The 72,089-nt window shown below is 35.2% G+C and overlaps 1 protein-coding gene across 1 annotated transcript; it reads left to right on the forward strand.

The window, feature by feature from the left end:
* The first annotated feature begins 10,853 nt into the window (after nt 1-10,853).
* Nucleotides 10,854-14,662, forward strand: LOC133812999 (uncharacterized). Its single transcript, XM_062246850.1, has 4 exons — nt 10,854-11,165; nt 11,225-11,370; nt 11,422-13,339; nt 13,430-14,662. The coding sequence occupies exons 1-4, from the start codon at nt 10,854-10,856 to the stop codon at nt 14,660-14,662; spliced, it is 3,609 nt and encodes a 1,202-aa protein (XP_062102834.1).
* Nucleotides 14,663-72,089: the final 57,427 nt, after the last annotated feature.

Raw genomic sequence — 72,089 nt, forward strand, 5'->3', positions numbered from 1 at the left:
TACCAGTTTCTACTGGCTTTTTCTTCTTGGAATGAAGCTGTGAAATTGACAATTGCCCCCTGCTCATTGCTATTGTGACAGCTTAATCTCTCTTCCCAGATTCCATCAAAACTGAGTCACTGACACTTTGGCATGATTCACAGACCCAATCTTCAGGAACCTCGTGCTTTACTTTTCTTCCCATGCATTAACTGAAAACAGAGAGATATAAGAATCATTTATGATTGATTATTATCAATACTTGTATCATCACACACACTCAAAAAGACATGGAAAAAATATATATGAAAGTTAGAAGCAATAAACACGTGCAGAAGAATATCTTCATGTTGAAAACAAGAGCATCATAGAGTTGCAGCACACCATAGCTTACAAACATGAAATTTAGGATCATTGTTCTGAGCTAATGTATTAGCAAGCATACGACTTTGCTCCATATCAGCTAAGTTTGCAACATTTACCCCTCTCACATGATCCATTGACATCAATTGAGACTGCTCCTGTGAACAAAATTACAAAATCAAACTCAATGTATGGATGACTATTTTATAATTCTTCAAAAGGTTGAAAGAGCAGCCAAACAATCAATCAAAGAGATACAACCCTTAAGTGGATGAAGTTGATGCAAAAAAGAAGATAGAATTTATAACAAAAAAATATATTTAACTACATTGTAAATCAAAACTTAAGTGATCCAATTTGGATACACGGTCCAAGAGTAATTTTTTACTGTAAAGGCTTACGTGCCAATTATCTTTATGGTTAGTCTTTTAAAATCCTATAAATGAATTAACATTATAAGTGTATATCCCATCCTGTGATATTTTTTATAAGATAAACATAAGCAAATATTGCAGCTTTTATATCTAGAAAAGTTAAAACATAAAAATAACAATGAATCTATACTATTCTGATTGACACACCACAAAATTGAGCTCTACAACTAGTGCTAATGGTACTACTGCAGACCTCAAATAATAATGCAAGCTTAAGATATTAAGAACGTTGGCACTGCAAATCTATTATTAGTGCAAAAGATATATATTAAGTTCAGCAGAACAAATATTTCAGCAGATGTCATAATCATGAGGCTCAAACATAATAAAACTAAGCAATCTAGTAATCTACAAATACGCAAGATTAAAAGAAGAGAAAAGTATCTTGAAAATTAAAGTTACATTTTCTTTCAAGTCACCAAAGTTGTTTATTTTATTTACTAACTCAGCTTTAGGAATAAAACCTCTCAAACCTTGCAAAGTAAGATTTAAGATTGGTACAAATTGACTAAAAAACAAAACAAATGAAATAAAAGTCACAACTTTATTTAGAGGACATACATTCTCAATTATTTGGAGCCCCATTCACATATGTTTTATCCTATCTTCATCAAGAATCAGAATTTGACAGTGTAGAATTTATCAATGGCCAAATATGTGTCATTTTCACACCTCACATTAACCCAATTCAGCTTGAACAAACAATAATGTAGAAGAAAACTACAAGGCTACACTAATAGTATCATTGAAACATATTTGGAAACAGATGGTGTGCAGTGTCAATATCTCAGAGAAATAGAAGAATATACTTGAACCAAATAAGAATCAAACCATAAATAATGTTTAATAAATAGCATGATACTGAACAAGACCCAAAACAAAGAAATGAAAAACAATAATTCATGGAAAATGAGATATGATAGATTTAGAAATGCATACCAACCATTGTTTTTTTCCTAAAAATTGCCTCATTTCTACTTTATAAATGCATACCAACTACTGTTTTTTTCCTAAAAATTGCCTCATTTATACTTTATAAATGCATACCAACCATTGTTTTTTTCCAAAAAATTCATGGAAAATATTCTTCTCCCTAGCACCGCTGATTGCTTAGGCATCCAATGAAAAAGTCCTAAATTTTATCAGAAAGAACCCTCAATTTCGAAAGTACTTCAAGCTTCAGTTCATTTCAATATGTCTATGATCTAAATTTCTAATTCCTCAGCCAGTTTTAAGAAAATACAACAGATTAATGGAAAAATCAAACAAAAAAACATAACAAAAATAAAATTAATTTATATTATGCATCCTTAAACATCCATGGATTCAAAACCAGATCGACCATAGTTTCAAACATACCTGAAAACTTGAAATCACATTTGAAAGAGCACAGAAACATTAGCCTGCGAACCCGCGCTACCGTGTGCTGTCCAGCCAGCCCCGTCCTTGCGCGATCGATCCCACCTCCTGAGACCCTCGCGTCGTCGAGCCCAGCCACCCTGGAGAACCCCTCTCGCCGTCGAGCCCACCCCTTGAGCCCCCAGCCACTGTCGAGCCCTTGAACCCCTAGCCGTCATCGAGCCCAGCTAGAGCGAGAGATGGGAGGACGAAGGAGTGAGAGAGCCGAAACCCTGCCTCTGCATTGAGCCCGCTGCCGTGATTCGATCACCAGCCAACCACCTCGCCGTGATCCATGCATGCCGTCAAAGAGGAGGGCTAGTTGGGTTTGAGGAAAAGAACGAGAGGGAGTGAGATTGAGGTTGAGGGTTGATAGGGTTTAGTTATTATTATTATTGTTTGTTAAAAAAATATATAGTTATTATTATAAAAATATATAAATACAAAGTATAATGATATTAAGAAAAAATAATACAATAAAATATTCATGATATATTATTAGTTTTTATTTTCTATTTATATTTAAAAACTAACAACTTATAATTTTTTTTAAAAAAATATTAAAACATTTAACAATATATAAATAATTTAATTTCAACTATTACTTTAAGCCTAGTTGTTTTTAGGACTCGCTATTAAGGACTCCCAAAGCAAGTCCTTAAAATTATTAAGTAAAAAACTCATTTTTTAGCCCTGATTCTTTTAGGACTCGCATATTTTTTTAGGACACTCATTGGGAGTCCTAAATTGTGTTTTTTCAGGACTCTCAATAAGTGCCCTAAAAACTCTATAAATATTTTTAAGGACTTGCATTTCTGTGTGTATCCTAAAAAAGTGTCATGTAAAGGGTATTTTGTAGTAGTGCAAATTTCATAATTTATAATTAAAAAGATATTCAAACACAAGAAAATCATATTTGGACTGTTATGCTTAAATCATTCTAAATAGTATTCTCTCTAACCACTGTCTCAAGCAACCTTAGTTATTGTAATTTATAAAATGCAAGTATACATATATCTCTTACATACATGTTTACAAATAGCTTAGATATTTTGATTTAGTAACTCATTTGAAAATGCCTATACCATCGAAATAATATTTCATGCTAACATCATCACTGTGTTAAAGAAGTGCATGTCACCAAAAAACATTGTTCATCAAAATCATCAAGTAAATGCAATTGATCTAAAAGTCATATGGCCCGTGCTATGAATTCAAGCGTGCTATATGGCACGCTCTTTCTATTTCCAACTAAAACTAGTTCCACATCCTCTTATATGGTAATTAAGAATTAATGCTTATATTTAAAGGCTTGATTAGATCTCAGTATTACCACTTAAGCTCATTTTGACAATATAGCTAAGACTGTGTTTATGTAGAATACCAAAATGGATAAGTAATTTGCGAGCTATGAGTGCTAAGAGAAGTTTGGCTCAAAAGGAGACTGAATATATACACATTGCATATTTTTGTGTCAACATATTTCTTTTAATTTTAACAAGATTGAAATAGAAAGTTAGCAAAAACAAAAGGACAACCCCTATTGAGTCTTCTGAATGCTCTAAAGCCTACCTCAACTCTGTCATTCGCTTCTTTCGTAGCTCCTCAAACCAAGCCCTGAAGTGAAATTGCAACAAAATGAACATAAAACAACAGAGGCATTTTGCCAAGAATTTAACCATAAGATAAAACTCCACTCTAATCATATCCCAGAAAGACAAAACACATAAAACTAAACCAAAAACGTTTTAAAGTCAAAGCAGGGGAAAGGGGTGCTTTAGGTCTTCTTGAAATGAGACTGATAGACTGAGGCCTCGGATTGAAAAAATCCCATCAATTTGCAAAATCAAAAATTAATTTTGAAAACCACAGATTTTATGGATTCTATGAGATTTAAGCTGATAAATCTAACGTCTACAACTAAATACTTACCTGGCTTGCCAAGACCGAAGAGAAGAACGAACCGAGAAGCCCAACGATTGGAAACGGATTAACAGAGAGATAGAGAAAGACGAGAGAGAGAGAGAGAGAGAGAGGAGGATTTGAGGGATGGAGGAGATTTGAGAGAGAGAGAGGAGTTCGGAGACCGTACCAAGCCGAAGAAATGGGTCTCTGTTCTTTGTTGAAGAAATGTTGAAGGAAATCTGAAAAAAAAAAAAAAGAAAGAAGATAAGTGGCAGGATGACTAAATAAATTACCGCCCTATTTTCATTAAGTTGCCCCATATAATACTTTTTCATAATACTTTTTTATTAGTATTATATTCATGTGTTATGGAAATGGGTATTTGGTGTTGTGCTACTGTACACACTGCAATGTACACGGACATACTATAGACAAGTGCTACAAACTAAATAGTTACCCACCTGGTTATCACAAACCAAAACCCCCATCAACAGCTTCTGCCAACCAAATTCAGACCAGTGACAATCCTCCAGCCTCTCATGATGAGAGCACTGCCTTTTTACCTCAGTTGACTGCAACTCAGTATCAACAATTACTGAGTCTTCTTGCCACTCAAATCCCTGGTATATCCTCTTCTAACAACTCTTCAATCTCATGTATCCAAGATGGTTGTGCATGACATACACAATCCATCTTGAGGGGAGGCTATTAGGAATAGATTTCTTTAATTGTATTTTATTGTTGTTTCCCTGTATATCTTTATTTTTTATTTTATTTTGTCCTAGTTGGTTTTTCTATTATTTTTGTTAGTCGGTCAAGATTAGTTAGCTGCTTTTCTTTTCTTAGTCTTGGGCTATATAACCAAATGAATTATCTTCTGTTTGAAGTTCAATTTTTCAAATAATACAATTCATTCTTTTTTTTCATTAGTTCCTGCGTAATAATAATCAATACATATTTATAGATTTAACAAGGGGACCTAGCTACAAAACCCTAATTGGATTGGACCTGCTCAATGAAAGGTTCTCCCCACATGTTCTGAGGCAATCCAGAACTAATCAACATTGCATTCATCATTTCTTTCAATGTACGATTTTCCGTTCAGCAACACCATTTTGTTGAGGTGAATAAGGTGTAGTGGTTTCATGGATGATTCTATGTTCATCACAAAATTCAAGAAATGACGATTCATACTCACCACCTCGATCACTTCTCAACACCTTAATATTTTTGTTAAGTTGATTCTCAACTTCGGTCTTATAGAGAACAAATTTCTCTATAGCCTCGTCTTTGCTTTTTAGCAAATACATATAGCAATATTTCATGCTATCATCGACAAAAGTAATAAAATACTTATTGCCTCCTCTTTTTTTGAACAAATTTTAAATCACATATATCGCTATGTATTAAATTTAGGGGTTCATTATTTCTTTCAACCGTTTTGAAGGATGGCCTTGTAGTTTAACACATCAAATCCTTTTTAAGACAAATAGCTATACACCACATCATTATGGTGAAATAAATTGTGAAAATAAATTATTTATAATCAAAACCAAAAATATCAGATTTATTTTTGTATTTAAAAATATTTTTTAAAATAAGATAATTTTGTAAGTTAAGATTTAAATAATTAGATATTTTCTATAAAAATTTAAATTCAAATTTAAAAATATACTAATAACTTAATTTAAAATATTTTAATATATTAAAATATTAGAATTAAAATATTATATATTTAATAAATATTTTTTTAAATTCTTGAAAATATAATTATAAACCTCTAAGTCTGATGGCTAGCGAAAATAAGAGGAAAACATGTGTTTTTGTATCGTTAGAGCATCTACAATGCTAGTAGCCACAGAAGTGGCTTGATCATATTTGTTAGATAAAATGCCAACATGACATTACCAAGTAAGATTTCTATTTGTTGCGGCTAGACAAGTTGCTACTGTAAGGCAATGCATATTCTAATTTTGAAATATTGATAATATTTTAATATGATTTATGTACTTTTGTGTTATGATACTATGATCATAGTATGAATAGTTTTTTGAAATTGTCAATATAATGGAAGTGTATGACTCAATTCAAAGGATCTTTCTATATTTCACGATTATATATAATTTTTTGATAATTTCAATTCATGACTCGTTCATTCTAATCGACATTCTATAATTCCATAACTAAATCTATTTTCTTTTTTTTTTTCTTAAAATTTGAATTTTTTTTTCTCTAATAATTAAGAATTTTGTTTGGGGACAGGCCAAATCGTTTTATTAATAATTCGAGGAACTATTTTTGGAAAAGAAATCTGCTGTCTCTAATTTCCTATCCCCTCCATGTCCCACCAATTAGTTTAAGACACCTCATTTATTTATTTAATATATATTTAAATTCTTTACAACTTTCTGTCTTTCCAATTATATTAACATTATAAATATATGATGTGTCTTAAAATAATTAGTGGGACATAGAGGGGATAGGAAATTGAGTACAGCATATTTTTTTTTCCTATTTTTGATCTAAGTTGAAGTAAGTACAATAATCAATGCCAAAAGGTTGCTTAGTTGGTCGTAAGACATTGGTAGCCTATTAATGACAGGAAGATTTCAGGAAAGCTACAAACGTTCAGGTGATTTTTTTTCTCTTGTTGACCTTACAAGAGTAAATGCAACCGTGTCGTGCTATTGTGTGTCTTGCAGCGTAAACTCTTGCTCTGAGATTACGTTGAAATATTTTTTATAACATTATATATCACATACAAACGAAGCAAATGTTAATTTAGCACAGATGATATTTTTTTCCATTTGTTGACCACATTATAAGAGTAAATGCAACCGTGTCGTGCTTTTGTGTGTCTTGCAGCGTAAACTCTTGCTCTGAGATTACGTTGAAATATTTTTTATAACATTAAATATCACATACAAACGAAGCAAATGTTAATTTTCCATGTGATATATAATGTTATAAAAAATTACCCTCTTTGCTTCGGCCATTCCAACGAAGCAAATGTCTCACAAGATCATCTCTGTTATATCTTTCGTTTTCCTTCTCCTCCTGCTTTGGATAGTTCCGGCGGAATTCCACTATCTCCGGGGAAGAAGTGTTCTTCTCAAAGCGATCTTAGTGGCTCCGTCTCTCGTTGCCATTGTTGGCGGGAATAACTTCTTTTTCTTATTTACTGAAAAGACTCATCGCCGGTATCCAAGGCACCCTTTACCAGGTCCCATCAAAAACTTGCCCAAAAATGTCTTCGACATTATTTTCATCTTTGCTGGGACAATAATAAGCAACTTTCTTTCTCCTATCTACATGTTGATAACCAACTTACTTCTAATATTCGTGGCAACTTTAACGGTGTTACTGACTCAAACCACCGAGTTTGGCTTACTAGACTTATTCGTCAACATCATACAAATATTTGTCCAATACTACTTAGATAGAAATGATTTGGTCCCGATGATACTCTCCAGTGCAATCTGTGGCGGTCTCGTTTGCCTTCGAAACAATCCCAGGGAAGCTACCTCCACCGATATTGAAAATCCCGCCGCCCCTGTTGGGAACTTTAATGAACTGATCAATCCCGTGACCTCTGCTGGAGAATCATTAGCCGCCGAATCCCAGGACATTGCAACAGCTCGTGAGCTCGGCCTGATTACTGATTCGGAAAATTCGGCCGAAGACGCTGAATTACGGAACGCTGAGATTCTTCATGAGCTCAGCCCCGTCATCATCCCTTTGACTCCCGTGGGAAATTCAGGTGCCGCCTCCGAATCCCGGAATCCGACGTCGATTATTGAGGACGTTCGATTAACCACTGTCGTGACAGACAGCGTGGGAGCTGACTCGCAGGATGTTGATGCTGTTGGTGAAGACATGCCCACATGAATGAAGTTTGTACGTTGCTTAGTAGAACAGAGCATCCTTGTTATGTTTCACATTCGATTTTTCGTGAGTTTTTAAGTTGTTGTTTAGTGTTGTATTTTTCCAAATATGGCTTTAGAATGTTTGTTAATAATTTTCATCTCTTAGTAGAAGTGAGACATGGATAGGATGATCTATGACTACTTGTACTGGTAGAGCATAGCAGAAGCAGTAGCATGGCTTAGTTCAATAATATTTGACCTTTTCAAGTTTCAACCAATGAGAAAGAGAAAATTCCACTTTCTCAATTTTTCATTTCATATTCATCGAACAATATCAGAATATCAAGTTCGAAATTCCTGGTACAGTATTTTGTTTTCGTATTTTTTGTTAAATTGACGAAATGCGCCGGAACCGGAGCCGTGTTGGAGATACCTTTCACCAATCTCCGCCTCAACTGAGATAACGCTTCCGGGTTTTGGCTTGAAAAGAATATAGCCTTCGACCCGACCCGACCGCAGAGACGGACTTTCTTACATAAAGAGCCACCTAGTCAAACTGCCCACCTCCAAGATTTAAATATATCTGGATAGCTTAATAGAAGCATGGATACTTTGGGTGGTGATAATAAAGACATTAATGACTCAAATATCCTCTTTAAAATTAAGATATTAAATTTTTGATGCCATTATTTTAGTTCATTTGTTATAATTTCTCAATATAGAAATATGATAAGGTGAGGTGAGGAGATCCAATTAACAACACAAAAAAAAAAAAATTCCAGTCTCTCGTAATTCACCAATATATATTAAATTAAAAATTAAAAATAACACAGATAATCATATACAATCAAGTACTCCAAACAAGACAGATTATTATTTTTTTTTTTAACCTAAGTTTTGTCTAATCATACATGCCACTTCGGGACTTAATTTTAAAAGCACATAAATACAAGTCACGCAGATTTGATGGTTAAAAAAAAAACTGATGAGTCCAAACTACCAGTTCAGTCCAAAATTATTTGCTTACATTAATCTATAGAATTTAAGAAAGAAAAAACTGAAAAGGACAAGTATCTATGTTTTTTCTATAAAGAGACAAGAGCAAAATTATGAATGCAAAAATAATTTTAATAAATGCTTTAGACAAACACTTCCTTATCCATGCTTGGTACTTGGTAGTAGTTTCAGTTTTTTTTCCACTTGAGTAATTAGTGAAAATAATATTTTTTTTTAAGTTATTTTGTATTTTGGTTTAATTTTGATAATTTTTTACAAAATGACTTCAATCTAAAATTTCGACTAGCTATCTAGAATGTCGAAAGTCATTTTACAAAAAATTATCAAAACTAGGTCAAAGTGAAATTACAAGGACTCTTATCATTATTATTTTGTCATGTATTGTCTTTTTCTATAATTTTTACGAATTGACAAAGTTGTAGCCTAATTTGTGTTGTGATTTTAATTTTTTAATTTGCGGCAATACTCAATGTTTTACAATTATTATAGTTAAATACCTAATTTTTTATTTTTACAATAAAAATATATAATGTTCAATATATGTTAAAGATACATATCTAGTCTTTTTTTTGCAGCAAAAATACCCAAAGTTGCTAAAACATTATTGTTGACCGCGTTTTTGGCCAACGACGTGAGAACGTAAAAAAGGATAGACCTTCAAGAGAAATAAAACGACACAGACTGTTTTTGAACAGAAAGTAAATAACACAGCAATTTTTATAGTGGTTCAGCCACAATATGTTGGTAATAGCCTAATCCACTTAGAGTTGTGATTTATAGATCTGTACTCAAGATCAGATGGACTGAGCCAACTGAGTTTCTTCAGTACAGATTGCAAAAATACAAGAATTCTTTATGATACCAGCACTTTCTCTCTCTAGAAACCTCAGACCCAAAATTTCCCAAAAGTCTCAAAAGAAGCAGAAGAAGCCCTTTCTGATCCCATAAGCCATATATTTATAGGCTTAGGATCATACATCTGATATCCCCTAGAATCGGGATATTTCATTATATTTATTATATTTAAATTACAAAAAATATTCAAAATGTAACAAAACCCCCAATTTGTGGGAAGAATGAGAGATTCCCGCGTGTGCCAAGACCGGTTCTTGTTGAAGCCATTTATGGGAATCTTGACTTAGTCCTCCTCTATCTGGTCGACCCCATATCTCCTACTGACCATTCATGCAAGTGCTGGTCGGACACATGCATGCTGGACATATGCAAGTGCTGGTAGGACAAGCACTTGCTGGTAGGACATGCAGTTGTTGGTAGGACATGCACTTGCTGGTCGGATATGTGCATGGTGGTAGGACATGCACTCCTCTCGTCTAACATGGCACTCTCCTCTAGCATGCCATTTCTCTCTTTGGACAACCATGCACTTGCTGGACATATGCATAAGGACCAGACCTTTTGGACTCTCCTCGGACCAAATTCTTGGGGTCTCCTCGGGTGCACTTGTGCAATTGCTTGGACATGACACCTCTCAAGCAGTCAAAAATCTTCATCAGTCTACCAGGTCACTTTATCACAACTCTGAGGAGTCAGTGTATTTATTGACTATTAATGTGTCTTTTACTGCCAGTTGTCACCTCTATTGCCACGTCATCGATCTCCAATTTTTGGGGATAACAATTGTTTTTATCAGTATCTCATCTGTTGGAGTTGTTAAGTGTTGACTCGTCAGAAATGTATCACTCCGTAATTTGGATATGTTTGTCCACAAAATATGTATTTTTTATATTTGAATTAATTTAAAATGTTATTTTTATAATAAAATTACGAAATGGACAGATTGCAAAGTGACAAATGTCTACTTAGTCAACATGTTTAACAACTCTAACAGAGGAAGTACTTACAGAAGTAATGTTTTAGCAACTTTATGGATATGGAGATTTATCTTAGTGGTCACCCTAAATTCTGTTTAACGGGGTTCTATGGGGAGCCAAACCGTAGCCTGAGAGAAAATTCTTGGAGGAAGCTTAGGCAGCTTGCGAGTGCTTCTTCGTTACCTTGGTGTTTGGTGGGAGATCTAAATAATGTTATGTCTAATAAAGATAAGAGGGGTGGGAGACCGTATCCTTCTTGGTTAATTAACGGTTTTCAGGAGGCGATTTCAGATTGTAATTTGATTGATATGGACCTAGTTGGTCATCAGTTTACTTGGGAGCGAGGTCGTGGGACAAATAATTGGGTGGAGGTTCGCTTAGACAGAGCTTTAGTTTCACAAGTTGGTTGTCATTGTTTGCAAATGCGAAGCTATATAATCTTGGTCCTTCTGCTTCAGATCATGCCCCGTTATGGTTGAATCTGGATCTAAGAAAGCGAACAACTTTTACATACCGTTTTCGTTTTGAAAACGCTTGGACTAGAGATCCTCTTTGTAGGCAGATAGTGCAGGACAGGTAGGGGGTCCCTCATTCAGATACTCTGTTTCAGAAGATTCATTGCTGTAGTACTTCTTTGGCGGAATGGGGTCGTAACATTATTGGAAGATTCAAACATCGAATAGCTCGGTTGAAAACTATCTTGCAGTGGACACAAGGGAGGCGTGATAGGTACTCACTTCAGAAATATAAGGAGACTCAGGCTTTATTGTTCGAGGTTCTTTCTCAACATGAGGTCTTTTGGCGTCAAAGATCTAAACAGTTATGGCTTCAGGTTGGTGACCTCAACACTACATTCTTTCATGCTTCGGCAAATAAAAGGAGAAGGAGGAATCAGATAGTTGCACTTAAGGATGATGAGGGTGTGTTACGAGATTGGGATAACGGATTGGGCACGGTTATGGTAGATTATTTCAAGCATCTTTTTTCAGCATCTAGCACAGACTGGCATAGTGTGACGGAGTGTATATCGGCATCAATTTCAGAGGATGTGAATATGGATCTAGTGAGGCCCATTGAATCTGAAGAAGTAAGGCAGGCCTTGTTTCAGATGCACCCAGATAAATCGCCGGGGCCGGATGGTTTCTCGCCAGGTTTCTACCAAAAGTTTTGGGATATTGTGGGTGAGGACATTATTAGCATGGTTCAAGAATTTTTCACTACTAGTACCTTTTTGAATCATCTTTTAGAAACCAATATTGTTTTGATTCCTAAGAAGTCAGACCCGGAGTCGATGGGAGATTTAAGACCGATTGCTCTTTGTAATGTGGTCTATAAAGTGGTTTCGAAGGTGATGACGAATAGAATGAAGTCAGTGCTTAAGATGGTGATTTCAGAAACTCAGAGTGCCTTTGTGCCAGGGAGATTGATCACCGACAATATTATGGTGGCTTTTGAGGTAATGCACTATCTTAAGAGAAAAGGGTCGGGGAAGGATGGGTTTATGGCTTTAAAGCTCGATATGAGTAAAGCTTACGACACGATTGAATGGGGGTTCCTTGAAGCTATGATGAAAAAGATGGGCTTTGGGGATCATTGGGTGTCGTTGGTCATGAAATGTGTTAGCTCGGTCTCATATAAGATTGCTATTGAGGGTCAGGAGTTGGGGCCTATTGTCCCAACTAGAGGGTTGAGACAAGGAGACCCGCTTTCACCGTATCTTTTTATTTTTTGTGCAGAAGGCTTTTTTGCGTTGATTTCTAAATTTGTTGGCGAAGGTAGGCTCACAGGGTGTAAGGTGGCAAGAGCAGCTCCTGTGATATCGCATATGTTGTTCGCTGATGACAGCTATTTGTTCTGTAAAGCATCAATGGAGGAGGCAGTTCATGTGAAAGAATTACTCCACTCTTATCAGGTGGCCTCAGGACAACAAATTAACTTAGCCAAATCATCGGTGTTTTTTAGCACGAATACCAGGATTGAGACGCGCCAAGACATTTGTACAGAGCTCCATATTCCTGAGGCAGGCCCATATAGCATGTATTTGGGGCTGCCAAATACTCTGGGAAGGAATAAATCTGTGTTGTTGGGCTATATTAAGGACAAAATGAGGAAAAGAATTGAGCAGTGGGAGGGGCGCTTATTATCCAAGGCTGGGAAGGAGGTTTTGATTAAAACTGTTGCTCAAGCGTTGCCCTCTTATGCCATGAATGTTTTCTTGCTCCCTCTAGGCTTATGTAAAGAGATGGAGATGCTTATGAGTCGGTACTGGTGGCGTTCTTCCTCAAGCAATGGTAGAGGAATTCACTGGCGGAAATGGGATTCATTAACAGTGCACAAGGTTAAGGGAGGTATGGGTTTTAGAGATCTTCATGATTTTAATAGATCTCTCTTATGTAAACAGGGATGGCGTTTACTCACTAATCCAAATTCGTTAGTGAGTCGCACTTTCAAAGCTCGTTATTACCGAAATGGGAATTACTTAAGTGCTGAACTTGGGTCTAATCCAAGTTATATTTGGAGGAGTATATGGGAAGTGAAGGATTTAGTAAAAAGTGGAGCACGTTGTCGAGTTGGGAACGGGGAGACTATCATTATTAATTCGGACCCATGGGTCCTAGATAGGGATAACCCCTAGGTTACTTCGGTACACCCTGCTTTGATTGGAGCAAAAGTCTCTTCTTTGCTGCTTGTGGATAGCCGCGAATGGGATGTGGATTTGCTTAAGGACCTGTTCAATGACCGAGATTTGAGATGCATTCTTAGCATTCCTTTAAGCAATAATCGTCCTATGGATAGCTGGTTTTGGTCCTTGGAGCCTTTTGGGTTTTTCACTGTAAAAAGTTGCTACAAGTTCTTACAGGTGCTCAAAAATGGTGAAGCTACAGATCTGGAAATGACGTTTTGGAAGGGCTTGTGGAAGGTTAGGGTTCCCCCTAAGGTGAAGGATCTTGTTTGGAGGGCTTCTACGGGTTGTTTACCCACCAATTCGCAACTTCATTCAAGATACGTGGGTGTCGATCCTTTGTGCCCTTTATGCCAATCTGACAGGGAGACTATCACGCATGCCTTGGTGGGTTGTAGTCGGGTCTGGCAGTGCTGGGTAAGTCTGGGATTTCGGCTGGTGCGTCCTGCCTCTGAAACTTTTACATCTTGGTTGAAGATTAGTGTAGCTGGGTTAAATGATGATCAGAGAGCTCAAGCATTTATGCTCTGTTGGGCGGTTTGGAGAAGGAGGAATGATTATGTGTGGCGAAATCGAAGAGGCACAAATCATGGTGTGTTTCTCACGGCTGATTCGTCCTTGCTAGCCTGGGTTCAAGCCCAAGATCGTGAAATTGCACCTCTGCCCAACTTTTTATCTCCTGCTGACGGCCGATTGTCGTGGGTCAAACCACCTCTTGGTGCGCTAAAGATTAACGTAGATGCAGCAATCTTCTCTGCGGCGGCCACTTATAGTTTTGCAGGCATTGTTCGTGATCATGAGGGAGCTTTTGTGGAGGCCTTCTCTGTGTGCCGCGCTGGGGTTGTTTCTCCGGAATTGGGTGAGGCGTTGGGTGTACGGGAGGCTTTGAGTTGGATAAAGAAAAGGTCTTGGCAGCAAGTGGAGATCGAAACTGACAGCTTGCTGGTTGTTCAAGCGTTAAGGAGTTCTACTTCGATGGCCTCTTACTTTGGGGTCGTTACAGATGAATGCAAAGCCCTTTGGAAGGAATTGGTTTCTGTTTCAATTTATTTTGTTAAGCGTTCTACAAATGAAGCTGCCCATGCTTTGGCAAAAGCTTCTTCTACATTGGCGGCTGAGCGTATGTTATCGAAGGAGAATATCTCCTCTATTGTGTTGGATGTATTATTGAAAGATTGTTGCTAATGAAGTCCACACTTTTATTCAAAAAAAAAAAATAATAAATAAAAAAATAAAAGTGACCCCTAAAACATAGGGATAGGCCGTTAAGCACAGATATTAATAAATACAAAACACGTTTTGTCTGAATCTGTCTGTGTTATTTTATATCCCAAGTTTTTTTTGTCTAATCTTGTTCAAGTAAGTCGCTTGACCATAAATGCCACTTCTGCACTTAATTTTAGACGCAGTGATAAATACAAGTCACTTAGATTTGATAGTGAAAAAACTGAGAGTACAAAGTACCGTTTCAGTACAACCAAATTTGCTTACATTAATGATTAATCTATAGAACTCAGCGAACAAAAAACTGAAAAGGACAAGTACGTACGTATATATGTTTTTCTACAAAGAGACAACAAGAGCATAATCCTTAAGTTTTGGAGATTTTTTTTTTTTCCTTTTGTGTACATACATTATTACCTCGTTATTGTCATTATTATTTATACTATTATGATTTTGATTCTTGTTGTCTTGTCTCCGATTTTTTTAATTTACAAATTGACAAAATTGTTCTTAGTTTGTTTTGTACTTAGAATAATTTTTTATTAAATTTTATTGCTAATTGATTTAAATTATAAATTTCAAAAAAACTAATAATTATACAAATTTTATGATGATGTATTAGAGGTGTTCGCGTTGCGGATGGTGCGATTTTTGGTCAATTTATTATACTACAACGTATATACAGTTTGAGTAATTTTTTAAACTGTAACTCGCTCACCTCAAACTGCATTACAAAAATACAATGTGATACGGTGTGGGGGTGTTTATACCTATTGTTAAAATACTTAACAATTAAACATCATGATTAATAAAATTCATAACTAAAAGTGTTCAACAAAACAATAAAATTACAACCAACTAGTAAACTTTTAGGAAATAAAATAAAATAAAACAAACTAATTACAAAGAAAATATGTGATATAGAAGTAATGGTTTTGATTAAAGAATAATATTTTTAAGTTAAACTAGAATATGTCTTTGCATCATATGAAATATAATAATTTTTCTAAATATTGTGTGTAGTATACTATATAAATATACATGCATTAAGTTTAAATGTAGTAATAGTAAAAAATATACATAAAAATATTAATATACATAAAGATGCGGTGAAATACCATTTGAATCGTATTTATAAAATTTAAAACCGCAAACTACAACTGCACTATGAAGGGTTCCAAGTCCAAACCATAAATTTCGGTATAGTATAGCGCGGTGTGAGCAATATGATGAACAAAATTTGAGTGGGATTACTTTAGCCCAACTTGGCACCGTACGTCCTTCGCACTGAGGCCTTGGAGGATCATGAACCCCCACAAAAAATCATGTTTAAAAATATAAATCACATTTTTTTAATTTAATTTATTAATTCTCTACTAAATGTTATCAAAGAATATAGAATATCGCTACGAGACATCATACAGTTTATTTGGCATTCCTTGCTTCATAGAGTGTGTGTATATAATTTTGATACATAAAATTTGAATATCGTTATGGGGCATCATGATGCAGCAGCATGAGCTGATTTATGTAGTTTAATATCAAATCTCATATATTTTATTTTAATTTTTATAAGAACTGATATTAAATTACAACAATCACCAAATAGAACATCATGTTGGAAACACTCATAAAATTAACATTAAGTTTTTTTCCAAAGTAAATATTTTAAAGAAGTTTTCAAAAATACTTAAGATTCAAAAAAATACTAAAGACACGGAATGTAGAAAAAATTACAAAAATATAGAGCAGCATAATCGTAAATACAAAGTTTTTTTTGTTTATAAATTATACTGTTTTTTGTAACCAAAATTTACAATTTTGTAACTAAAGTTTACAAGTTTATAATAATATGTTACAATTTTGTAAACAATATTTACATACTAAATAAAAATTGTAACAAGCAGTAACATAATAATTATAAACTATTATCCATATTTTTCATTTTTTTAAAAATTTATAGTGCAATATATAATTTTTATAGTACTCATCAAATACTCTCCAATTTATATTATTTACTTCTTTTAAGTTTGCCTAAATGAAATGTCAAATGGTTTGTAGGGAGAAAAGTAATGAGAGATTGATGAAATAAAATTTCCAGGAAGGTTATTAAATAAAGAAATATTAGCGGCATAAATATCTAAATTCATGTTTCTGTTGTACTTAAATACCTAATATATTATAAATACGATGTAAAATGAATATTACTATAAATACGAATTACCAAAATGATTCTTTACAAAAATACAGGATAACAAATGTTACCTACCTTAAATAAACAATCAAAATGATACCTAGACCCAAAAAAAAATTAAAACAGAACATAAAATCATAAAAACAGAATGATTCATAAATGATCAAGTATTCCAACTGATATGTTCCATAAAATTCAAGTAATTTGCTTACATAATTAATCTATAGAATTCAACAAACAAAAAACTGAAAAGGACATGTACGAATATGTATATATGTGCGTATATAAAGAAATTGTTTGATATTGATTGTTTTTAAATATTAATAATGGTAATTCTATTTTTTTATATATATATAAACATATACAATGTAGTTATAGATGATTTTTTATTAAATTTTAGATAATTTAGAACAGCTGGTTACACGCTCATATCAAAACAAAGCACGTGTGTAATAGTCTCAGTCTAAAAATTTATGGAAGTTGCACTACAGCTGTATATATGTGTATATATATATATATAAAGAGAAAATGACTTAATTTTGACTGCTAAAATAATTTAAATAAATATTTTGGACAGTAGTCAAATACTTCCATGTCCATGGTAGTCTTACATAATTAATCTATAGAATTCAACAAAGAAAAAACTGAAAAGGACCATGTAAGCATATGATTTTGTTATACATTTATATATATTACTATTTGCAAGTTGATGGGCCAAGCTGGCATGGCTTTGCCCCGCTTACGCAAAAAAAAAAAAAGTCAAGCCATCTTCCTTTCGTTATATCAATGACTCATTAACAAAAAAAAAAAGAATGACATCTAAAATTATCCATGACAGTTACACGTTTATATATTATTATTATTATTATAAGAAACTGAAGGAAGTCAATGACTTAGTGCGGAAGACTGTTGTTAGGGAAGAGGAAGACGTAATTTTGGTTTTTGTTTTTTTTTCTTGTCTTCTCCCTAGACAGAGTAACAGTCTATTTGGAAGAAACTATATAAAATAATATATAAGTGCAGGCGGTGGAGTAGCGAGCATAAAAGGAGAAAGCAAAATAGTAAATAAAAAAAACACTTTTATAAATAATATATATAAGTGGCAAAACAATAAGGTGAAATGTGTACTAGTGAACTAATAAGAAAAAAAGGAATGTAATAAATAAAAGAATCACAATTTTAGATACAATTACATTTGGGTATATCTAACGGGACTGGAAAAAGGATGATCAGCAACTAAAAATGAGTGTCTCACTACCAAACAAAAAAAAAGATGACTCAAAACATTATTCGTGCATATATATATATACTAGTGAGAGTGGCTCGTGCCTGTCACGAGCAACCGGTACCAGTGTTATTTTTTTTCTTATGTTTTATTTTTTATAAAAATAATATATTTTTGTTTTGAATTCGTGAAAAAATTAAATAATAATATAAATAAATAGTTTACAGTTAATAATTTATTTTTTGTTTATAAAAAGAAGGATGACCGTATATGTGTGATCAACACACCAGCATAGTATGACTCGAGTAACAAGCCTATCAGTACGTGTAACTTTCACATGCATTAAACCACGTTGCATTCGTATGTATTAATATTCAATAAATGATGATAGCCTTTTATTATATTACTATACAAATACAATGGACTAAATACAATATAATCATACATATTAAATTTATATGTATAGATACTATATTGTATATTGTGCATATACAATTACGGATGAACCTCATATAATTAGTATATATTATATATATTGGTTAATAGAAAAAATAAATTAAGAAAAAAAACAAAAAAGAAAAATAAGCCTGTATACTTAATACAATATAATGTATATTATGCATATACAATTAGGAATAACATAATATAAATCAATTTATATTATATATTTATACTATTTAACATAAAAAACAAATTAAGAAAAAAACAAAAAAGAAGAATGACTTGCCGCATCCACGCAAAAATGACCTCATATACTTAATACAATATAATGTATATTGTGCATATACAATTACGAATAATATGATATAATCAGTTTATATTATATATATTATTTAACAGAAAAAACAAAAAAGAAGAATGACTCAAAACACATATCCGTGCATATATATATATATATATATATAGTATAGATATTATAGATATATTTATATATACATATACAAAAAGAGAGCTTCGAAATTAATGTTAAAAATAAAAAGAATTTATGTAAAATAAAAGATTTTTTACTTGTTGTTAATATACTGATATATCATATTAGTATATTTCAACATTTATCTATAGAACCATGTACTGTGTATATAATACCAATTTAAAACTTTTCCAAATATATATATGAATTTTTTTTTTTGAGGAGCTTCACTTTAAGCTTTATTAATAGGGTTTTTAGTATTTCTCGACCCATGAACTGTTTTCGACGCGATTTTTTTTTATGACCGTATATATTGTAGCTATTTAGAACATCCTGCAAATTTTCAGAAAATTTCGAATAGTTTACAATATCGAAAACTAGGTTCAAACATATTATTTTTCACGCGCATAAAAAAAATTAGTCACACGTGCAAAAACATGTTTGAACCTAATTTTTTGTATAAACTGTTCACTCATTGTAAACACTGAGAGTTCTATCGATAAGGTTTACAGTAAAATTCTAGAAAAATTCTATATATATATATATAATACACACAAAGACAAGGGCTTAATTCTTACTGCAAAAATAATTTAAATAAATATTTTAGACAAATGGAATAGTCAAATACGTACTTCCATGGAAATGTAAGTAGTTTTGGAGTTTTTTTTTTTCTTTTCATTTTTTCTAGGTACACTTCCTCTTCATGATTACCATTATTATTTACAGTCAGAAAATTGCATACTAATCCAAGTATGAGTGTCAGTGTGGGTTTGGATTAAAAAACAAAACAATAGAATACAAACAAATTTTGTTCTAAAATGGAGCAAATTAGGTTTATTAAAATATCAAATCAAAATAGAGACTGCTACTTTCACTTTCTTAACCTTACGTCCCCATCTCATATATAACTCTCTCTAATGTGAACACAAAATCATGGGTCCCCAAGCACGTGATCGTCCACCACAGCCAATCCAACTAAGCCATTTCAGTGACACGGTGGAACTTAGAAACAAATTTTAGAGAGGCCAAATAGTAATTTTGTAGATTAAAAATATATAAGAAGTTTGTTTGGTATTTGGATAAGTTATAGGCAATTTTTTTTATAACAACGTCCATTGTAGTTATAATAGTTTTCTTATCAATTTTTGAAATTTTTGAAATAATTTATAAGGGTGAAATAAGATTTAAAATAGTCTGTTTTTCATACAGATAAAAAAACTAGACACACATCCAACCAATTAATGTAACTTTAATTTTAGTCTTATAAATTATTCATAATTTTTTTAAAATTGACGAAATATATGTTATAATTATAATTTATCCAATAAAACAAGTTCCTTCCACAATGACAAAAGTGATACCCCTCCTTAATAAAGTTTATAGACAATGACATGCCCCTCTTAATAAAATTTATAGACAATGACAAAAGTGATTCCCCTCCTTAATAAAATTTATAGACAATGACATGCCCCTTCTTAATAAAATTTATATATATATATGTTTAATATGTTGATAATTTTTCAATGTTTCAATATTTATTAAATAAAGTTAAAAAAAATTTGGGCCCTTCTTCCGCCATTTCCGTGTTTCTATAAGGCCAACTCCAATGGGAGTGGCTCTACCTAGTGCCTTGTCAGAAGTGGTCAAATGTTGAAAATAGAAGCTGATGTGGAGATGGTATTTTGTGTTGAAATTTGGCAACGTTGCAACAGTGGCAACGTTGCCTTCAATTTTTAATTTTTTTTTCTTTTTCTTTTGTTTGATTGGTCCAATTCTGATGTGACAATTTAAGCCGCTGCCCCGTTGGGGTTGGCCTAATATACAATCTCCATGTAAGATTCTCCAAGTGTTTTAGGAACGTAATAATATAATTATAATAAAAATAAAAATAAAGCACGAAAATCTTTTGCAGGATCAGAAACCCAATAATTCTTAATTTTTTCGGCTGAACAAAAATGTGCCTCAAAATTCCACCTAAAGAGCACGTAAGGATGAGATTTTACCCCAAAATAAAATTCCCTCCGACCGCCTACGACATTCCGGCGCCGGCGGAAACCCCTCTTTCTTCTCCACCGTAAACCATTTTAGTTCCGAACCAGACGGTACAACCCATCGTTCGGCGGCGACGGAGAAGAGGTTTAACCACCGATCACCGATTCAGACCCTAATATCCGACCCGTATCCGATCCGACTCTTCGGGAAGGAATAGGGTCGAATTCAACAGATTCGGATCACCGCAATACCCCGCCGGAAAACTTGATATCTTGCGGCGGCGCGTGGAAGCACCCGACACTCACTCGCGGCCTCCCCCACCACGACAAGTACTATTTGCCCTGTTTTTATTTTTTATAGTTTAAACGAGGACTCAACATTCAATAATCACACTCACACAGAAAGCCAAATGTATCAAACCGTTATTATTAGAACAGAGCATATAATAAACCATACACAAAAGACAAGTCTTTTCCCGGCGGAACCGTATGCAAAAAACTTAGTCTGTAGCAATGGCTAACATAAACATCAAATTAAGCGAGGATAAAAATTACACTAAAAACATGTCTGAAATGAAGAAAGTTTGTGTTTCGGGGTCCCTCCAGATCAATTCCGTCCGTTACCTGAAAGCTCCGGTGGTTATGGGTGGACCTGGTTCGTCACAGACACCTGTTTCAGTATATATTCCAGCATCAGGCTCTTCACGAGTCTCCGCCTCGCCGGAATAAGGCTGCCGGATTTTCCTTTGAAACGAGGTTCATGGGTATCGGCAGAGCCCGTTATGGCCTGAGCCTTGTTGAACTTCGCCAGCTCCTTCTTGGCCCCGAGCTTCCCTTCGTATGCGTCGTCCTTAGCCATGGCCATTTCCTCCTTCTCCTTCTTCTTCTCGCACTCGTTCTCGTTCTCGTTCTCGTTCTCGTCCTCCTCCTTCTTCTAGTTCTCGTTCTGCTTCTTCTTCTTTGGTGGTGGTGCCTGGTGAAACCAGTGGGTTTTATACTAGTTTGATGGGGTCGTTAATTTAGTTTTGAAATTAATAATTTCTTGGTTGTTTCTTCACTTTCATTGTTTTTTTAAAATAAAAATAAAAATAGAAATTGAAGTGTGTACGACGAAATTGACAAATACTAAAAAATATAGTGTCGAGTCATCGCTAGGTGGAAACCGACCGATTAAAAAATATATACCAACATTCTAAACTGAAATACTAGCTGGGAGGTTAGTAGGTGGATTATTTTTTCCTTAAATTTAAATGGACTTGTTTTACCCTATTAAATCAAAAATACTAACTCTTTATAAAAATCTGCTTTTACCATTTAATCTTTCTTATAAGTATTTTTTTTTTGATAACTCTTCTAAATCTACTTTGATATAATATAATAAAGGAAAATTCTAGGGTTATCTAGATGATTTTCAATGTAATTTTTTTTTTATAACTGTGTATATTTTAGTTATTTAGAGTATATATTATACAAATTTACAGAAATTATGATTAATTTACTGTGACGAAAATAAGGTTCAAATTTGTTACTTTTCACGGACATAAAAAAAATAATCACAACTGCAACAAATTATTTGAACCTTATTTTTGGTAATGTAAATTATTCATCTCGAAAATTTGTAGGGTACTCTATATAGTACAATGTACACGGTCATAAAAAAATAATTGAGTTAAAAATTATTCTAGTACTGAAAACACGAAGGGATACACGAGTGTGCCCTTTTTTTTTTTGTAATGCACTATAGCATCACCCTATAATAAATTAGCACGCATTTACTGTTGGAATGTGGAAAATAAAAGATGACTATATCATATGATTGAACATAATTTGAAATAATTAAAATAACATATGTGGTCTGTGTTTTCTCCCAATAACACGTGATCACCCGAGTAAGACATGTGCCTTTTTTATTAGGCAACCCACAAAAGATATGTCCTCGGGAGATCAGTCCCATAGTTGGAGGTCGTCTTCCTCGAATAATGAGAAGGCGTCGACATTTCTCCTAGGCCATGTTCCGAGAGCGGTGAATGTCTTCATAAGGTTGCCTCTCAGGATGCTTGGTAGTCCACATCTTTCCTTGCCCTCAGCTATAATCCAGGCCGAGTACCTAGTCCTCGGAATCTTATAGGTAGGCCAGGTGTCAGCCAATGCGATTTAGCTGCCTCATAGGAAGACCTAACAATATTTTTGTGCGATCTGCCTACAGTGTTATCGATGGTACAACTCGACTACTCGCACTCCCACTAGCGTGTCATGGTTTGCCTTGTGCGAATAGAGGTAAAATTACTTGCCTTTTCGAACAGACTAGTTGCCTTTAGTGCGTAATACGAACATACTAGTTTGCCTATTGTGAATGGCACAAACGACTTGTGTATTTTTATATCTGTTTTCTCTCTTTTCATGGCTTGTGTTTATCTCACCTTTAGGCTCAGGTGAGTATACACAATTTTTCCTTTGTAGGTAGAACGAACAAGACACGAGCATGCACATTTTTGCCTTATTGGGTAGAACGAATATAACACTTTTTTTTGGAAAATTTGCAAAAAGTTTCTTATCTTGTGTGTTCTTACACTCCATCTTCCCCCCCATGTGATTGAGGAGTCTCGGTCCTTGATCACTTGATAGCAGAATTCATTTTTCGTCACCATAGGCTAACAGAATCATTCTCTTTGTTTCACATATATAAACATAGTCGAACAAGTTATGTTATGCAAACAAGTCACTAAAGGTTATTCCTCAAACTGGTAGGTGACCAAAATTGGAGGTTGTCCTTTAATGGTGATCAATCGTGGTTTAAAAGTTTCCTCTTTCCTACCAACGATTAGTTCTGAGGTTATCTTTCAAACTAATAGAATTTGAAGTTATCCTTGATCAAAGTTCGAGGTTATCTTCTTTTCTGAAAATGCTCCCGAGTTCGTGCATCACTCGATTCGAATCTAGTTCAGCCAGGCTTAAATGTTTGCTTAATAGCTAGCTGTTAGTATTCAGGCCTTCTTCCTGGTTAGGACCAGGATTTTATAACTTTGATTTTTTATGTTAGTTTATTAAGTTTTATTTGGAATCATTTTTGACAATCCGAGTTATCGTTCTAGCTCGGTTTTTATTTCCAAATTTCACTTTTATACCAACTTGAATTTTTAAAAGCTTGATTGCGTTATTTAAACTTTCAAGTACGTCTACTTGTTTCGTTTATTGTCACAATCACGGTGCATACTTATTTAAACATATAAGTACCTTGAGCTTATAACTGCTCGAAACTCATACTCCTTTATTCATAAAAGCATGATAGGTTAGAATATTACTCAAAATTTTGTTGCAAAAATTTTTTATAATATTTTTCCCTTTATGCTCGGTCATCTCTATACTAACATTTTTCCAAAAGTTTGAGACAACTTTTTTTTTTAAAAAGATGTAAAGATTTTTTCCAAGCTCATGGTACGGTTATATCCAACACCTATATTGTAACGCCCTAAACTCCAAGGACCATTACGGTGTGCCTTGTAAACAGTACTAAACTCGCTAATCGAGTCATTTGGCCAAAATCGTGTAAGTTAGTATGATTAGCGGTTTAGGGATTAAAATTTTGGGTTAAGATATAACATTTTATTATATACATTGGGATCCCAAAAATATAATTTAGAGGTCTATTACAAGAAAATATTTACAACCAGCCGATCTAAGCGGCAAAACAGGGTTTAACCCTAGTTCATATTTCAACCATCGGCCGTGGCAATCGAGCAGCCGCATATGTACACATTGTCACCTAAGATTTCCAGCTCAAGGATGATCCAGCTTTCTTTTCCCTTTTCCTGCACCGCATAGCACCCGTGAGCCGAAGCCCAGCAAAAAAAACTCAATAAGCTCATGAACAGTAATAACATGTCATCAAATCATAAGGCACACGCCTAGAAGATATAGCCCTAATCAAGAAAGCAAACAAATCAATGTAATGATGGGTATCCAGGATAAGGAATCCTACCCTCCTGAGTGGATGACTATCAAGTCAATCCAAATCAGATAAATGATTTAACACTGGTGGTTCCGGGCTTATAGCCCTAAATAGAAGAGTGACAGTTGTAATAGTCAATAAAGTGGGTTCCGTTCCCTATAGCCATGTGACGATAGGGTCGGTCTAGCATTAATACTCCTAGGGTCATTCAATGTTGATATTGATTATATCTAATCTTTTATCAACCCTGCGTTCATGATGCTTATGCTGTTCTCGACTCTTAGGTCTGTAGTACGCGACCAGTGCCGACCCTGACTAGTCAGTACCATACACAAGTAAGCAATGCTACCAAACATATATCATATGTCAAATATCCTAATACAGGGCATTCATCATGCTTACTCAATAATTACTAGCACAATTGGGATCATGCATAAACACAACGGCTCAAGCTCTAAACAATCTCATATTCAATATTCGTGGCATGCCCTAATCACATGTTTCTCGTGCATTACATTCATCACATTTAAACATCCAACATGCATCAAGAATAACCATGCATGTCACATATACACTGGGTGCAGTTTTCTTACCTCTGGTTCGAGCGAGAATTAGAATAAGAACGACCCTTGAGAACAATCGATCCTTAATCCTTTAGCAGTCACCTAGTCATAACCAAATACAATCTCCGATTAATGAAAATCAACAATAATAGGGTCTTAATCTAAAGCCCACTCTCAAGACCCCGAAATGTACCCACACGGTGAGTAGATTCGATCCCGGGCCTTAAGGATTGAAACCCCGAGCCAAAAACCCTTAAAAACACTCAAAATGGGGTTCTGAAGAAACAGGGTAGCGCTATAGCGCTACCCTCCTAGCACCCCAGTGCTCTTCACAAAACCAAACCGCCCCAGCACCCCTTCAGGTAGCACTGTAGCCCCATACTGGGCGCTGTAGAGCTACCTCCAGCCAGACACTGCCCCAAAAATTCTTCCTTCGATTCCACCATTTCTAACCCAATCCAAAAGCTTCCAAACAACAAATTAAGTCCCAAATGAAGCCAAATACCATCTCCACATGTCCTAGGCATCACAGCCCCAAGAACCCTAGCCAAAACTCCAATCAATTCCCAACTTTCCAACTCAAAAGCCAGCTGAAACTCAACTAGGAAAACAGAGCAAAAATAAGAGTTCTAATGGCTAAAAACTCACCTCAATCTCAGCAACACACCCTCTTCAATGGTGGAGCAAAACCTTAGCTTATCACAGCTTGGTTCCTCAAGAAAAGCTTGAAAATTCAAAGAGAAACGAGGAAGAAAAACCATCAGGAGAGAAGGGAAGAAACACTCTATTCTTGGTAAGCTTCTACAGCCTTAATGGCTAATGTTAATCTTTAAGGGTGAAAATACCTAAATGCCCTCAAGTCTAAAATAAAACCTTAACAACCACCAAGGGCAAAACTGTCATTTCGCACCTATTCCGTTAATAATAATTAACACCCTTCAATTCCCGCTATTCTCAATATTCTCAAAAACTAATAAATTATATCCCATTACCCTTTAATTCCCAGTAATGCTCTAATCATTACAATCACCCCGAGACTCACCCCGAGCCCCGAACTTAAACCTGTTATGACCAGACCGAACACTTGCATTTCAAGACCGTCTCATGCCGAAAGGCTCGAAAAAATCCACATATAATGTGGTACCATTCATAACTCACCCACATGCATGAAAATACACAATAATGTCCTCAACAGACCAAATTACCAAAGTGCCCTTATAACTAAAATAACCCATATGCATGCATTTATCATCATATAATAATATAATTCACATAAACATGCATATGATCACTTAATAACATAATAAATCAATTATGGTCCTCCCAGCCTCCTAATCAAGGTCCTAAACCTTATTAGGTAATTCGGGGCATTACATTTTATGTCCAGGCGTATGGTCATACTATAGTTGTCCTTGGCAAGGTCCTGGACTAAAAGTCGTGGTCATGGTCATACAGAAATGTCTAGGTTATAATACTTGTCCAAAATAATAGAGAATAAGGTCATAAAAGTCCATAATAGTCCAAAGTGTGACCATAGCTTATATAAGTTTAGTATTATAAAGACACATAAAAAAATAGTTTATATTTCAATTTTGGCATTGTAAATTTTAACGACATAGTAAAATAATCTACATATAAATTTTGGCATTATAACGACATAATAACATAATCTATATTTAAATAATAGCTAAATAACTGAACTGAAAGGCTCGAGAAGGAGCTTACCTAAAAGGTCTTCGTAGGCTAGTGTTTCAGTCAGAACTTCGCCTAGATCTTAGAGATTTAAAACTTTAAAAGAGTGTTAAGAAGATTTTTAGGCAGAGTGAGAGAAAGAAAGATTTTTTCGTAATTCAAAAATGAATTCTTGAAGGCTTTATTTATAGGAAAATATTGGGTTACTATGCTGCATAGTAAAATAATAAAATATTTAAAATATCAAGCATAGTAAAATAATAAAATATTCAAATCAAGCATAGTAATTTGTTGAAGTCATCACTTTATCACTACTGCATCAACAAGTGGGACCCACTATGAATAGTACCCGGTGAATAGTAACTAAATATAAAAACTTTCCAATCTTCTTATATTACTTAGTTCAACATTTTTTGACTCATAAACTAATCTGAAAAAGTTTCTCTAACATCAATAAATTAACTATTCCCATGTGTTAGTTACTTCTACAACTTAGAATTGTGAAAATCCTACAGTAGAATACAGCTATATCCCCAATGGTCAGGTTACTGTTTCCAACGGCCGGATCAGTATTCACCAACGGTCATAACAGCTAGTTTTTGTCTTATAAATACTGGTTCCTTCAACCATTTACTTACAACAACTTCTTCATTTCTTACCCCTTCTAGATAAAATTCATCATCTAATCATGAATTTCTCTTTATAGTTCATAACTTTAGTGATTGTTTGTTTGTACTTTGCATCATTCTATGGGTATTATACTAATGAAACGGTAACCTGATCGTTACTGTTTCCAACGGTCAGGTTACTGTTTCCAACGGTCAGATCACTATTCACCAACGGTCATAACGGCTAGTTTTTGTCCTATAAATACTTGTTCCTTTAACCATTTACTTACAACAACTTCTTCATTTCTTACCCTTTATATATAAAAATCATCATCTAATCATGAATTTATCTTTATTGTTCATAACTTTAGTGATTGTTTGTTTGTACTTTGCATCATTCTATGGGTATTATACTAATGAAATGCCCATGGATATTATAGTTGCGTATTCATTAGTGTTGACGCGGTTCTTCGGCAACAGATAATTAAGAGAAGAAGAGAAAGAGATTAGTACTTAAAAGTAGAACCGTCACAGATATGAAATCTTTGTGGAAAGAACTAGGTGACCCTAAACACGTTTTTAAGTGGTTCGAAGGTTAAAATCCTTCTACTCCACTAGTCAATATTATTGATGTTCTCTGGGTAATTGGTTTACAAAGTATATGGTTCTTACAAGACTATTTTTCCAACCCCTATCAACTCCCAGGGTCTCCATATTTATAGGAGAAGGCACCTGGAAGTTGGTAGGGAGGTCATCCCGTGACCTTACCATTTGTCATATCAAGTCTGTGATATTCATGATTAATTCCTAAACCTGACACGCAAGTGTGGTCTAATCAATATGGAAGGAGATAATGAGCCGCACGGCCCAACCCGTCCGTGGGTGTCTGAATACGCACGTTCCTGCTGCGTGTCCGAGAAGTCAGGGGGATGTCGGACACGTGTTGGCAGGATTATGCACGTTTATCTTGCGTGTTGACTTCCCATAGGGTCAGAGCTTCCTGAGCAGCTCGCTGCTGGAGCAATTCATAACCCGAGCTTATCCGTCAGTGGTCGCCGGATGTTGTTCCCAGCTCCTGGTGCAACAAGAGCGAGCTGGAAACAGGACCCCCTCGAGCTAGAAAGGGCCCGTCCTGAAGATAGAACCTCTGGCCTGTGGGAGCCTCGGACTAAATCATGTTTAGTCCGAGGCTCGTCCTGCTAAACAGCCCGTGGGAAAACCAGGGCGTACATCTGCCCCCCAAGCTCCTGCTCGTGGTCCATGACGTCAGATATGGGAGACCACAGTAGGGGCTTTTAGACTTCTCCCACAACCCTTCGCATTCCATGCTTTTCGCATGCGTCTGATACGTGGAACGCCGTGGGTGGCGACGGTACACTCTACGAGAACCGCATTAAATGGCCTAGCCTACTGTCCAGCCGTCGTTTCACATTTCGAGTGGAGGGTCTCCCAAGGGCCTTTTACACGTGATCCTTCCCGTGTATAAAAAGGGGTGGTCATCCCACGCACGGGCCACTTTACCATTCAAAACCTCTCAAATTTCCTTGTTTTCTCTGACCTTCCGAAGAACAAAACCCTCATTTCCATTGCTCTCATCTTCTTCGTTCACGAAGCTTAAGCGTACGAGTTCCTTCAAAACTTCGGAGACCACTGTGCCAACGAAGCTCCTACCAGCGCAGCAACCTCACTCACCATCTAACCATATACTGTAAGTCTCCTGTCCTTGTTTATTTTTGAAAGCATGCCACTGTAGCTTGGGCAAAAAATTTTACTGTAGCCACATGCAGAGGTTTTCTGGGTCGCGCGGATATGGAGGGTGACAGCCCTTCTTAGATTAGGGCACACTTGCCATGGGACATCGTCTTAGAATATGGGTTCCATGGTTCTCTCTTAGGAACAATTTCTGGGTAGGATCCTTAGGAATTTTGGGTGCAAAAACCGGGTAGCTTAGGGAATACGCCTTAAAAGCGGTTTTGCCATGCCTTGCTTGTTGAAACTTTCCCCCCAAGGCAATTTTTTACTCTGAGTCCTCTGACACACGAATTTCGAGTAATCTGGGATCTGTTGAGGGCATAGGCGCGTGTTCCTTGGAACGCGTGGCACCACTCTCCACGGGCTGGGCTTACCCCAGCTCGTGTACAGAATACTTGCTTCACTCTCCTGCTTGGGTCGCCTTTTCTAAAGTGTTTTCTTTTGTTCGATAGGCGACAAGATGGCTCCAAAGAGAAATCTGCCACAGAAGAATGTGGGAAGTTCGTCCTCCCAGCAGGATAAAGGAAAGGCGGTGGTGACCAGTTCGCCAATTCCTCACTTTGGGCCGGCGGTGGAGAAGCAAGCCGAGGTGGCCCCTGACGCGTTTTTCGAGGCGGAGAGAATCGTCTCGAAGATAACCAGCCAGGCAAAGATCACCAAAATCTTCCTCAACCACAACATTCCTCTGGGGAAGACCTCCGTGATCGCCCGACCTGCTGCGGATGGGGAGCGGAGCTGCACGCCGCTCGACGAGTCGTTCGCGGCCTGGAGCGGGGAACACTTCAAGGCAGGGGCCTTCCTCCCCCTGGATCAGTATTTTGCTGATTTTCTGAACTATGTGGGGTTGGCCCCATTTCAGCTCCCCCCTAACTCATACCGTCTGTTGGCGGGATTGAGGTATTTGTTCCAAAAGCATGAGTGGGAGGTCCCCACTCCTGCTGATATTCTATATTTCTTTTGCCTCAAAGCCAACCCGGACCAGCGGGGGCGAGGCGACGGGTTCTATTACTTAACCCGCTTCCCTAACACAGCAGCAGTGATCGAGCTGCCGAGCCATCCAAACGACTTCAAAGACCAGTTTTTTATGTCAACTGGGTTCCGAAACTGCGATCATCACTATTTCAACCGCCCTCGTAAGTGATCCTTAATTTAGCTCGCCTTTTAACGGTTATCTTATTTTAGCTCGTCCCTTATTCCACTTCTGATTTCAACCAACCTTGCAGCCATTTACGCGAGGACCGAAAAGTCTGTGACCCTCGGGGGTCAATACGACACACTGGCGAACTTGCCCCCCAGTGAGAAAGACTACCGCATGCTCGTGACGGACGAGACGATGGTATTCTGCAAGCTGATTTTCCCAAATCAGACTTTGAATTTGAAAAGGCCCCGGGGGCCTCCCCCAGCTCGCGACAACAGACCGATCGTCGCGGAGGAGGTCGCAGACGACGAAGGCGAGGAAGAAGGTGAGGAAGTTCCTCTGGTGAGGAACAGGAAGAGGACCTTGGAGGTCGCCCAGGGGATGAGCGAGGAGAGGGCCCAATCCGGAGCAGCCGCGGGTCCTTCCGGCCAAGATAACTCTTACTTATTTAAGAACGTAGATAGGGCCACTGCAGACCCCCGGCTGGTTAGGTTCAACCCTAGGCAGCTCGTCCATCGTCACTCAAGGAATCCGGACCTGGACACGCTCTTGCTCCATTGCGTTGACCAGCTCGTGCTGGACAACCAAGAGAGTCGGCCTAAGGGTACCGTAGTAGTAGATAATACCCTAGCCTTTAGGTCGGCCATTTTTGAGGAGTACGGGACCAACTTACGCACGTGGCCTACGCTCCAGAGGGGCATCTATGCTCCGGGGATTAGGCAGTACGTAGAAGAGTCCAGCCCCGATTCAGAACCGGACCTAGAACCTTTGCCAGTTCGCAAGATAATCGTCCTAGGCTCTTCCAGCTCGGGGGGTAGGGCTCCCTTAGTATTTGCTTTCTTATTGCCTTTGGACCTTTTGTCTTTATTTCTGCATGATTGCTAATAACCGTGTTTTTTGTTCTTGGCAGAAGAGATGTCTCAGCCCGGGAATAGTCTGCGGGGCGTTGTGTTCGGTGGGAATCCCCCAGCGGGGCCGAGGTTAAAGAGGCTTCGCGAGTTCAAGAGCTCGGCCGGGGCCTCCACCAAATCCCCCGCTAAGGAGAAGGAGAAAGCCCCGCCATCCCAGGTCGCGGGTGCGAACCTCCCTGTCGCCAGGACAGGGCTCATGCACCCGCCACCCCAATGATCTCCACTAGCCGCGCAGGATGGGGTAATAGAGGTCGGGAATCTGGCCGCGGCAGCCCCGGACGTGCATATCCCGGTCGACCCCCGGGCTCTGGAGAAGATGCCTGAAGCATTCCGGGGTACGGTGTATGAGTCGGCTAGCTACGCCGTCAGCCACTTCTACAATATCAGGGAGAAGGAGCTCCGGGCCATCGAAACAACGAGCCCAGTCCGAGTTATAGAGTCTGCGATGGACATGACCTTAACGGTAAAGTGCCCCCTTCTTTTAAGGCTTTAACACTCACACGCTGCCTTTTTCCTTCTAGTTTGCTAATTTATCATTCTTCTCTTGCAGGGCATGGCTGCCGCCTACAGAGGCATTGTTAGGACCAAGGCCCAGCTCGAGGGTTTGGAAGCTGATCGCCAGAGCGCCCTCCAGGAGTCTCAGGAGGCGAGAGACGCTCTGGCGGCCTCTAAAGCCGAACTAGAGAAAATTCGCTCCGAGAACCAAGAGCTTAAACACTCCCTAGCCGCATCCGAGCTAGAGAAGATCCGCTCCGAGAACCAGGAGCTTAAAAACTCCCTGGCCGCATCGCGAACAGATCTTGAGGCGGCGAAGGCCGAAGCCCAGGCCTCCCAGGCCGCCTGAAAGACGAGCGGGTCGTGTCGGAGCAGTCCTTACAAGACCTGTTCTATCACTGCTGGTCCCACAATCCGGACGCGGACTTTTCTTTCATGCCGCCGGACCTCTGGGCATTCTTGTTGCCGCAGCTTCAAGCCCGCCTGAATAAGGAGGTTCCTCCATCGGAGACTAGAGAGGCCTCTGCCGCGGCGGAGCAGGATGAGACCGCGACCTCCAAAGGGCCAGCTGATGGGGCTTAGGACACTTCTTGTTTAAGTATTTTGAACTCTTTCTATTGTAATTTTCTTTTTATGTGAGGCGTTTCCGCCTCGAGACAATTTGCTCAGCCAGTTTTACATATATATTTTTATGCATTTGGTCAAAATTCATCTCTTTATTTTTATGAACTTAGTTCGAGTTAACTTTATCCGTATCCCGGGCTCTTTAAAGAAGAACCACGGTCAACAAATTTTTGTTAACTTCTAAGTTTTATGACCTGGTTAAGACCAGGAACTTATTTTGAAAAAACTTAGTTCGGGTCAACTTTTATCCGTATCCCGGGCTCTTTAAAGAAGAACCACGGTCAACAAATTTTTGTTAACTTCTAAGTTTTATGACCTGGTTAAGACCAGGAACTTATTTTGAAAAAACTTAGTTCGGGTCAACTTTTATCCGTATCCTGGGCTCTTTAAAGAAGAACCACGGTCAACAAATTTTTGTTAACTTCTAAGTTTTATGACCTGGTTAAGACCAGGAACTTATTTTGAAAAAAAAACTTAGTTCGCGTCAACTTTTATCCGTATCCCGGGCTCTTTTAAGAAGAACCACGGTCAACAAATTTTAGTTAACTACTTCTAAGTTTTGCGACCTGGTTAAGACCAGGATAGGACTTAGTTTGTGATAACTCTTATCCGTAGATAAAAATTAACACCTAAGTCGTTAAGGAGACCTGGATATATCCAGGTACCATATGCCCCCCAAGTAACTGGGAAATGGTCTTTCGTTGTTACTTTAAAATTACACTTGCAAATAACGAGAAACATTTGATTTTTATTTATACATGGAAGGTGACCTTCTAGGCCTTACAAATGTCTCATTGATAATATTTCTTTAGGTGGATAGCATTCCAAGTCCGCGGGACCGCCCCTCCACCAAGTCGAGCTAACTTATAAGTTCCCTCTTTGATGACTTCGATGACCTGGTACGGTCCTTCCCAGCTTGGTCCCAAAACCCCATCTTTGGGATCTTTCCCGGCCAGGAAAACTCTCCTCAAGACCAAATCACCGACGCTAAAGGCACGTCTTTTGACCTTAGTGTTGAAGTAGCGAGTGATTTTCTGTTGATAATGGGCGAGCTGGAGTTGTGAATCCTCTCGCCTTTCATCCATTAAGTCTAAGGAGTGGCATAGGAGCTCGTGGTTCTCGTCTTGGTCGTAGGACCGGACCCTGTGCGACAGGACCTTCACCTCCACGGGGAGGACTGCTTCACTTCCAAAGGTTAGGGAGAAAGGAGTGTGGCCCGTGGGAGTCCGATGTGAGGTCCTATAGGCCCACAGAACTTGGGGGAGCTGTTCTGGCCAGATCCCCTTTTCCTCATCTAGCCTCTTCTTGAGGCTTGCCTTCAGAGTTTTATTGACAGCCTCGACCTGGCCGTTCGCCTGTGGATAGGCCACGGACGAGAAGCTTTTCACAATCCCGTGCCTTTCGCAAAATTCGTTGAACATGTCGCTGTCAAATTGAGTGCCATTGTCGGAGACGATCTTTTTGGGTAGGCCAAATCGACATATGATGCTCTTAACCACGAAGTCTAGCACCTTTTTCGATGTTATTGTCGCCAACGGCTCTGCTTCGGCCCACTTGGTGAAGTAGTCAATGGCTACCACGGCGTAACGGACCCCGCCCTTTTCGGTGGGCAGGGCGCCTATTAGATCTATCCCCCAAATGGCGAAGGGCCAGGGAGACGAAATCATTTTTAGCTCGGTCGGAGGAGCTCGCGCAACCGCGGCGAACCGCTGACACTTGTCGCACTTTTTTACATATGAGATCGAGTCTTTGGACAGAGTCGTCCAGTAATAACCCTGCCGAAGGATCTTCAAGGCCAGGCTTTGCCCCCCAGTGTGATCTCCGCAGAATCCGTCATGAACTTCTTGCAGGATGGCCTTCGCTTCGCTTGGAAGAACGCACCGGAGGAGAGGTAAGGAATGCCCACATCGGTACAACACCCCCTCGACTAGCGTATATCTCGGAGCTTGATAAAGGACTCGCCGTGCGTCGTTGCGCCCTTCGGGTAACTTGCCCTCGACGAGGTACTCAACAATGGGAGTCATCCAGGTCGGCCTGATGTCAATCATTCCAATATCTGCTCGATCTCCGTCTATGCTGGGTTTCTCCAAGAACTCAACTGGCACCAACCCCAGGGTTTCTGTCTCTCCCGAGGTGGCGAGCTTGGCGAGAGCATCTGCATTGGCGTTCTGCTCCCGAGGTATCTGTTCGATCGACCCTTGCCCAAACGTAGACAGTTCGGATTTTACCTTAGCCAAATAGGAGGCCATCTTGGGACCCCGCGCCTGATACTCGCCTAGAACCTGATTCACCACGAGCTGGGAGTCGCTGAAGCATTGGACAGAGCTTGCCTTTAGCTCGCTGGCTATCCTAAGTCCAGCTAACAAGGCCTCGTACTCTGCCTCGTTGTTAGATGCCTTGAACCCGAACCTCAGCGCCGAGTGGAATCTATGCCCCTCTGGGGATATCAGAATGATTCCGGCCCCGGAGCCGTTCTCGTTAGATGAGCCATCAACGAAGATCTTCCACGATGAACTAGAGGAGGCGACCTGAGGCGAGTCTTCTGATAGGATCTCATGGAATCCCGCGCATTCTGCCACGAAGTCGGCCAAGGCTTGACTTTTTATGGTAGTTCGGGGAGTATAGAAAATCTCGAACTGACTGAGTTCGACCGCCCACTTTAGCAAGCGTCCCGAGGCTTCAGGCTTTTGCAAAACCTGCCTTAGAGGCTGATCGGTCATGACATGTACAGAGTGGGACTGGAAGTATGGCCTGAGTTTTCGCGAGGCCGTGATTAGGCAGAACGCCAGTTTTTCCATCAACGGGTACCTTGACTCCGCTCCGAGGAGCCTCTTGCTGATGTAATAAACCGGTTTCTGAGCCTGGTCCTCTTCTCGCACCAGAACAACACTAGCTGCGTCCTCAGTGACGGCCATGTAGAGGAAAAGAGGTTCTCCTACCTTGGGCTTTGACAGCACAGGTGGCTCAGCCAGGTGCGTTTTTAGGTCGAGGAATGCGCTTTCACACTCCATTGTCCATTCGAACTTCTTGTTTCCCCGGAGCAGGTTGTAGAAAGGTAAACACTTGTCGGTCGATTTGGAAATGAACCGGTTCAGTGCTGCCACCCTTCCTGTGAGGCCTTGGACATCTTTCCGCGACCTGGGGGAAGGAAGCTCGAGCAGTGACCTGATCTTGTCGGGGTTTGCCTCGATTCCTCGGGTATTGACTATGAAACCCAAGAATTTCCCCGATGCGACACCGAAAGTGCACTTCTGAGGATTGAGCCTCATGCCATATTCTCGCAGTATGTTAAAGCATTCTTCCAGATCGGTGACGTGGTTGCTGGCAATCTTTGACTTGACAAGCATATCATCGACGTACACTTCCATGTTTTTCCCGATCTGATCCGCGAACATTCTATTTACCAGCCTTTGGTAGGTAGCCCCGGCATTCTTAAGACCGAACGGCATGACCTTATAGCAATAGACATTAGTTGGGGTCATGAAGCTGGTATGATCTTGGTCTGCTGGATTCATCGCGATCTGATTGTAGCCCGAGTACGCGTCCATGAAGGACATGAGCTCGTGCCCCGCCGTGGCATCCACCAGTTGATCGATCCTCGGCAATGGAAAGCAATCCTTGGGGCAGGCTTTATTCAGGTCGGAAAAGTCGATACAGGTCCGCCACTTCCCATTGGGCTTTGGAACTAACACGGGATTGGCAACCCAAATGGGAAATCTGGCTTCGCGGATAAAGCCACATTTTTTGAGCCGGGCCACTTCTTCTTCAAGGGCTTCGGCTCGGGTCCTCCCTAATCGCCTCTGCTTTTGAGAATTGTCCACTAACACTCTCCTTACTCTCCAGTTGGCGAGCTGGACTGCTACGACCAAGGGATCGTTATCAGGGAACTGGACATGGCCCGCGTCTTCCTCCGTGAAAGTGATCGGTTGTTTCTCTAATCTTTGTTGTTTTGATTGACGCTGTTCCGGGACAAACTCCCCTCCATTGTGGGCCTTCAACTCATTTACGTACCTCTTCTGGGCGCCTCTGCTCGTGCCAGCCATGTGTGGTCCTCCAGAAATGGTGGAAATCTCTCCCTCGATCGCGGGGGGAAGGACGTCCTGATCCACCCGAGGCCCAGGTTGACTGGCTGGGATCTCCGGAGCGGGTCGACTTGCTGGGACCCTGTTCCGCGAGTATTGCGCCAACGGACCTGCTCGGATGAGAGTCTCGATTTCATCTTTGAGGTGCCTGCAGTCGTCGGTATTGTGCCCGACGTCGTTATGAAAACGGCAGAATTTGGAAACGTCTCTCTTTCCCTTAGGGTGCTTTATCGGCTCCGGTCTTTTCCAGGGGACTCGCGTAGCGTTGGCCAGGAAAATATTCTCTCTGGTTTGGGTGAGCTCAGTATACGTTGTGAACACGGGCTTGAATTTATCCACGGACTTATTCTTCTTTTGATCGTGCTGGCTGTTTTCACCATTCCTTTTTCTTTTGCCGCCACCGGGCTGGTTACTCTGCGTGACGTCGGGAGTCGCTACCCCGATCTCTGTTCCCGTCCCAGCGGGCTTCTCGAGGACCTGGCTGGTCCCCGCGGCTGAAGCTTCAGCTTCTTCCAAGTTTATCCACTCTTGGGCTCTGTTAAGGAATTCATTAACCGAGCTGACCCCCCTCCTTTGAATATCCTTCCACAGATCTCCGCCTACTAGGATCCCGGTCCTCATAGCCATGAGTTTGGAGCTGTCGTCGGCGTCTCTGGCTCGAGCAGCGACATTTGCAAATCTGCTCAAGTAGGCTTTTAGCGTCTCTCCAGGTTGCTGTCTCACGTTAGCTAGGGAGTCGGCCTGGACCCTGGCGGCCTGAGAGGCGCGGAATGCCCTCTTGAAGTCAGCCGAAAAGGTCTTCCAGGAGCTGATTGACTGCCTTTTACTTTGTTTGAACCACTGCCTGGCAGGTCCAATTAGGGTGGAAGGAAAGATCAAGCAACGAAGCTCTGGCCCGATGTTATGAGCCATCATTAGGGTGTTGAACATCCCTAAGTGGTCAGATGGGTCTCCATCCCCGTTGAACTTTGACAAGTGGGGCATACGAAAGCCAGAAGGGTATGCCGTTGCTGCTATGTTGGGGGCAAAGAGCTCCATCTCATCCCTTGAATCATATTCGTCTTTTTCTTTCTCCGACAGGAGCTTCTTCATCAGCTCCTCCATTTGAGTTAAGCGCTCTAGGGTTTTTTCCTGAGATCCTGGGTTATTCCGGGGCTGTTCAACAGCTCCGGAACCGTTGTACATATTAGGCGGGTTGTTGCCCCTCCTATCTGGAGATAGGTCATTTGGGGCATTCCCGCCATTACGTACTTCGGATCGGACCCCAACTGAGCGGGCCTGGCTACCATCCCTAACTCGATCCTCTCTGTGAGAGTTGAGGCGATCTCGAAGGTCGTATCCTTGGGTAGTATGGTGACTTTGTGCTGAACTTAGTCGCTTTCGCAGGTCTCCTCCCGAAAGATCACTCCGTGCATTACCGGTCCAGTGACTCCTGCTGGACAGGCTCGAGGTGCGTCTTTGGCGGCTCCGATCTGGTCCTTCCCCCGGCACCCTGCTGCGCCGGGAAGGCCCGGCCGATGGCGGGTCTCTCCTACTATTTCCGTAGGTCGGGATGTCCCGGACGGGCTGAGGAGACGGATATCTGATGGGAGAAGGAGGATGCCTGACCGGAGAGGCGATCCTAGTGCCGTCCGGGTGGACTAAATTTGGTGGGGGCCCCTCGGCCCTGCCAGCTTGCTGGTTTCGCGCTGGGCGAGCTGGACTAGGAACTGGACGTTCTTCGGGGACGGGCTGATGTCTCCGGATCCCCTCGGCCCTCCTTTGGGAACTTCCTCGGTCTCTTCTGGGCGTCCTCGAGAAAGGCTGAGAGCTAGGGGTTGATGTCCTAACCGAACGGTTGTACTGCTGCTGTTCGGTCTGAGGCATTTCCCTGAAGTTCGCCTCTTGATGGTGCGGTGAAGGGGTGGAGTTGGCTGCAGGTAGTCTACCCGAACGGCTACGCCTGGATCAATTACTCCAGCGAGACTTAGGAGCCTCGCCTTGCCTCTCTCCAACGTTACCGTTGGTTGTGAGAGGGGGTAGTCGACTCAGAATATCCTGGATTTGCTGACCAGCTGCTGCTAGCTGGCTCCTCAGCTGAGCATTCTCCATCTCCACCGCAGTGTAATAACATGGATTCGGATTAGGCGGCCGGGGCGTCGAACTACCAGTGTCGTCTTGGCCGGCCGGCTGCTTTCCTGGCCTCTGCTGGACTTCAGGAACTTGTTCATCAGGGAGGGCAACATGGCGGGCCTCCTGCCCATCATGTTGTTCTGTCTCGTTGCCATGTTTGGATCGAGTGGTCACCATAGTTGTATGTTTGTGGTAGTACTAATCGGACTTGCTCTCAATGAAAGCACCAAACTGTTGACACGGTTCTTCGGCAACAGATAATTAAGAGAAGAAGAGAAAGAGATTAGTACTTAAAAGTAGAACCGTCACAGATATGAAATCTTTGTGGAAAGAACTAGGTGACCCTAAACACGTTTTTAAGTGGTTCGAAGGCTAAAATCCTTCTACTCCACTAGTCAATATTATTGATGTTCTCTGGGTAATTGGTTTACAAAGTATATGGTTCTTACAAGACTATTTTTCCAACCCCTATCAACTCCCAGGGTCTCCATATTTATAGGAGAAGGCACCTGGAAGTTGGTAGGGAGGTCATCCCGTGACCTTACCATTTGTCATATCAAGTCTGTGATATTCATGATTAATTCCTAAACCTGACACGCAAGTGTGGTCTAATCAGTATGGAAGGAGATAATGGGCCGCACAGCCCAACCCGTCCGTGGGTGTCTGAATACGCATGTTCCTGCTGTGTGTCCGAGAAGTCAGGGGGATGTCGGACACGTGATGGCAGGATTATGCACGTTTATCTTGTGTGTTGACTTCCCATAGGGTCAGAGCTTCCTGAGCAGCTCGCTACTGGAGCAATTCATAACCCGAGCTTATCCGTCAGTGGTCGCCGGATGTTGTTCCCAGCTCCTGGTGCAACAAGAGCGAGCTGGAAACAGGACCCCCTCGAGCTAGAAAGGGCCCGTCCTGAAGATAGAACCTCTGGCCTGTGGGAGCCTCGGACTAAATCATGTTTAGTCCGAGGCTCGTCCTGCTAAACAGCCCGTGGGAAAACCAGGGCGTACAATTAGTTATTCTTCCACTTTACTTAATAGCTCAAGCCTTTGATTAACATTGTAATGCACTCAAAAGTGAATAAAAATATCTTCTCTTATTTTTCATAATTGTTATAATGCACTTGTAGAAAGAAGTGGCTGGTACAATTATTCATAGATATGAAATCTATAACTTCTGTATGAGAAGTGAAAATATGATTTCTTTAATTGCTTTGTTCAAAAGGTTAAATGATTGAGATCTCATTTCTGTGATTAAGTTCATAGAAATATCATTTATAAGGAACTTAGTGGGAGTTAAGGATAAAATACTGATGATGGGTAAAATGGTAATTTGCACCCATCTCGTTAGTAAGTCATCAATAGAAGATTGACTGACTATAATGGTTATAACAATGGATAACATATTTATGATATAAAAAATACGTTCTATGAATTCAAGAGTTCAATTCCGAGTCTATAGTGGAGTCATGAGAAATTAATATAGTAGTGAAATTATTCGTAAATAAATTCATGGTAACTTATTGGAGCTTGATTTCATGGATCTATGGTCCCCGCACCACCTTTGAGTAAATCATCTAGAATGTCTCAATTAATTGGTTTAATTATCAATTAGGATTTTTAAAATTGACTAAGTTAATTTTAGAAAATTTACAAAGATATGAGATTTAGATATTAAAAGAGAATCTTTGGGTAAATTTATTAATATTGATAAATTGGTATCAATATAAATAAATAATATTAAATCAAGTTTCAAATTATAATTAGTTAATTTAAATAAGGATTTAATTAATTAATTAAAAAATAAATAAAATGTTTTGAATTTAGGCCCAATTGGAATTTAAATTCAAAACAAAGAGATTGGGCCCAAATCCATTTATAGCAGCCCAAGACTTTTATTTTTTGTTTATTATTTTTGATTAATTTTAATTTTAAAAAAAGCCCATTAAGTTGCCTATATAAGGAATATGATATCTAGGGTTTTCATAAGGAAGTCAGTCTTAGCTGATTCATTAAGTAAGTGAAAACCTAGACACTCTAATCCTTTCTTAGCCACTATCTCTTCTTCTCTTCTAGATCTCTATCTCATGTGTTGAGAACTAGCCCACACTAGTTCTAGGTTGATCAAAGGCTTAGTGATGAAGACTGTGTTGCTGATCTAGTTTAATTTCTTAATAATACTCTACTACAGAAAGGAATCAAGGATTAGAGAGATTGAACGAAGGAGTTGTTCCAGTTCTGCTGCGTAATGTAAGTTTTTACTTTACTCTGTATTTATATCAATTTCATAAGAGCATGTTCTTGGAATTTGCATGTTTATTTGATAATATGTAAATTGCATGAAAATAAATAAAGATCCTGCAATATGTATTTCCTACAGATATATCTGTGTTGGTTAATCTAGACATGTTACATAGTCAAGCTCCTGCTAACAAGCTCATTTGATTCCATGTGTTTGCATCATGTACACATTATTTTAGAGACAACTTGCTCAAGTAAGCTTGGAAGTTATCTTGATAATGCGTATTGGTAAGCTCCAAATCTCATCAGCAAAGATTACATGCTTTTCCTCGAAATGTCTTTGATATATCCTGTTTGTCCCATGTGTGGATGTATGGGCGAACAAGTTTCATTCGAGGATCAAATGAACAGGAAAAACTTCGAGATGTCTCTAACTCTTTTTTGACCTTGAAATGGTTTGTGCATAATCTTTCGAGTTGTGTACATAAGTTTTTAGTCTAACTGTCCAAAAGTGACTTCGAGCTCCTTTTAAGAATGCATAAGTGAACAAGCTTCATTAAAGGGTTATGTGTGTGCGAACAGGGTTTTGCGGTGACCTCGAAATGATCCCGAGCCTTATGCTTCGATCTCCCGGGCCTTAAACTTTGAGCTCAGTTCCCTTATTCTTGTTCGCGTAGCATGAGCTTTTAATGAGCGGATAGGACCTCAAAATCCTAGTCATCCTAAATAGCATTCACATTATATCGATAACCATGAAATTTCTAGTTTGATCATTGTCTCGAAAACAAGTATGGTTGAGAACAGAAATTTATGTTGTAGTTTCAGCTCGACTAATTGCTGTCTCGAAGATGAAGTTTGTCCCTAAATCAGTTGTAAGCTGTGGTTTAGTTCGGAGATGGACTTCGTTTATGGCTCGAATGACTTTTGTGGAGTTATGACCAGCTCAAACTACTTATATGAGTCGGCTCAAAGGGTACATATAGGTTAGCTTCAAAGATAAATTCTGCCTATAGCTCGAATGCCTCTAACCTCAGAATTTTCACTAATGATATCGATATGTTATTTCCATAAGATCCCTTTGTTTTTGAAGCTCCGTTCACTCCCAATAGTTTTATAGGCATATAAACGAACTGATAGACCCTCTTTGCCATGAGAGCGTGAATTTGAGCTCGGGTGTTTTGAATCTTACGAGTTGATGTCCTTGATAGCTCGTATACGTCATCTCAGAATTTCTTGTGATATAGGGTGAACATGATTCTTGTACATAGGCGTGAGAACATGATTCTCTTAGGCATGAGAACATGGCTCTCTTAAGCGCAAGAACATAATTCTCTTAGGCATGAGAACATGATTCTCTTAGGCATGAGAACGGGACTCTCTTAAGCACGAGAACATGATTCTCTTAATAACTTGGAAGAATTTTAAACGTATATTTACATTCCTTTTCGCCTAGTATAGGCTATAATGGGCAAACATGTTCTCTTTCTGTGTGTGTAACGTCCCGAATTTGATATTAAGGCTGAGTGCCTTGACTACATTGCCTGGAGGGCCTAATTCATATTTTATGAGCAAGTAATGGATTTTATGCATGATGACGTATTATAAATGAATTATGTGATAAGGTGATTAGACATGCATGTTTTTGTGAATTAAATATGCATGCGGGCCCATTTATGTGAATAGGGGCATGTGTTGTAATTTTGGCCCGTTGAGGACATAAATGTAGATATGCATGTGTTTTGAGTGAGACCCCAGTGTTATGGCGATATATTTGAGATGTGTAGTCCGAGACGATCCTAGAGAGCAGATTAGCAGAATAGTCACAACGGGGTCAGATACTTGGCTCCGGGTGAGCCTAGGGGTATTTTGAGAACTTGGCATGTGCCTGGGGTTTTCCGAGTAGCGGATTGTAATATCCGTTTTCCCGGAAGGGCAATTTCGTAATTTTCCCATTGTGTGCATCCTTGTCATTTTTTTTCTTTTCCTTTGATGGATTATTGGATATGTATGACTTCCAATGGAAATAAAATTCATGGTTTCTCATGTTTGAGTTTTTGTGGAATCACAACATGAGAATAATGTCAAGTGAATAAATTATGGCTCGGGTTAAGTTATTTTATTTATTTAAAAATTATAATAGTAATTATTATTATTATTATGAGCATAATAGTAATAATAATATGTTTGAAATTATTTTATCTTATTATGTGTAATTTTTGGTTTGCCATAATATTAAATATTAGAATTTGTGAAAAGACCATAATACCCTCAAGTTTGGGATTGGTTCAAGGGGCATTTTAGAGACTTTATTTCTTCTGTTTTAACATGATTAAATATTCATAAAATTGATTAAATTTTCGAAATTTAACTGATAATATCAGTTGTGGAACTTAGTCAATTTTTTTTATTTTTTTAAAGAAAAAAAAAATAAAATTCCTTGAAAAGGGGATTTTACCACTTCAAACGCTAACTTATTTTTTTTTAAACCTATTTCTAAAACGTGTTACCATGATAATCTGATGGAGAAATCGTGGGATTATTGAGGGAATCAAAGGATTGAAGAGAGAGAGTGTTATTATCGTTTTTTTTTTTAAAAAGAGAAGAAATTTTTGAGTTCTTGCACTTGGGAAAAATCTGGGCAGTAATGAATATTGTAGAATCATTCTAGGGGAGGAAATAAACATTTTGAGTGTGAGAAATACATTTATAAAGCCTCGGATTGTGATTCACCATTTTTATCCAAGAAAATGCATATTCTTGGATAATTTTGGATTTAAGTGTGTTCAAGAGTGTATGGTGTGCGTGGTTGGTGATAAACAAGCTTAGGGGACTCCAATAATCGGTTTTGACGTGAAGAAATGGGCTGAAATGGTCTAGAGCTAGAAAAACTAATTTCGAGCTCCATTTTTGGCGGTACACCGGACTTGGAGAAGAAGACTTCGGAACAAGGGTTTACGGACATCTTTTTGGGTTGGGGTCTATTGTTTTGAAGTTCTGGACATAAGGGGATCATTTTCCAAGCAAGAGAAGGTTTGGAAAGCAGCAAAACTCAGCCATAGAGTCGCCGTTGCCGGAGAAGAAGACAAAACCGGCGATATTTCCGGCGAACCCGATCTGGGTGTTTACTGAGGTGTTTTTTTTTTGTTTATCAATCATAAAAATTAGTACATTAATTTTAGAGCATTTTCCAACTGGTTTCATATTTTTCTGATTTTTCTTTGAATTATTATGATTTATTGAAGTTTAAATAAAGATTAATTATGAAAAATATTTTTATTGTTCAGAAAAATATGATTTTATGTTTCAATGATATTTGAATGTTTTAGAATGGCTTTGTACGTTTAGATTTAAGTTTTGATCGTATTTGATAATTTTCTTCAATTATTTACTTTTAAATGTGTGATTTAAGAAAATAAATGTAGAAAATTATTTAAAGTATTCTGAAAATTCTGAGAATTTTTGTATATGTTTAAAATGCATCAATGCACATAGGGTTCAAAACGTGGATGTTTTGTGTTGAACGAACATGATTCTCCTGTTATCGTGTAATAGTTTGCCTTGTGCGAACATAGGTGAAATAACTTGCCTTGTGCGAACAGTTGCGACCAAATCTCTTCTGTTAGCGTTTGGTAGTCTCCTTTGTACTTTGTGAGAACATGAAGACTTATTTGCTATTGATTAACATGTAGTTCATTTAATATTGTTAAAACCCATGATTGCAACTTGGATTTGTAGTTGGAATCATCTATAAAACAAAATTTATTATATATATTTAATTTGCAGCATTCGTTATATCTTCCTAAACAAACTAATGTCTTCCTCTTCTTTTTTTAATTCCTTGCCCGTATTAGTTAAATATTAATTAATTATAATATATATAGGGGAATTCTCTTATAGGGCTTCACTTTAAGCCCTATCAGTTGGGCTCTCAGTGTTCTTGACCCGTGAACAGTTTAACCATTCTTAAACTATATTTTTACCCAAAAACGAGTTGTATGTATATGCAATATTATAGGTTGTGTTTGGTAAAATTTTTGTTTTTGAATTTTTTAAACACAAAAATGGAAATATTATTTTATTTTTGTTTCTTTATTTTTAAAAAATAAAAATATGTTTGGTAACTATTTTTGTTTTTTATTTTTATTTCTTGTTTAACAATATGAGGTGTTGATTTGAAGAAGAGAAGAAAAAAAAAAGTAGAAAACGATTTTAAAAAAATTTGAAAGTGAAAAAATTTTATTTTCAAAATTTAATAAATTTTAATTAAAATTTTAAAAAAAATAATAAATAAAAATAAATTATCAAACATATTTTATATTTAATTAGCAAAATTTTAATTAATTAAATAAAAAACTATTTTTTTTAATTATTACCAAAAAAACACCCTAATATCTTATTATTTATGGCCTTTAATAGATGTGGCTTCACAGATTATCAAATGACATAAAAACACTCACGCAAACATGGAACTGACTCAGCAATTCATTGGCTCACACTAACATATATATGTGACCAATCAAAAAAAACACTAAGGTAGTTAGATTCTTTTTGTGCATCTACAAGCTTCTTGGCTTGGATGATGCTTTGAATCTTTTCTCTTTTTATAAAAATAATAATAATAAATTAAATAATGTTTTTGTATAATAATAATAATAACTAAAATTAATTAAATAATGTTTTTGTTACTCTTTTATTAAAACTCTTTATCAAGTTTTCATTTCCTTGTCAGACTTTCAAAAGGTAGACGAGGAAAACAAAGAAAGAAAGAAAATTAAGTTTATGTTGTTTATAATTCATGGGAATTCTCTTCTAAGGGCTTCACTTTAAGCCCTACCGGTAGGGCTCTTAGTGTTTACAATCTGTGAACAGTTTTCGGCGCAAACTAGGTTCAAACATATTGTTGCACGCTTGACTAATTTTTTTTATGTGCGTGGAAAACAACATGTTTGAACTTAGTTTTCAGTACTGTAAACTATTCATAATTTTTTAAAAATTTGCAGAATGCTCTAAGTAGCTGCAATATACACGGTCATAAAAAAAATCGCGCTGAAAACTATTCACGGATCGAGAAATACTGAGAACCCTACCGATAGAGCTTAAAGTGAAACCCTTATAGAAAAATGGTCCATTAATTTATTACACCATCTCTTATATTCTTATAATTTTATAGTTTATATTAGATTAAATAATATCTAATATTTAACTTTTTATACTGAATTGAGAAATATAAATATTGTTTCAATATTAATATTAAGTAGACTAAATATATGTGAATTAAAAAAAAGGAAGATATGGAAATAAATAGTATATTAAGGAGGAAATAGAAGAGTACAATATTCATTAATATATATTATCCAAATATTATATATTACTTTCTTAGCCAAAAAAAAAATTATATAATTACTAGCTACATCTACGTAGCTAGTCTTAGTCTCATTTCTCATATCCTAAGCTATTTTTTATTATTATTCTTTTTATTTTTTTATACGCGTGAAGTGGAAGAAAACAAAATTATTATTATTTTTTGTTTCGTGAAGTGGAAAAGGATTTTATTATATCATTATTTTTTTAGTTTGAAAAGAACAATACTTGTTTCCTTTAATTTAATATAAAAAAAAAGGAAAAGAGACTTTGTCCTTTTTATAAACAATAGAAGTTTTTGATTTAGAAAAAACAAACAAAAGAAGGTGGTAGGTAATTATTAAACTCGTTGGAAAATATTAATGGGATTGTTTTGTCACATTTTATTCATAAATAAAATAAAAAATAATTCTAGCTAGCTATTTCAGGTTTCCTTTTGTTTTCTTTTAATATAACAAACATGTTGTTGAGTTGAAACTTCCAGTATTTAATAATAACCTTTAAATATTCTATAGGGTCGTATTTTTTTATTTTTTTGCTCAAAAGTAATATCTATAATTCCACTCGTACAAATATGGAAAAATTAGGCTTTTGATTAAAGGTCACTATTATGCAAAATAATCGATATATCTTGATGGGAAATGATCAATAATTTTATGTGGAAAAAAAAAACTTTAAGGAATTTATTAATAAACTGATTACTTCATTAATTAATTAACTATTCATAAAAAGAGGCATTGATTATGTTTTTAATTTAAAAAGCACAATATTTTCTTCTTTTTCTTTTTTTTTTTCGCTAGTGGTTAGCTAGAAAAGATACGTAAAATATATCAAAAAATGGATATTTTATTAAATTGTTTTATAAACATTAATTATTGAGAAACGATGCGTATTGAAGTAAATATAAAATGATGTAACCAATTATAAATTATGCTTTATTAATAGAGTCATTTGATAAAATGTCTTATTTTTTAAAGTCATTTTATACTCTAACCTAGTTTTAATAATTTTTTACAAAATGATTTTCAATAATCTGGACTGCTAGTCTAAAATTTAAATTAAGTGATCGAAAATTTTAGACAACGAATCTAATTGTAAACCGATATCATTTTGCAAAAAAATATAAAATATATGTCAGAGTATAAAATCCCTTAAAAAAGACAACTTTCACAAATTTCTCTTATTTAATAATAACTAGAAACTTTTTTTTTTGACAAGTAATAATTACTAGAAATTTAGTTACACTAATACTTATTAAATTAAATAAATTAGATTTAGATATTTCTATTTTATTTAGTACTATATATATAGATGTAGACCCCTACTTAGTAAGCTAAAATTCATTGTTAATTATTATAATTCTCAGATTGTGTGGATAAGAAAAATAATAAATAATTATAGCTATTTCAAAGATAACGTTGTTGTAGTCAAGTGAATTATCTATAATTACTGGGATTCTAATGATTAATGGAAGATGAGGCATGATTAATAATAATATTATGTTGAAAAAGATATTCATTAATGAATTGATTATTAAGGAAGGTTGCACTTACAGTTGATTATTTAAAAAAAAAATTCAATTATAAAGATTCCTTTTCATATTTAAAATACAATATTTACATCTATATTGTCTTTTATTATTAGAATGAAAACGACCAATTTGTCAGACACTATGGGTCTACGACCCCAACTGAGATACGATCGAAGAAAAATATAAAGAAAAAGAGAAGCCTATCTTTAACCATAATTATGATTTATTTCAAAAGATTTAATTTTGAGACAAAGATCCAAACCCAAATACCCAAATTGACTGATGTGAATTGATCTAGAATATGAGAAGAAACAAGGAAACCCTAAAATGATTAATAATGTTATGATTCCAAGCTGTAAATAAATTTGCTATGAAATCGTTTATTGAGTAGTTTTTTCGGTGCACATCTTTTAGTTTTTGGCTTAAAAAGTAATTTCGGCGCAATTTTTTTTATGATTATGTGTATTTTAATTATTTAAAGCAACTTGTAAATTTTCGAGAAATTCTAAATAATTTACAGTGTAAAAACTAAAATTCAAATAGTTAATACACGTGACTGTTTTTTTTATGCGTGCGGAATGTAACATGTTTGAATCTTATTTACGGTATTGTAAATTATTTAAAATTTTCTAAAAATTTACAAGAATCTCTAAATAATTACAATGTATACTATCAGGAAAAAAAATCGGCCGAAAATAAATACTGAACCAAAAATAATAAAAGAGTGCCCCAGTGTGTTCATATTTGGAGTGCACTCGAGATTCTCCAAATTTATTTTACTTAATTAATATTACTGAATTCGTAGAACATGACATTGTTTCGCCAAAAAAGATTGCCGTGTATTTTTGGCCAAGCACAGCTAATAAATTAAGCTATAGATTATTGGAAAAAAAGAAATCGCTTCTGTACCTTAAAAACGACAAATTCACTACCAAAGTAGCACTTTTTATAAAGTACCCAAAAAAACAATATAATTAAAAAGGTCCAAAAACAATAGAACTCGGAAACCCCACCAAAAATAGTACATCAACTTTAGATATTTTTTATTACACAGCTGTGTTTTATAACCTTTTCTTTAATTTTATATAACATTCTTACAGAATAATGTTGTGAAAAAAAACTTGGTGGACAAAACCCAGAAAAGCTACTAAATATAGTGAAATAATGGCTGATTTGATTTGGTCATGTTCGTTTGAGAATGATTTGATTTTTTAAAAAAAAAAGAAAAAGAAAAAAAGTACTCTTTAGTTCGAACATTGCTTCTGACTCACTTTACGAGAACTTCTACTACTACTGTAAAAGTAAAAGTAAAAAATAAAAATATATTTTTACAATTTTCATGTGATCAATTTATACGAGGAATGTTTCGGAGATTGATCAGGTTTGACTTGATGGGTTTTCAGTTTTGTTGGCTTGTATTGGATACGAAATTTAGTCTTCTGAGATTCCTTTTTAGATTTTTCGCAAAAGCGAAATATAATAAAAATAAAATAATCCCCTATCCTCACGCAATAGCGACTTGTCACTAATACCGGACACGACCACTCTTCCAACATCCAAAATCTATAATATCCCTCTCACACACACGTAAATAAATATGGAAACTTTACGTGTGATATTGATCAATCCAAAATCCAAAATCCAATATGTTGGAGTTTAGTACCTGCACAATATCAAAAATACTTGGTTCACATACAACTAGTTTTGTTGATTTTACATCCAAGATTAGGCAGCAATACCTACGTTAAATCCATTATATCTTAAACTAGATTACACTCTCCAAACTTTCAAGATTACAACAATACTCATCCAAGTTCTCTTGAAAACACTCTCTCACTTGAGTATTACAGTACAGTTCTTATTCTCAGCTAAAACTCTCAGATTTTGAATATATTTAGGTAGATCAGGCCTAAAACTATATATAGGGTCGAGATATAAGAACTAAAGAGCCAAACAGAAAATTAACAGTAACTAACAACAATCTGTTATTCTGTTATAAATTACTGGTGTCCACACATGATAACTCTACAAAATAGAATTATTTTACCATATTTTATATGCTAATTGTTGCTTAGCTCTTGAGTTTTTAATTGATTCGTTAAGTTTTTATGTAACTTTTAATTTATTATGTTTATTTTCATTTTCTATATTTTTGTGTGTTTTTATAATTATTTTGTTGTAAAATATTGTATTATTGAATAGGAAATTTTGGCTATAAATAGGGAATTTTCAAGACCATTAGGGGGGCTTATTTTAGGAGAGGCATACCACAAAATTTATACACTTGGAAGACCACTCCATTATCTTCATCTTTTTCTTCTTTTTGGTCATTTTTCTATGAGTTTTTAGAGGAAAAATTTGGGGGTATCTCCTCCAAATTTTCCTATTTATGTTTATAATTTTTTGGTTTGTAATTTGTATTCTAGTTATGAGTTTCTAATCTTTTTAAGATTATTAAGATGATGATGAAACAATATGTAACTAGATAATATTTATGGTGTATGTTGATTTCCCATTTTGTGCAATAAAATTTATGGATTTTCTTCTTCAAAATATTTCCTTTCATCTTAAATATCTTGTATTTTTTATTGTTAGAACATATTTACACTTTGTCCTTCATTAGTGCAAAATCATAATATTCTTTTATTAATGTGTGTCATTAAATTATGCTCATCAAATGCTTAGAACAAAAATATTATGCTTTGCCTTATAAATAATATTCATTGATTCATTTGTTATTTCATTAGATTTATTTATATTAAATACTTTGAAATTATAATTTTAAAAGTGAAAATAAGTCCTATATTTTTATAAAAATTTGTGCTTAAATAGAATATCTAATTTGAATAAGTGATGGTTTGATTAAAATTACTATTACTAAAACTTGGAAATCAATGTACTTATAAATATTATTGAACTTATATTTTGTGGATTCTATTATCTTAATAATCTTTATTTTACCATCTTGATTTCTACTAGTAATTTATTTTTATATATTGTCTTTAATTTCTTTATTATTATCTTTAATTTTATTTTCATTATACAAAAATCTCATCAATCTTTGGAGCTAGGTTAGAATTTATTAAGTTTGATTTAAAATAGTTTTCTTTTTTATTTTAGACAACTCCTTTGGGTTCGACCTCGTGCTTACACGAACACTATATTTCACATACGATTAGTGCGCTTCCGAGTTATAAATATTTAAAACATACCCGTTTTGGGTCTATCAAGTTTTTGGCGCCGTTGCCAGGGAGTTGCAAGAAAAGAAACGAAATTTATCTCAATGTTAGTGAATTCTTCTACTAGTTATTTAATTTTTGTGCCTTAAGAAAAATAAACTTTATATACAAAAATATAAAAAAAAAATTATATATTTATATGAAAACTAAAAAAAAGATAAGAAGAAAATTTGGGACGGTTCTACCACGCATAAAAAACACTTGCTTATATTTTTGTGCGTGGATGACGTGGTAGACATTTTTAACACGTGACTGACACCTGGCAGAGGTTCTTTTCGACTATCGACCAGGGAGATTCCCTTGACATAACATTTGGATTTTATATACGACCAGCTTGGTCGTATACTCCGTATATTTTGAGAAGATCTTATGCAATTGTAATCATATCCGAGATTATCTCCCATAATTCCTGAGTATTCGATTATTTAGGAAAGAATATCTGTAACAAATTTGTGTAGTCCTCCTTGAGCCTATAAATAGAAAAGAAATATCTCAAGGGAGGGACTTTTACCTTTTGGCTAATTATGAGTTTATGCTTTACAAGAGAATTATAGCTATTATCTTTCGATTGTATTATTCATCCCTCTAAGGCTTGTGAAACTCGGAGAACCCTAGTTTTTTTATCACTCCTTTGAGAATCAATATCAATAATAGCTTAAGTGGACGTAGGTCATTACCAATTCATGGGGCCGAACCACTAAAATTTGTTGTGTTGTAATTGTTCTTTCCATTAGATCTATTTCAATACCTTTTATCACATCAAGCATTTGACTCTGTGTCAGTTGACCAAAACAAGGGTCAATATTTTTATATTTATTATTTTTTTAGTTGGCGACACTTGTGCCTTCTTTTTATTTCGTTTATAACTTTGTTAGTTGACGATATTTATGCCTCCTAGCTTTTGTGTTATAGCATAATACCAAAAAGGATAAGTAATTTGCGAGCTATGAGTGCTAAGAGAAGTTTGGCTCAAAAGGAGACTGAACATATACACATTGCATCTTTTTGTGTCACTTGAGGACGATACTTGGTTTTTACCATATTATTACAAATTGCGACTGTGTGCACTTGCATAGCTTAAAAATTTTGCAACAAACTGGATCTTCCCCATGATGAAACCATGTTTTGTAAGATTGGTCCATGCCCCACAAAACTAAGTGTTCGACAACTTCGTCTGAAAGTTGATGTCTTAGATTGTGACCTTTGTTGCATGGACAAAGAATCTTGGCCGGAAATCTGAGATTCATCATGGCTCTCTTAACAAACTCCCTAGCTTTTTGCTCATATTCCACTGTTGCTCTATAATTTTAGAGCATACTTCAACAATCAAGCACTGAAACTTAAACTTATACCCAAAATAAACTATATGATTTTGTTTACTAACCTGTTAAGATGGATCCAACTTTTATCCATATCCATTGAATTTGAATTTCATGTTGTTCTCTTAATAAAATCTTGTTTTTTGTCTGAGTTTAACAACTGTTAGACAAGACAATCACATTATTTACAGTTGCAATTTCAGGGTCATGACAAGGTCATTAACACACAAGCTTTTAAAAGGAATCTCAGGTCTCCACTGCTCGCTTGGAACTCTTTCATTTTTATGGAGTTTCTTATATGCTTTGGATGCAACGATTTTTATGGTTCTAAGTTTCTATTACAGACGTAATACATACATGCACGCAAGTGTATTATTTGTTGTTTTGATTTTAGGGTCACCTTTATAACCATGGTTAGGTCATTAACACACATGCTTTTAAAAGAAAACATGCCTTGGTTGAATTTCAGGTCATCTTAAAAGAGAATTTCAAGTCTCTCCATGCCATGCCTTGGTGGAATTGAATAAACCAAAGATGACTTGTTGGAGTATCTTACTCAGATTTTAATTCATAGTTAATGTGAGGTACATTTTCAAGCAGTTTGTTGCTTGGAAAGGTTTTAAAAGAAAGTGAATGGGTCATTGTTTCAAGTGGGCATGTTTGCTATAGAGTTGGTTTTTATTTTTGACATTGTAAAACTCTATTATATTTACTGAATTTTATGGAATTTGCAGCTTATGCTTTGGATGCAATGATTTTTATGTCTTCATGTTTTTTTATGTATCTACTATAGGTGCAATACATATGTTCATTCAAATATATATATGCATATATTTGGATCAGCAAAAGTTTTGAATTTGATGTTGTTCTCTTAATAAAATTTTGTTTTTTGTCTGAGTTTAACAACTGTTAGACAAGACACTCACATTATTTGCAGTTGTAATTTCAGGGTCATGACAAGGTCATTAACACACAAGCTTTTAAAGGGAATCTCAAGTCTCCACTGCTCGCTTGGAACTCTTTCATTTTTATGGAGTTTCTTATATGCTTTGGATGCAACAATTTTTATGGTTCTAAGTTTCTATTACAGACATAATACATACATGCACGCATGTGTTGTAGAGTCTAAGAACTTTACTTAGCTAGTTAGATAGTAGTAGCAATAGTAATAGTTGTAGTATTTTTATGACTGTGGATTTTGGTTCAGACCGGGATTTAGTTGGACACTCGTAGCAACACCTATAGATTTTATAAGTTTAACCTATAGTTTAAGAATATTAATTATAACCTAAGGTTTAATTAATATGACTGATTATGAAGGCGATATTTATTATAATATAAGGTTTAGATAAACCCAATAAGAAAATGACACTTGTCATATGTATGTTTAATGAATAATTAAGTATTTTGAGGAATAAATTTAATAAGAGTAATATTTGAATAATCCTTAACCTCTTGATAAGTCCAGCATCTTTCTGACCGAGTCTTCAGCCTCTGCTGAACGAATATTCAAAGATTTTTCAATTAAAAAGCCAGTATTTTATTCAAGCTAAATAAAGATCTTTTCATTCTTGAACTCTATAAATAGGACCTAGTGCCCAGCCATTTATACATTCATCAAGCTAAGCTGAGAGTCTGCAAGCTGCTAGGTTATTTTAGAGTGATAAACACTTAGGTTGGGGTTATAAGCTTTATCCATATAAGCTTAATAAACACTAGGGAAGTAAGGTTCATAGTATATTTTGGTTCAATGTGTAGTTCGGTTATAGAAGCATTCGAGGTATTCCTTCTTCTAGTTCCTTTCTGTGTTATTCTTATAGTTTTTCTACTCAAAATCCTAACTCATATTCTCTATTTTGGTTAGGAATCTAAGATCTTGAACGTAAGATTGTTCTTGGTAAGTATCTTTTCGATGGTATAGTTCGTTCGTTTCATCTCTTTTTCTTTAGTATACTCATCTTTCTATTATGGTTTTTAGGAGTGTTCCAAAGTCCCTATATTGTTCTCATATCCCGGTATATTGGTAAGGAAAATAGGATAGGATTTTATATTTTATATGTTATCTTATGATTTATGTGTTATGAAATGTTATAGTATGTATGTTGGGAGACTTGGGCATATGACTTGTATAGCTTTCAAGCCCCAATAAATTTATGGGCATATGACTTGCTTAGCTAGCAATCCCCACAAATCTAATGGGCATATGACTTAATTAGTTATCAAGCCCCAAGTAGTATAATGACCATTATAGTATATATGACATATGTTTATGATACGCTTATGGTATATGTTATGACATGTTTCTAGTATATGATATGAATTTTATGTATATGATTTATGTCGTTAGATTTTCCTTGCTGGGCATTAGGCTCATTCCTTCATGTTTATATGTGTAGGAAAATTGCTATGGTGGCGGAAAGGTTCTTGGCAGCTTGGGGGTTGTGTATTGAGACTGGATGGAATCGATGGACTGAGCGTTCGATTAGAGGATGAAGTCTTTAAGTCTTTAAATCATATTTTCTATGTATTTTTCCGCACGTAGTTTTGTAATTAATTTATTTAGATCATGTTATGTTTTATTTTAAAAAAAATGGGATCCCATAATCTAAACGCATTTTTATGTATTCAAACATTTTTCTTTATCTAATAAAGTTATGATATTTTCATATGTACGTTTTCTTATGATTAAGTATAGTAGTTATTAATTGTCCAAGGTCTAGAATAGTTGGAGTATCTTACTCAGATTTTAATTCATAGTTAATGTGAGGTACATTTTCAAGCAGTTTATTGCTTGGAAAGGTTTTAAAAGAAAGTGAATGAGTCATTGTTTCAAGTGGGCATGTATGCTCTAGAGTTGGTTTTTATTTTTGACATTGTAAAACTTTATTATATTTACTGTTTTGGGTAGTTAATAATTAAGAGAAGATAACATAAATAATTAATTAGGCTAAAGAAAGAAAAAAAAAACAAGGGAATTTTCTAATTTGGTATGTAGTAATCTCTCTTTCATGAGTCCTAAACTCATTTCTGACTCATGTACTATTATATATTATTATTACATATGAGGAGATGGTTTTTGTCAATATAGATCAACTTGTGTAGAGACATTATTATATATATATGTACATATAAATGTAAGTAATGATTGGTCGTGCATCTTTTACTTTTTGTCCTTTTATGTGTGTGATGGGGGTGTTAATTTATAGATGAAGCTTTTTTGGTAATGTTCATTATAAACTGAGTTGAATTAATGGATTATGTTCTCTCAAACACTACTTTTAAACACTATTATATATTTATAATGTGCTACTGTTAGTAGCAAAATCTTTAGACATCATGTTTTGATATTTTTACATATTTTCTTGTTGCATTCTCAATGGAAAAATTGAAGCTATGTAGTGTATTTAAGTCTTTATCTAAGTGGGAATGAAGAGAACAAATGGAGGGATTCAATCGAATTAATATGAATGAATGACTAAATTATGAACTACTGAAATGAGGATCAAGATCAGGACTTGTTATAAATTTTCTTTTTTGACTTCTGTGAATTTATGTATGTGTGTTCTTCATCTTTGCTTGTTATGTATGAGGATCAAGAGCATCCTTGTTATGTTTCACATTCGATTTTTCGTGAGTTTTTAAGTTGTTGTATTTTTCCAAATATGGCTTTAGAATGTTTGTTAATATTTGACCTTTTCTAGTTTCAACCAATGAGAAAGAACAAATCCCACTTTCTCAATATGTCTAGTTTCAGAATATCAAGATTTTTGTTTTCGTATTTTTGTTAAATTGACGAAATGCGCCGGAACCGGAAGCCGTGTTGGAGATCTGATTACCGGAACTACGTCATCCTTTTCACCAATATTCGCTAGGGCTGCATATTTTGGATTTTCCGGGTTAAACTTTCAGCCTGAACAAAAATTTCGGGTTAAAATTTCCGCCACACTGTGATAAAGCTCCAGGGTTTTGGCTTCAAAAGAAGATAGCTTTCGGCCCGACCCTTAGAGACGGACTTACATATATATAAAGAGCCCCCTAGTCAAATTGCCCACTTCCAAGATTTTAATATATATATATATATATGTATTTGTGGCCATATAAGGCATATATATATATATATATATTATGTAAAAATAATTGCAATGTTTACTGTCAAAGTTATAAATAAACAATAACTTATCAATTTTATATACATTAATTATCATATCAATTTTAAATAAATAAACAATATCATAAAAATAAAAATAAATAAAATATGCTTAATACAGGTTGTGCTAGGTAAAATTATTGTTTTTGAATTTTTTAAACACAAAAATAAAAATATTTTTGTTTTATTTTTTATTTTAAAAAAATAAAAATATGTTTGGTAACTATTTTTGTTTTTTATTTAAAAAAAAAAATAAACACGTTTGATAATTTTTATTTATATATTTTTTAACAATATGAAATGTTAATTTAAAGAAGAGAAGAAAAAAAAAAGTTGAAAATGGTTTAAAAAAAGTTTAAAAGTGAAAAAATTTTATTTTAAAAAAATAATAAATAAAAATAGAGTTACCAAACACATTTTATGTTTAATTATCAAATTTTTAATTAATTAAATAAAAAAACTATTTTTTTAAGTGTTACTAATGTATGACATAAATGTATTAAAAAATTAGGACAAAATATTGTCTATAATTTTAATAAAAATCAGTTCACTTTTTTTTTCTTCAATATATAATAGAACTAATTACAGTTATATATTATATATAAATATTTATATCAATATCTCTCCATATATAATATCTAAACACAATATTGACATAGATATATATATTTACATTGCTACATGACATATATATATAAATTACAATAATATTTAAAAAAATTAATAATAGAAAAAGTTATAGTGTAGAGTAGTATACATGCATCAACTATTTTTAGTTTCTAATGTATCTCACAATGTACTTTGATGAATTTGATGTAGAAAAAGAGTTACAATCACTTGATAAAAATAAACTATCAAACAAATTTATAAGATAAAAAAACGATATGTATGACTTTATTATTTTTATATAAATATGATTTAATTATTTAAATTATCATAAGATATCTTTAAAATATCATATTTTTATTTATTTAATTTTATTTAAGTTTATGTTTGTTCTAATTTTTGAATTTGGCAATGACAACAATAGATTATATATTATATAATATTAATATTATATATGAATTTTAAATTTAAGTTTGTGCTAATTTTTTTTTTGAAAATGAGTTTGTTTATAGTTGATAGTAGAGTATATTATGTTATATATTTAATATGATATTATTCTAATACTTGAAATTTAAGATTTTAATTCATAGTTAATGTGAGGTACATTTTCAAGCAGTTTGTTGCTTGGAAAGCTTTTAAAAGAAAGTGAATGGGTCATTGTTTCAAGTGGGCATGTTTGCTCTAGAGTTGGTTTTTATTTTTGACATTGTAAAACTTTATTATATTTACTGTTTTGGGTAGTTAATAATTAAGAGAAGATAACATAGATAATTAATTAGGCTGAAGAAAGAAAAAAAACAAGGGAAGTTTCTAATTTGGTATGTAGTAATCTCTCTTTTATGAGTCCTAAACTCATTTCTGGGTCATGTACTATTATATATTGTTATTACATATGAGGAGATGATTTTTGTCAATATAGATCAACATGTATAGAGATATTATTATATATATATATGTACATATAAATGTAATTAATGATTGGTCGTGCATCTTTTACTTTTTGTCCTTTTATATGTGTGAGGGGGTTGTTAATTTATAGTGGAAGCTTTTCTGTTAATGTTCAGTATTAACTGGTTGAATTTATGGATTGAGTTCTCTCGAACTCTACTTTTAAACACTATTATATATTTATAATGTACTACTGTTAGTAGCAAAATCTTTAGACATCATGTTCTGATATTTTTACATATTTTCTTGTTGCATTCTCAATGGAAAAATTGAAGCTATGCAATGTATTTAAGTCTTTATCTAAGTGGGAATGAAGAGAACAAATGGAGGGATTCAATCGAATTAATATGAATGAATGACTAAATTATGAACTACTAAAATGAGGATCAAGATCACAACTTGTTATAAATTTTCTTTTATGTATGTGTGTTCTTCATCTTTGCTTGCAATTTTACAATCATTTGAAAGCTACTATACTAGATATTAATGGCACATTTTTTCAAATATCAATCATATCAGGGATGGTTGAATATGTGTGATAATTTGTTCAAAAGAATAGGTAAAATAGATCTCATGCTCAACTCTTTGTGAAGTCACTCTTGATGGGAAGGCATGTTTTGGAAACTTGGAGTTCTTGTATGCTTTAGTATGGGATTATTGTGTGTGTTCAACTAAATACAACCTGATTCTTGTGCCATATCTATAAGTCAAAATGATCAAAGTACACATTTCCTATGTATTAGGGCTTTTAAACATAGTCCTTGAAACAATTATTTCTTTAAATGCTTACTCAAATGATCAAATGCTTACTTAAACGTCAGGGGAGGGAAACCAAGCTATTGGTTTGGGTAATTATATTTATGATGTTTTGGGTAATTATATTTGACTTAGAACTCATGGAGGCATTATCAAATTATACGTTTTTCCAATCACAACTCATATGTATAATGGTTTATTATTCAAACCCTAAGGTTGGGGACGTGAAAACTACCCTTATTCACACCCCAGGCGAGATATCTATCAATATAATCAAATCAATTCAAGCAAACACAATTTATTTGTAAGAAGATGTTAGCTTATAATTCTAGATAAAATCTGACATCATTTCCCATATAAAAGCTTACCTAACCATCTATCAATACAAAGTAAAAAAATTCAAACAACACACAATAAGTTTTCATCCTTATATTACCGCAACACACAAATAAATTTTTCAGAACCTACTTCTCTAAGACACACAAGTTTTTAACCTTCTGTTATCACCGCAGCACACAATTTTAATCTCAGAACCTACTTCTCTATGAATGAATATTTAAGATATATAAACTCCTCTAACATTTGTATGATATTAATAAAAGAGTTAAGAGAACATACTTCCGTACCTCTTGCTATTAATAACCAAGTTAATTAACTTTGTAATGCTCCTTGCCAATTCGATCTACAATGTAACGACCCAAATTCGCTAATAAGGCTTAAGGGCCTTGATTAGCGTGCCAGGAGGGCACGATGGGAATTATGTGTGATTTTATGAGTTAAATGCATGGTTATGATTTAAAGCATGTTATTTGACTATTTATTTATCTTAGACGCATGTATATGTGTATTAGTATGCATGTAGGCCCTGATTGTGTTTGAAGGGCATAATTGTAATTTTAGCCCGCCGAGGGCATATTTGTGATAATTGTATTCCGTGATTTGTACCACGTGAGTGTGGTGTTATTTTGTGATGCACGTGCCGAGACGGTCCTAGAGAGCAATTTAACTTAAGAGTCACAACGGGATTTCTATACCCAGCTCGGGAGGAGCCTAGGGGTACCTCGGGAATTTTATGGTTAAGTTGAGATTTAGCGGGTAATGGTTATTGGAGATTTAGTAACCTGGGTAACCATTAGTTACTGCTGAGAGTAACAAGTTCTAGGTAGAAAATGGTAGAAATGAAATAGAAGTAAAAGGACTTAAGTGCCCTTGAGGTTTAGTTGGGAAAGGATAGGCAAGGAGGGGTAAAATGGTCATTTGGCTGGGAAATTGATTTATGGCAGCTGGGTTATAGGGGGTACACGGTTTGGGGCTTGGCATTGATTGGTTTTGATAAAAACCAAAGAGAAGAAAAACCAAAGGGAAGAAAAGTTAGGGCAATGACTGAGTCAACCAACCATGAGTACGGAGAGCGTGAAGCGACGCGTACATGTTTGGCCTGCCCGACTGCTTTGGTTGGGGGTTTATTTGAAAATGGCTGTAATAATCTATGATTTTTATGATTTATCAACTGTGAACTCATTTTTAAGATGTAAATAGTTTTCAAACCTTATTTTGGGATCCCAATGTTTAATATTATGAGTTTTATTGAAACAACGTTTTTTTTTCTAATATTACAGCCTTAACTTTTAATTAGTCACACTTTCGTTTCAAAACCTCGGTTAGCGAGATCTTTGCACACTGATTTGTCTTAAAACTCACTAAGTAACGGCTCTAAGGAAGTAGGGCGTTACATACAACCAAAAGAATATAATCAATACCTAAAAGATTAATACAAAATTAAAATTAAATGATACAATAAAACCATAAAATTTATGAAATTACTTGTTACGAGTCTTAAAATCATAAATTATATTCATTAATGGTTCAAACTTAACATAAAGAAACATATTCCAACTCAAATGTCCAAAAAAATCATCATTTTCATAATCACCATCATTTCAGCTCATTCTATCATAAATTCAGCTACTAAAATAAACATTATTTCAGCAACTTAATACTAATAACAATGTTGCTCTACTAAATTATGGTAGCGAAATAATTTAGTTGCTAATTCTAAAATAATAAGACTAATTAATTCTACTACCAAAATTATTAGTAGCTAATTTATTATTTTAGCTACCAATTTTCTTTTGGTAGCAAAGAAAAGCCATTTACCTACTAATTTTTTGGTAGTTAAAAATAAAGTTTCAATCATTTTATTTTGCAAAATTTAGCTACTAATGATTTCAAGTCATGCTAAGTCAAGCTAATTTCAAAGAAGGTGCAGATTGTTTTATAAAATAAATAGGGCTTATAATCAAAGACCAAATATATAAATTTCAAGCCATGCTAAGTCAAGCTAATTTCAGCAGCCATGCTAAGTAAAGGTAAGACAATTTTTGAACTTTTGTTGTAGTCCCAAAGATACTATTGATTGGCCTTTTTTTTCAAAAAACTTAAGTTTTGTAACTTTATACAGTTCTGAGTTAAGCTATTTTGTTGAAAGGGATGAGTTCTCCTCAAGATACGGAACACACATTTGTAAGGTTATGAAGTACTTTTTTGATCAAATTATTTAGATTTTTTAAATTAAAATCTGAACCTTAAACTGTTTATAACATTTAGGATACTCAACTTCTTGATATGTTAATAGTCAATTTTATTAAGGGGAAAAAAAATCTCAACTTCTATTTCCATTTCCATCTGCATTTCTATAAACCAAATTTCATAATTTAAAATAATTAAAAATATATTCAAACACAAGAAAATCCTATTTGGACTGTTATGCTTAAATCATTCTAAATAGTACTCTCTCTAACCACTGTCTCAAGCAACCTTAGTTATTGTAATTTATAAAATGCAAGTATACATATATCTCTTACGTACAGGTTTACAAATAGCTTAGATATTTTGATTTAGTAACTCATTTTGAAAATGCCTATCCATCAAAATAATGTTTCATGCTAACATCATCACTGTGTTAAAGAAGTGCATGTCACCCAAAAACATTGTTCATCAAAATCATCAAGTAAATGCAATTGATCTAAAAGTCATATGGCCCGTGCTATGAATTCAAGCGTGCTATATGGTACGCTCTTTCTATTTCCAACTAAAACTAGTTCCACTTCCTCTTATATGGTAATTAAGAATTCATACTTCTATTTAAATGCTTGATTAGATCTCAGTATTACCACTTAAACTCATTTTGACAATATAGCTAAGACTGTGTTTAAGCAAAATACCAAAAAGGATAAGTAATTTGCGAGCTATGAGTGCTAAGAGAAGTTTGGCTGAAAAGGAGACTGAATATATACACACTGCATCTTTTTGTGTCAACATATTTCTTTTAATTTTAACAAGATTGAAATAGAAAGTTAGCAAAAACAAAAGGACAAACCCTATTGAGTCTTCTGAATGCTCTAAAGCATGCCTCAACTCTGCCATTCGCTTCTTTCGTAGCTCCTCAAACCAAGCCCTGAAATGAAATTGCAACAAAATGAACATAAAACAACAGAGGCATTTTGCCAAGAATTTAACCATAAGATAAAACTCCACTCTAATCATACCCAGAAAGACAAAACACATAAAACTCAACCAAAAACGTTTTAAAGTCAAAGCAGGGGAAAGGGAGTGCTTTAGGTCTTCTTGAAATGAGACTGATAGACTGAGGCCTCGGATTGAAAAAACCCCAACAATCTGCAAAATCGAAAATTAATTTTGAAAACCACAGATTTTATAGTAACTATGAGATTCAAGCTGATAAATCTAACATCTACAACTAAATACTTACTTGGCTTGCCAAGACCGAAGAGAAGAACGAATCCGAGAAGCCCAACGACTGGAAACGGATTGACAGAGAGATAGAGAAAGACGAGAGAAAGAGAGAGGAGATTTGAGAGAGAGGGGAGTTCAGAGACCGTACCAAGCCGAAGAAATGGGTCTCTATTCTTTGTGTTGAAATGTTGAAGGAAATGGGTCTCTGTTCTTTGTTGAAGAAATGTTGAAGGAAATCTGGAAAAAAAAAAAAAAAGCTAAGTGGCGGGATGACTAAATAAATTATCGCCCTTTTTTTTCATTAAGTTGCCCCATATAATCCTTTTTTATTAGTATTATATTTATGTGTTTTGGAAAGGGGTATTTGGTGTAGTGCTACTGTACAGACTGCAATGTACACGAACATACTATAGACAAGTGCTACAAACTACACGGCTACCCACCTGGTTATCACAAACCAAAACCCCCGTCAACAACTTCTGCCAACCAAATTTAGATCAGTTACAATCCTCCTGCCTCTCATGGTGAGAGCACTGCCTTTTTACCTCAGTTGACTACAGCTCAGTATCAACAATTACTAAGCCTTCTTGCCACTCAAACCCCTGGTATATCCTCTTCTAACAACTCTTCAATCTCATGTATCCAAGATGGTTGTGCATGACATACACAGTCCATCTTGAGGGGAGGCTATTAGGAATAGATTTCTTTAATTGTATTTTATTGTTGTTTCCCTGTATATCTTTATTTTTTATTTTGTTTTGTCCTAGTTGGTTTTTTTATTATTTTTGTTAGTCGGTCAAGATTAGTTAGCTGTTTTTCTTTTCTTAGTCTTGGGCTATATAACCAAATGAATTATATTCTGTTTGAAGATCAATTTTTCAAATAATACAATTCATTCTTTTTTTTCATTAGTTCCTGCGTAATAATAATCAATACATATTTATAGATTTAACAAGGAGACCTAGCTACAAAACCCTAATTGGACTGAACCTGCTCAATGAAAGGTTCTTCCCATATGTTCTATGGCAATCCAGAACTAATCAACATTGCATTCATCATTTCTTTCAATATACGATTTTCCGTTCAGCAACACCATTTTGCTGAGGTGAATAAGGTGCAGTGGTTTTATGGATGATTTCATGTTCATCACAAAATTCAAGAAATGACGATTCATACTCACCACCTCGATCACTTCCAACACCTTAATATTTTTGTTAAGTTGATTTTCAACTTCGGTCTTATAGAGAACAAATTTCTCTATAGTCTCGTCTTTGCTTTTTAGCAAATACACATAGCAATATTTCGTGCTATCATCGACAAAAGGAATAAAATACTTATTGCCTCCTCTTTTTTTGAACAAATTTTAAATCTCATACATCGCTACGTATTAAATTTAGGGGTTCATTATTTCTACTAACCGTTTTGAAGGATGACCTTGTAGTTTAACACATCAAATCCTTTTTAAGTCAAATAGCGATACACCACATCATTATGGTGAAAATAAATTATTTATAATGAAAGCCAAAAATATCATATTTATTTTTGTATTTAAAAATATTTTTTAAAATAAGATATTTTTGGAAGTTAAGATTTAAATAATTATATATTTTTTATAAAAATTTAAAAATAGACTAATAATTTAATTTTAAATATTTTAATATATTAAAATATTAGAATTAAGATATTATATATTTAAAATATATTTTTTTAAATTCTTGAAAATATAATTATAAACCTCTAAGTACGGCTAGCGAAAATAAGAGGAAAACATATGTCTTTGTATCGTTAGTGAATACGCTAGTTTTTGAGGCTATGCTTTTTGTGAGACATTGGTAGCTTTTTGGTGACACGAAGTTTTCAGGAAAAGCTACCTACGTACTTGGGGAAAACAATGACACTGTGCATATCCGTCCTCCCTATGCCTACAATAAATGATTGCCACATCATTTCATTTTGTTTTAAAAACCAAACGGAAAGAAGTTAGTTTTTTAAAAAATTGATATATTTCCGTTAAAAAATGATGTGGCAATTATTTATTGGAGGCAGACGGAAGTAACAGTAACAGGAAATAATAATGGGAGACATCTTCTAGCTTTTATTCTAGCTTTTGTGTGACTTGCTGACCATTTTGAAAGTACGTTGAAATATTATCTACCGACAAAATGTGTCTTGCAGTAAGATTCGATGAAATATTTTTTATAACATTATATATTCCTCTCAAAAGCTAGAATAAAAGTATGTTTCGTTTCGAAAATGTGACCGAAAAGGGGGGAGGGTAGGCGTCTCATTTTTTATAACATTATATATTCCTCTCAAAAGCTAGAATAAAAGTATGTTTCGTTTCAAAAATGTGGGGTACGGCTCTCATTTTTTATAACATTATATATCACATACAAAGAGGGGAAAATTAACCGGGTCAGTCGGTCATTCCAACGAAGCAAATGTCTCAAGCAATGTTTTAGCAATTTTATAAATTTTTGCCACAAAACAAAAAAATTATTTATTTTTAATATATATTAAATATTTGATATTTTTACCTTAAAAATACAAAATTAAGTATTTAACTATAATAAATGTTAAATATTAGGTATTTATGTCACACATACCCCATTAATTAATTATAATAATTATAACACTTTCTAAGAGAATATGTGTGGCTAATTTTGTTATAAATTGAGTTACAATTATTTAAAATAACCCATATGTTATATTGCCAAAAAATAATCAAAAAGAATATTTTACAAGTCTTAATAAATTCAAATTCAAACTAGAATTAATTTTTAGTAATGATATGTGCACCCAAAATATACACTTAAATATTACATACTGTGATGTGTCACTATTTTTTAAAGCCGTGGGTCATAGTTTTAATAAATGTGATTGATTAGACTAAACTGTCACATCACTGTGTGTAATATTTAAGTATATATTTTGAGTCAACATATTATTACTCGTTATTTTTAGACTGGCTTGACACCGTGCTTGGCAACTATGGTTCGTTCGAAAGAAAATAGACAAAAGACCCTAATTGATGCTGATTTTAATATAATAAAAGGTTAAAAAATGAATATTTATAATCTTAAAATTGCATACTAATCCAAGTGTGGGTAAGGGTTAAAAGATAACTAATCCAGACTATTAATATAATACAAATTACTCTTATTCTAAAATGGATCAAATGATGGTGGGTTATTAAGAAATTAAGAAGTGACTAACTTTTTCATCTTTACGGCTCACCGTTAGAAAATCATATAATATCACATAAATATATTGCATATAACTTAGAACATTATAGGTATTGATCGTGCAATATTATCTATTAAAAATTCTCACTGGATCTTTATTTCTGAATCAAATCATACAATTATAATTATAATGAGAAAATACTAATTTATAGAGTGAAAACTTAGTTGCAAAACCCTAATTGTACCAGACATGCTCATAAAAAATTTCAGTAAAAAAGTCGACTAATATTGATGTTAAACTCATTAATCAAATATCACTTAAAACTGTAAACTCTCCATGATATGAACCAAAATCTTTGGCCCCACCCAAGCACGTGATTGTGGTCCATCACCAATCGAAACTAAGCATTTTTACTTATTTGAAACCGTGTTTTTTATATCACACCATAGTTTACATAAAATTATATTTGAAAAGTAAATGCCGCTTTATTCTAACCATACTTTCTTAGATTTTCCGGGAGTTAATCTCTATGAATAATCAGGTGAGATTGTACAAAAATGTACCTAAAAAATCTCTCGAAAGAGTACGTGCGGATCGAATTTAGTGGGATTAATGGGATCGATTAACTTTCCCAAAAGAAAAATTCTCTCTTCCCACGGTCTGGCCGGCGGTGCCCCTCCTCCTCCGCGGTAAACCATTTCAGTTCCGAACCAGATAACACAACCCCGCCACCCATTCGGATCCGAAATACCCGACCCGCTTCCAACAACGTCGGAAAGGAAAAGGGTCTTTAAGCAATTGCTCAACCGCACACAGATGGCGGATGGCGACCCGATTCTTTGCTGTGTGGCGGCGCGTGGGAGCAAACAAGTCCCACCACAACATGTACTATTTGTCTATTTTCCCTGTCCCTTTTTTTAGCTTTTACAGTTGAAAATGCTCTCTCTAACATTCAATAATCACACTCGCACTGTAAGAATAATGTATCAAAACCATTTTTAATAAAACAGAGCATATCATAACCCAATATACCGAAACAAGTCTTTTATCACACCATATGAGATTATTACTATATATAAATCACTTACTTTTACATTAAGCGGAAATGAAAATTACACGTAAAAATAAAACACAAGCCTGAAATAAAGAAAGTTATGAGTTTCGAGGTCGTCCTGATCAATTCTGGCCCTTATTAGCAAGTTCCGGTGGGCATGGGCACTCCTCCGTCGTAGCGAGTCGGAATACTTTTTTAACGAAAGAGGATCCCTGTTTCAGTATATAATCAAGCATCAAACTCTTGACGAGTCTCCGCCTCGCCGGAATCAGGCTGCCGGGTTTGCTTTTGAAACGAGGTTCATCGGTGGCCGCCGAGTCCATCATGACTTGAGCCTGGTTGAACTTCGCCGGCTCCTTCTTGGCCCAGACCTTCCCTTCGTATGCGTCCTTAGCCATGGTCATTTCCTCCTTCCCTTGCTTCTCGTTCTCCTCCTTTCTTTGGTAGTTTTGGTGGTGGAGCGAATTGGCTTTCTTATACTAGTTGATTTGGGAGTGCTTCCAAACAAATATTTGCTGGGAGTCTTTCTCTTTCTAATTTGAGTTCTTCCAAAAGATATATATTTGTTAAGAAGTCCTTCACATGCGTAGTCTTGCAATAAATATTTGCTAGGAAGTCCTTCACGTGGGTAGTCTTCCAATAAATATTTGCTAAAGAGTCCTTCACGTGGGTAGTCTTCCAATAAATATTTGCTAGGAAGTCCTTCACGTGGGTAGTCTTCCAATAAATATTTGCTAAGGAGTCCTTCACATCGACAGTCTTGCAATAAATATTTGCTAAGGAGTCCTTCACGTCGACAGTCTTGCGATAAATATTTGCTAAGGAGTCTTTCACGTGGGTTGTCTTGCAATAAATATTTGTTAAGGAGTCCTTCACGTGGGTAGTCTTGCAATAAATATTTGCTAAGGAGTCCTTCACGTGGGTAGTCTTGCAATAAATATTCTGCTATAATATTCGCAGTAACTTTAACGGTGTTACTGACACAAACAACCGAGCTTGGCTTACTAGACATATTCGTCAACATCATACAAATATTTGTCCAATACTGCTTCGATAGAAATGATTTGGTCCCGATGATACTCTCCAGTGCAATCTGTGGCGGTCTCGTCTGCCTTCGAAATAATCCCAGGGAAGCTACCTCCATCGATATCGAAAATCCCGCTTCCCCCGTTGAAGAATCCCAGAAAGTTGGAAACTTTAATGAACTGATCAATCCCGTGGCCTCTGCTGGAGAATCGCCAGCCGCCGAATCCCAGGACATTGCAACAGCTCGTGAGCTCGGCCGCTTGATCTCAATCGGGAATTCCATTTTTTGTCGCCGCCGATTTTCGTGGCCTGATTACCAGTTCGGAAAATTCGGCCGAAGTCACTGAATTACGGAACGCTAAGATTCTTTATGAGCTCAGCCCCGTCATCATCCCTTTGACTCAGGTGGGAGCTGACTCGCAGGATGTTGATGCTGTTGGTGAAGACATGCCCAGATGAATGAAGTTTGTACGTTGCTTAGTTTTGGTGATTTTTTATTTTATTTTCAAATGCAGGGTAGAACAGAGCATCCTTGTTATGTTTCACATTCGATTTTTCGTGAGTTTTTAAGTTGTTGTTTAGTGTTGTATTTTTCCAAATATGGCTTTAGAATGTTTGTTAATAATTTTCATCTCTTAGTAGAAGTGAGACATGGATATGATCTATGACTACTTGTACTGGTAGCATAGCAGCAGCAGTAGCATGGCTTAGTTCAATAATATTTGACCTTTTCAAGTTTCAACCAATGAGAAAGAGCAAATTCCACTTTCTCAATTTGCCATTTCATATTCATCGAACAATATCAGAATATCAAGTTCGAAATTCCTGGTAGAGTATTTTGTTTTCGTATTTTTTGTTAAATTGACGAAGTGCGCCGGAACCGGAGCCGTGTTGGAGATCTGATTACCTGAATTACGAGCTTCGGATGTCTAGGCGGAAGAGCCGATGTTGAATATATAGTCAAACATCAACCTTTCACCAATCTCCGCCTTAACTGAGATAACGCTTCCGGGTTTTGGCTTGAAAAGAATATAGCTTCCGACCCGACCCGACCCAACCGTCAGAGACGGACTTACATACATAAAGAGCCACCTAGTCAAATTGCCCACCTCCAAGATTTAAATATATCTGGATAGCCTAATAGAAGCATGGCTAGATTGGGTAGTGATAATAAAGACAAAAAATTTCATTATACTCCTATGTACAAATTTGATCCTATGTCATAAAATATATTTATTGGTTATTTGATTTTAAAAAAAAAAATCATTACTCATATCTACAAAGTCTGTCCTCTTTTTTTTAATTGGTCACTTGGGAATTATACAACCAGCAATCCAGTCATCTTTGCTCAAGCGTGAATTTCAGACTGTGAATTGCAAACTCTTACTGCTTTTCTTTAGAGAATTGCTAAAGATTACCACTGATGTCCAATATCACAAGTAGGTGGCATACTGTTATTGGTCCAATCCAATATCAGATCCCACTTATTTGAATTTAATAATTATTATGAGTTATCGCTAACCAATCACAATGTGACATTTCATGTGGTGTTAGGTACCTTAAGGTGTCAAATAGCAACACTCTTACATGTAATTATTTTTTCTCTCTATATTTATGACATAATGTCATTATATTAAGTAATTAATATTTATCTTTATTAAACCTTGAAACGTACAAAACCAATCAACTAACTTACCCATTCTTATCATTTGCATTTTTTTTATATATTATATTACATACCTTAATATGTAAGTAATTCAATATGATATAATTTGGATCACATTCCTCATAAACATTACTTTTTTATATTCTCTTCTCTCTATTGCTTTTCATACCATTTGTTTTATGGGCATTTCATTATTCAGATTAAATATTTGCTTGCTGCTGTATCTTCAAAATCTAAGGTAATTTTCTATTTATTTGCTATTTAATTACACTGTGTTACATTTATAGTATCTCAATTAGAGATCATTGTTCTATCTACATAATATTAATTTTATGTTGAATTGCTGTTAATTTTTTGTTTAATGTGTACCGTGTAAGTTTTTGTATTATTGGAGTCATTCATATCATTTATTGTTAGGTTAAACAAAAAAATACTTATTAGCTTAATAGATTATATTCTTGATTGAACCAATTAGATGTTCACGAAAAGAGAACTTAGGAAGCATTTTTTTTTTTTTAAATTAATAGAATATTGACGAATTAGTATTCAAACAGGATAATAAAACGTTTATTTGATTGTTGTAGATGAAGAACAATGGTGAAGAATACATCAAATCATAGTTTTTCAAATTTACGTGATATTACAAATATTAAGACTTCAAATAATAAAAGTGATAGAGCCAAGTTCTTCAAAAATACAGTTTAAAAAAGAAAATATGATAACGAAGCATATAAAAGAAAAAGGCTCAGTATGAGTGAAGCTGAAAAAGAACTATATCGAAAAAAACAGAGAGACTATTATGCTAAGCGAAAGAAATTGCTTATGATACTAAAAACAATCCTTTCAGGTAATCTTAAAATGCCTAATAAAATTAATCATATTGTTAATGATGAAGTTATATTACCTGAAATTAATATTCATGATTAGAAATATGAAATTCCAACTAAACTAACTGAAAATAGAATAATCTCAAGTTCAAATATTCTTAATAAAACACAGTACAAAAAAAATAGGGCCAAAATAGAAAAAGAACTTATCCAGAAAAAAGAGAGGGAATATTATGCTATGAGAAAAAAAGGCCCAATACAAAATGTTAGCATTGGAAAACACTGTAAAAGAAAGACAAAAGTTGACATTAAAGATTATAATGAAATTGATACTGAAATTATTAATAATAATTTTATGTTAAATCAATCTACGTGATTTTTTTTTTATGAATGTGTATATTGTAGCTATTTAGAGAATTCTGCAAATTTTCATAAAATTCTGAATAGTTTACAATACCGTAAACTAAGTTCAAACATGTTGTTGTGCGTGAAAATATATATATATATGGGTGTACTCTTAATAGTTACTGCCCATAGATGGTTACTTTAATATTAACTATTGGATTAAGAATAATGATCCATATTTATAATTGTTAATTAATATTTCTAAAAATAAATTTTAATTTTTTCAAATTTATGAAATGATTACCTGATGAAAAACGTGTATTTATTATGAAAATATAATATTGTAAACTTTTCTTTTTTCAAATGCATGTCAATTTCTAAATATAGCTAGTGTCTCTCATTGGTTGGAAACAACATTAATTATGACAAAAAAATAATAATCAAATTCGAAATTAATATAAAAAAAAATATTTATCTGTTGGTGACTCACGATACTAAGTCACTATGTTGCCACATCATCATAATTATTAGTATCCATTCAAAATTGTTCCATATATATTTGTATAGTGTAGAAACAAGTTTATCTTATTGGCTTGCATATATATATTTATATATATATATATATTAATATATTGAGGTTAGTTCATTAGCTAATATGGAACCTTCGTGGATATCCGTTATTTCTAATTTAACCTTTTGAAAATAATAATAATAAAAAAAACACTTTGGATAATGTTCCCACCTCTGAGGGGTCCCAACAAATGGAACTATCAAACGTTAGTACACTGCGACATTGAATTTTTCAATTAGTTTCTAAATGGAAAGTAGTTCACTTTGAAAATATGATTGATAACCTTTTTTTTTTTAAAAAAATAGAAGATAATGACTAATAAAAATACAGCAGAGAAACGTATTGTTGTTTCGACTATTTATTGAGGTAATCCAATTAAGGTTCCTGTGAACCAGAGAACAAATATAATTACAATTATTAATTTGTTGTCATAAATAATATTTATATAATTACATGTCATTGATGAGAATTGAAAGCCAAGTTTACTTTAAGCATGTGAACAAGACTAATCAAAATGCCAAAAATACTTTGAAAATTTGGCTTTTTTGACTCATGGCTATGGTTTAG

This window comes from Humulus lupulus, chromosome 1 (assembly GCF_963169125.1).
Source record: "Humulus lupulus chromosome 1, drHumLupu1.1, whole genome shotgun sequence".
Lineage (NCBI taxonomy): Eukaryota > Viridiplantae > Streptophyta > Magnoliopsida > Rosales > Cannabaceae > Humulus > Humulus lupulus.

Coding starts and splice junctions, on each gene's coding strand:
- LOC133812999 (XM_062246850.1), top strand. CDS start 10,854: ATGGAGATTTATCTTAGTGGTCACCCTAAATTCTGTTTAACGGGGTTC. Junction 11,166..11,224: donor GGACAAATAATTGGGTGGAG/GTTCGCTTAGAC, acceptor GCAAATGCGAAG/CTATATAATCTTGGTCCTTC. Junction 13,340..13,429: donor TATGGGAAGTGAAGGATTTA/GTAAAAAGTGGA, acceptor GATAACCCCTAG/GTTACTTCGGTACACCCTGC.